The sequence below is a fragment of the Podarcis muralis genome, chromosome 5 (genome assembly GCF_964188315.1).
Source record: "Podarcis muralis chromosome 5, rPodMur119.hap1.1, whole genome shotgun sequence".
Classification (NCBI taxonomy): domain Eukaryota; kingdom Metazoa; phylum Chordata; class Lepidosauria; order Squamata; family Lacertidae; genus Podarcis; species Podarcis muralis.
This window is the reverse complement of record NC_135659.1, coordinates 17412521-17484609: the sequence shown is the minus strand read 5'-3', so window position 1 is coordinate 17484609 and position 72089 is coordinate 17412521.

Sequence of the window (72089 nt, the reverse complement as noted above, 5' to 3'; positions counted from 1 at the left end):
GAGAGTCAGGATTTCACATTTCACTTCAGTGCTATATAAGATGCCGTTTAAACTTCTAATAAAGTTTAATATTATTCTTGGAAGAGTCTCATTTCAAGGTTTCATTTTAGTGAGAGAATCCAAAAGAAGATTGCTGTAACAAATCATGTACCATATTAGAGAGAGAGAGAGAGAGAAACTGGCTTTAATTTGTAGGTATTTCTGCTGAAGCAGATAGTTTAAAGGCACACTCATAAGAAAAAAGCAGAAACATCCAACACTGAAACACTTCACAGAAATGAAAATGGCCGCCTTTCTAAATATTGTCCAGGGTGCTTCAACTGATAACAATTAATAATAAAACCCATTCCTGCTTGAGATATCTGCTTACCTAATTACAAGTTTGGAGGCCTTGCAGGAAAGTTCCACCTCACCTGGCGTTCCATGACAAGAACTGCCTTCCCCTCCGCTGGCTGGGAAATTTGAATTCAGCCTGCCTGCTGAATTGGCCAATGGCAGGCAGGCTTAGTGGGCAGGTGACTGGAGGAGGGGCAGACCTGACTGAGCCTCCAGGCTTCACTCAGGTCCACTCCCCCTGTATTTAAACAGGCCTGTGTCTTCCATGGCGCACAGTTCTTCATTGGCGCTCCAGCCCACCCTCCCTATGTATCCTACTTCTACACTGGAGGTTCCCAAAATTATTTGGACTACCGCCCCGTTTTCAGAAAAAAACAAACAAACTCAGCACCTCCCTGGAGATCCACCTTCTTTAAGCAAACAAACAGAAAGATGCAATGACAAATTCGTGTTCTTTTATGTATTTATATTTCTACCTACATCCTACAACAGAGAAAAGAAAGATGTCACTGTAATTAAGATGTATTGAGGCTTGAAATTATAAAATTATTTATTAAATCAACCATGGTAGCATCCACACTACACACAGAAAAACAAGGATAATAAAAAGAAGGATAATACTAAAATGAAAATTACGAATGACATTGAAAACTTTGAGACTCCTTCGTGTAGTGATAAAGTGGGATATCAAATCCACACTCTTCTTTTTCTTCTTCTTTTGCATATCTTCACTCACAAGTCTGTTCTGACCTGTTTCTGCATTAATATCACCCCCCCCCAAAAAAAAGTCTGTGAAGAAATTGTATCTGAATGCAAATATTAAATTCAAAGTTGCTTCCCACCCCCCTCAATGTCTCTAAATAGGTGATTTATCTCAATGTGCACATTTGCAAATGTATTTTAACATACAAAATATATTTTAACATACATTTTTATGGATTTCTGTATATTTTCTGCATTCAAGGGCGGCATTGCAAAATTCAGAGAACTGCAAAATCGGAAGGCTAATGACATTCCGTTCCATGCATTAGTTCAGGACGTGTGAATGACATTATTTCATTTCAAAATGTGGACCAAACTAAATCACCTTCTATCCCTTTGGTAACGTTTCCTGTTCATGAGACCAATGCTTCTCCCAGAATGTCATACCTTTTCATCTTAACACCCTGCTCTTCCAGAGGGCAGTGGTCCAAAATTATATTTCTTTCTATTAGTATATGTATCCATCTAGCCAATGATTATTTTGAAGTACTTGATCTCTCTGCCTCAACCTTTCTCTGCATACATTTCCTTCTTGGATGCTGCACCACAGTCCTTGAACACTGTACAGTCATTAATCTGACACCTAGGCTGTGGCAGCCAGACATTTTCCACATTGACATTTTCTTCCCCATCAGGTGGCTGAATTTCAGACTTTGATCTCGTTTTCATTAGTGCCACTGCATATTGTGAAGCCCAGAAGCCTGGCTTGATCTCTCTTCTTCTGCCATGAACAGCACCCCTTTCTTTTGGCAATCACATTCCATCCCTGTCTAATCACGCTTCCCCTTGGGTGACAGCTTTTCAAACATGTTGGCATATCAGTTGACAAAATGGCTGAGAGATAATAACACAGGATGGGGAGTGGGAGGAAAGGCCCAACAGTTCTTTAAAAAAAGAAGAAAAGAAATCGCACTGCCTTGCTGGTAATTAAATTTGGGACATTGCTTCTGCCTTTTCTTCTTCTTTGTGGAGCTTTCATAAGCCAAAGGGAAAGAGTTACAGGTTGCCTTTAGATGTCTCTATTTCAACTATCTTGGAAGAAAACCTGTTCTCCAGTCAAATGACTCCCAGCCCAATTAGCATGAGTGGGGGCAAAGAATACAAAATACGACAATTTCCCTGAGGAAATATGCACAACTTAGTTTGTGTTTAAAGGAAAAGAAAGAAACAGTAGACCACATTCTTACATATTTTCTGGCCTAATACAGTGGTACCTCAGGTTACAGACGCTTCAGGTTACAGATGCTTCAGGTTACAGATGCTTCAGGTTACAGACTCTGCTAACCCAGAAATAGTACCTTGGGTTAAGAACTTTGCTTCAGGATGAGAACAGAAATTGCGAGGCGGTGGCATGGTGGCAGCGAGAGGCCCCATTAGCTAAAGTGGTACCTCAGGTTAAAAACAGTTTCAGGTTAAGAATGGACCTCCGGAACGAATTAAGTTCTTAACCCGAGGTACCACTGTACATATTAGCAATGCAGGCTCAAACACTGTGAGCTAAGTGGGGATCCAGCTTCCATGGATACTTCCCTACCTGGAGGGGGAAATCACACAAACCTGCAGATCCTGTGTGTGGCATCTTCCTGCCCAACTCAGCAGTCTGTGTGTAGCACTACATTTTAAAACAAAACAAAACCAAAACCAAAACTGAAACCTAATGTATCAGACAAGGGTGAGGAGGCTAGAAGGGTCTGCAAGCTACTTCTGACAGCCACAGATTACTGTTTTGGGAGTTCCAACCTGGGAGACTCCAGGGCTATCTCCATCCAACTTGGAAGAAGCTCAGATCACACTCCCCTCTCAAATTGGCCATATTGGGTTCAGGATGCAGCTGGATTCAAAGGACAGCTTCACTAGGTTCACTTCCTCTATACCAGAGATGGGCAAACTGCAACCTTCCAGATGTTGTTTGACTCCAACCTGCCTGGAGTAATTTGATTTGTGCTCATTTCTCAAACATCAGAATTGGGGTTTCTCCAGCTACCTAATTTTGAAAGCACAGAATGATGGTGATGCTAAATAACCTGCAGTACGTTTGAATATGTGGACATGGGCGGCACTGTGGTCTAAACCACTGAGCCTCTGGGCTTGCCGATCGGAAGGTTGGTGGTTTGAATCCCTGCGACGGGGTGAGCTCCCATTGCTCGGTCCCAGCTCCTGCCAACCTAGCAATTCAAAAGCATGTCAAAGTGCAAGTAGATAAATAGATACCGCTCCGGCGGGAAGGTAAATGGCTTTTCCATGCACTGCTCTGGTTTCACCAGGAGTGGCTTAATCATGCTGGCCACATGACCTGGAAAAACTGTCTGCAGACAAACGTCAGCTCCCTTGGCCAGTAAAGCGAGATGAGCACCACAACCCCAGAGTCATTTGTGACTGGACTTAAGTGTCAGGGGTCCTTTACCTTTAACTTTTGAATAGGCCTGAACCCAATTCTGCTTTTGCACCTCATTTTGGTTTGTTTGTTTAATTGTTTGATGAAATAGGGAAATGGCACTTTGAGAAGATAGGGGCAGTAAGGGGATGGGAGCTCCTTTCAACCTGATTGCTGCATTCCCTTCTGGGCAATGGCCCAAGGGTTGCATGCTGGTGGCAGGAAGGACCAGAATCAAAATTGGAATGACAAATATAAATCTTTCTTTCTGTCTGGACAAGCAAGATGCAGTTTCATATTTCAAGGGCACATTCACTCTAGGCAAAAGCAGCACCAGTGGGGTGTTTGGCCTGGGGACAATTTGGGGGCTGGATCGAGTTCCTAGGAGGGCGACACATTTGGCCCTCAGGTCTGAGGTTTCCCCACCCCGGGTTACAGCATTTAAATGGATACGAGCCACAATCCAGTGCAGTGCATTTAGACTGATTGATATCAGTGATCTTAAGCACACTTAATTCTTCGTCGGACTCTGCGATGATAGTAAATGGCTTCTTAATCACCTCAGTTCCAGGATACAGCCCCCCCAAAATTAAATTCATTCAGTTACTGCAAAAGAAATAGGAGGGGGGAATTGTTATCTGAGCACATCCCCTGTATAGTATTTCACTGCAACCTCAGCGCTCCTGATTAAGTGCAGAACAATGGATGCCTTTTGAACAGCACTTTGACCTGAATTAAATACATGAATTTAAACAAATTTCTTAGGCTTCCATTTCAAATTGCCTGGTGAAACAGGGCATACAGGCAAGGGAGTGAAGATTCCCTCATATTGACCACTTTATTGGGATCCAGATGCTTGAAACTGAAGTTTAAAATGCGAAGTAGCAGCACATAAAGCTTGTGAGAGCTGCATTAGCAACTTTGATCATTGTGGCACGGTACAGGTTTGAATGGGGTCTCATATTTGGCTTCTGTATTGGATTAGAATTGATTGTATGTATGTGCTGATGCTGTTTTAAACTACGTATGTGTGTATAAAAACATTTTCTATATGCTATTGTTTTAGCTGGTTTTTTATGTATGTAACTGTTGTACATCAGGGACACGGGTGGCGCTGTGGGTTAAACCACAGAGCCTAGGACTTGCCGATTAGAAGGTCGGCGGTTCGAATCCCGTGACGGGGTGAGCTCCCGTTGCTCGGTCCCTGCTCCTGCCAACCTAGCAGTTCGAAAGCATGTCAAAGTGCAAGTAGATAAATAGGTACCGCTCTGGCGGGAAGGTAAACGGTGTTTCCGTGCGCTGCTCTGGTTCTCCAGAAGTGGCTTAGTCATGCTGGCCACATTACCCGGAAGCTGTACGCCAGCTCCCTCAGCCAATAAAGCGAGATGAGCGCCGCAAACCCAGAGTCGGCCATGACTGGACCTAATGGTCAGGGGTCCTTTTACCTTTTAACTGTTGTACAAATGTTTTTATCATATTGCAAATCTCTTTGGGAGGCCTCATGGGAAGCAATTCATAGAAGATTATAATGGTGGTGGTGACGGTGATCATTCATACTTTTTACTTGTAGAAGTTACACACTCAACCTACAGGCATACAGAAAAAGCAACAGCAGGTGAGGGGGAAAGTGAATGGAGATATTTCTCTCCATCCCCGCTTCCAGGCTATTTAATTAAGCTGAATGGCAGGAAGTTCAAAACACACCAAATGAAGTCCTTCTCTTGGAAGATGTTAACACGTAGTATTCACTGCCATAAGATGTGCTAGAGGGGTTTAAAGGGGGATTAGACAAATTAAGGGTAAGGCTGTCATTGGTTAGTTATTTACCTCCAACATCAGACACTTTAATAATAATAATAATAATAATAATACCCCCCCCCAATCTGGTTTGGCTTCCCCAGCCACTTTGGGTGGCTTCCAAGAAAATATTAAAAGCACAATACAGCATAAAACATTAAAAAACTTCCTTAAACAGGGCCGCCTTCAGATTGTCTTTTAAAAGTAAGATAGTTGCTTATTGCCTTGACATCTGCTGGGAGGGCGCCACTACCGAGAAGGCCCTCTGCCTGGTTCCCTGTAACCTCACTTTTCACAGCGAGGGAACCGCCAGAAGGCCCTCAGTGCTGGACCTCAGTGTCCAGGCAGAACGATGGAGGTGGAGACGCTCCTTCAGGTATATGGGACCGAGGCCATTTAGGGCTTTAAAGATCAACACCAACACTTTGAATTGTGCTCAGAAACGTATTGGGAGCAAATGCAGATGAATATCTTAAAGCATGGGTAGACAAACTAAGGCCCGGGGGCCGGATCTGGCCCAATTGCCTTCTAAATTCAGCCCATGGACGGTCCAGGAATCAGCGTGTTTGAGTAGAATGTGTGCTTTTATTTAAAATGCATCTCTCGGTTATTTGTGGAGCATAGGAATTCATTAATTTTTTTTAAAAAACATATAATCCCCCCCAAGGTCTGAGGGAAGTGGACCGGCCCCCTGCTGAAAAAGTTTGCTGACCCCTGCGCTTAAAGCATATGAATGCCCATTGCTGTGAAACAATAGCATGAATAATCTATTGCCCTTAAGTCCAGTTTGTGAGCTTCCCAGAGGCATCTTGATGAAGACTATGTGAAAGAGGACCTAGATCAAAGCTGGGCTTTTCTTCTGTAACTTATAAGAAGCATAAAAATAATGAGCAGATTCATTTAAGGATAGACTCACCTGAACAACTTATGAAAGTCTATCTCTTGCCACCCAGTTTACTTATTTTATTTGGAATGTAGAAAGTTAGCATAATGAAAAGAGAAGCCTGAAAAGGATAGACATATATATCAACTGTTTGTTGCATTCAGGATGGAAATACTAATACTCTATATATCTTGCTATTTGTCTCAGTGTACCTTTTGGGGAGAAAATAGTCTCTGGCCAACCATTTCCCAATGACATTTTAGTAGCAGCTGGAAAATAGCTTGTAGTTAGTCAGGTAATGAGAACTGAAATAGGATTGCGGAAGGCATGTAAGAACGGGGGAAAGAACACACACACACCCCGAATGAGTGTTGAAGCCAGAAACCAGAAATGGTAAATATAAAATCCAAGAGGCAAAAGTGAAAATGGTGTATATGGCCGCGTTGTGTGAAAATATGAGGTGGGTGGAGGAGCCATAATTCAAGTTATGGGGAAATGATGGAATTGCCACAAAACCCATTTTCTTTCCACAAAATTCAACAGCAATTTAGGGCTATTTTGCACAAGACGAGGTAGACGGGTTTAAACAAATTCAGCATATTTCTTACATTGGACACTGTGATGCTTGAAAGGCAGGTGCCGACAAACACACCTGTGTTTATTGTGGCTGGCATGTGCTTGGAAGGCATGACCCCAGGTCCCTGGTGCACTTTTGCTTCAGGTGTAAAGTTCCCCTTTAAGGCACTGGCATGCTGAAACCCCATCTGTAGCAAGTGCTAAGACCACCTCCATCATGCTAACTGAACTCAAGAACGGACAAGGACAATAGGTTTTTGTTCAGTTTTCTAAGATGGGCTGTTGTTGGTTTTTGCTTCCTTTTATGTTTTGCCCAAGCAGGAACCCCCCAAAGTTGCCTCTGAATTTCGTCTTCAGAGTGAGTTTGACGGTAACTCTAGTCCCAGGACTGATCCGTTTTGCTCACATTGTGAAAAGTTTCTTCAAACACCAAAAGAATTACAATGTGATATGTCCACTATGACCAGTGACAAACCCTCTTTCACAACACTTCTGTAACTTATTCTTTGAAAACACACCTCCACCTACAATCTCCCTTTCCAGCTGCTGCCGCCACCTCCTCCTCCTCCCCCATTCTATTTCTATATCATCCTTTAGCAGAAATTCCCATTACATTACATTACAGAACATCAATGATAAAAACATAATACAAAACATAATGACAGACAGCCTAAAAGTAAAATAATCATCATAATAACAGTCCACTCTCCCACACTTTCACAGGTGGACGTTCTCCAGAAAGTCCTTTTCTAATGGGACTTCTATACTATTGATGATAGAATAGTGTGAAATAATTAACTAAGACTTTGTTGAGATGGTAAATCTGTATCTGGACTATGCCATTTCACAATCAAAGTTCCTCAACGTAGAGAGCAAGTATGGAAGAGTGAAGACTTGACTCAAACCTTTCTTCCTGACCTGTGGTTAGTCAAAGGGTCTTTTGGTCATCTGAAGAAGCGTTCCATCCATTAAGCCCTAACCTGAAATGTGAAATAGTAAAATGCAGACAGAAACATGTTTTTGTGTGTGTGAGTCCTTTGAGTATTATGCAGTTTGAACTTGGGTTGCTCCAAGCATCTGGATAATAGATGGTGAAAGATTTCAGGTACAATAGGGTAAATGGCCCGGAGGTGCATCATATTGAAATGAAAGACTACAACAGACATCAAATATTCAGCAGCGGACTTCCGGTTTGGGATCGCGAGCGGTAAGGAGCGCGGAAAGGCTGCTCAAGCTTATTCCGAGCTTCGCGGGGGCTTGGGGGCAACGCAAAGGCACAGCGACCCCCAAAAACCCCAAGGCGGGCGGCCTTGGGGGACAAGATACCAAGCGGCGTAGGCGGAGTTCCGAAGTTTTTTCGGGGTTTTTTTTCAAGAGACCTGAAGACGACGGGACTGAGAGACGCGAATGGGAAGCTGCCTGATTCCAAGGGAAGGCTGCTCAATTTGGGGGCAGCAGCGAGGGTCGAGGAGAGAAGCACATCCCTAGCGCCGCCTGGTTCGTGAGATTATCGTGGAGAGGAAGAATGGCAGCGATAAAAATGAACTTACTTCCGAGGATGCTATTTTTATTTCAAAACATCCCTGTAATTAGAGGTATTAAATTATTCAAAGAATGGCAAAGAACCCTCTCCAAATTTATATGGCAGGGCAAAAGACCTAGAATCAGTTACAAAATTCTTACAGATAGAAAGGAAAGAGGGGGCTTTGCAGTACCTAATTTGAAACTCTATTATGAAGCTGCCAGTCTCTGTTGGATTAAAGATTGGATCACACTAGAAAACACTGACTTATTAGATTTGGAAGGGACGGATAACAGGTTTGGCTGGCATTCCTATTTATGGCATAATAAAGGAAAAATACATAAGGGCTTTTCAAACCATATTATTAGGGGACCCCTTTTGGAAGTGTGGGAAAGAAATAAAAAACTTTTGGAATGGAAAACACCATGGTGGTTATCCCCAATGGATATATTAATAATAAAAAAAATTAATATGGAGGGAGAAAGGCTGACTTATGAGGATATATTGACAAGCTCAGAAAGTGGATGGAATATGAAAAAATATGAGGACTTAAAAGACAAGTTATCTGGCTGGTTACAATATCATCAAATAAATGCTATATGGACAATGGATAAAAAATTAGGTATGAATGAAAAAAAATCGAAGTTCCAGATAGAGATAATTGAAAGTAAACATAAATTACTATCCAAAATGTATGATATACTACTAGAGTGGGATACGAAAGACGAGGAAATAAAAGGGGTAATGACAAGGTGGGCAATGGATCTGGGCCACAATATTGAGTATGACAAATGGTCAAAATTATGGGTCAGCGGAATGAAATTTACAGCATGTGTAACGCTCAGGGAGAACTTAGAAAAAATGATGTATAGGTGGTACATCACCCCAGCAAAGCTGGGGAAAATGTACAAAACAGGATATAAGAACTGTTGGAAATGTAGGACAAAGGAGGGCAATTTCTTTCACATGTGGTGGACGTGTGAAGAAATGAAGAAATATTGGGAACTCATATATAATGAGTTAAAAAAAATATTTAAGTATACATTTCCTAAACGTCCGGAAGCATTCTTATTAGGAATTATAGGAGATGAGATCAAGAAAGAGGATAAAGTTTTATTCCAATATGCTACGACCGCGGCCAGACTGTTAATTGCCCAAAATTGGAAGAGTCAAAATATACCGTCAATAGAAGAGTGGCAAACAAAACTATTTGAATTTGTTAACTTAGGAAAATTGACACAAAAAATTAGAAACCAAAAAAATGCAAAGTTTATTAATGATTGGAACAAATTCATGACCTACATAGAAGAAAACTACAGAAATTTAAGGACTATAGCGGGTTTGATGTAAATCTCATGATGTATAAACTAATTGAAAATGTAAGCTGCAGGAGAACTAAATAATAAAGATTAAGAAGCCTGAAAGCAGGAGGGATGGAGGTCGGTAGGGGGGTGAAAGGAAATTTAGATCATGAAAGACATAGAAAACAAAGGAGAGGATTAATAATTGAAATGGAAATTGTTTATTACTGATATTAGTTTCTCTCTTTTTATCTTTGGAACTTTGTACATGCAATGATCAATTTTAGATGCAAGTATATTTTCTTTTTTTCTTCTTTTTTCCCCTTTTTTGTGTATGTTTATTTGTTTTCTTTTTTTCTGTTTATGTATATGAAACTTAATAAAGAGAATTTAAAAAAAAAATGTTTTTGTGTGTGTGTTTTTTCTCAAATTAGGGTGGGAGAATGCTAGACTGCTACCGTGGTTATAACCACGAAAACTAAACTGAAAAATGATTTTGCAAGTGGAATGTGGAGGTCGGGTTGGGTTAATCAGTACAGCATTGCCCTAACAGATTCTGGCTCTCCTACAGTTGGAGATAAAGAATGATTACATTTTGCCTCAGTGTGAGCAAAGATTAAAGAGATGGATCATAATTAATGGGATGTGCATTATAACATTATGTTCTTTACTCAAGAGGAGGGGCAAAATGATGAATAATTTTATCAAAGCAGATAAGCAAGGAAGAAAGGTTGGGAATACCAATTAACTTCTGACCAGCATGTCATAACTAACCGTATTAGGAGTTTCATATTACAAACAGCCGCAATGCCTGAGGTGGGATCAAAGGCTTTCCCAGAACACTGCAGTCAACACTACGGAATGGCGTGTTTAATGGTACCATAATTAATTTCACTATGCAGTATGACTTGAAAGGGTAGCGCAGCACAGGATCTAGAATTTTTTTTGATATGGCAATACTGGATTAACTCATAGGCAGAGAAGATTTATGCAAACATGGACTTTAAGCTAATCATATCTAAGGCCAGGATTTGGTACTACCCACAGGTGTGAAATCTTGCACAAAACCCTACCAAAGCAAACTGTAAAAGAGTGTCTATTCTCCTTAGATATGAAAGGATCCTGCTCATCTCATCAGCGGTCATGTATATATTATGGCTGAATGTTTAATTGTCTCAGTTGGCAGATTAGTCAACAAAAGCTTTCGCTGATTAATCACTGCAGACTAAATTTAATGGTGGATCTGAGAGTTTGTTTATTTTCCAGTTTATTTTAGTCCTGCTGTGTTACTGTAATACAGAATGGGGGAAAATATTACAGATGACCTCTCCTTCTACAAAGAGCCTAAAAGGTAAAAGGTAAAGGTAAAGGTACCCCTGCCCGTACGGGCCAGTCTTGACAGACTCTAGGGTTGTGCGCCCATCTCACTCAAGAGGCCGGGGGCCAGCGCTGTCCGGAGACACTTCCGGGTCACGTGGCCAGCGTGACAAGCTGCATCTGGCGAGCCAGCACAGCACACGGAAACGCCGTTTACCTTCCCGCTACTAAGCGGTCCCTATTTATCTACTTGCACCCGAGGGTGCTTTCGAACTGCTAGGTTGGCAGGCGCTGGGACCGAGCGATGGGAGTGCACCCCGCCGCGGGGATTCGAACCACCGACCTTTCGATTGGCAAGTCCTAGGCGCTGAGGCTTTAACCCACAGCGCCACCCGCGTCCCTGATATTACAGATGACCTTTCCTTCTACAAAGAGCCTAGATTTCATTAATTGGATTGTAAGCTATTTTATACTACCTTCAAGATCACAATATATTCCCTAGTTAGAGGCTGCAGTAATATGCAAATATGTTAAAGCTGCAGTCCTATAAACAAATAAAATCAAACTGTAGAGTTGGAAGGGACCTTGAGGGTCATCTAGTCCAAGCCATAGCTGCCAATGTTTCCCTTTTTTTAAAGGGAAATTCCCTTATTCCGAATCGGATTCCTTGCAAGAAAAGGGAAAAGTTGACAGCTATGGTCCAAGCCCCTGCAATACAGGAATCTCAACTAAAGCATCAATGGGTGTAAGTCCCATTGAACTCAGCAGGGCTGACTGCCAAATAGACATGTATATGACAACACTGTGAGGCTGAAGTGTTTACCTGGGAGTAAGCCTTGTTGAACTAAATCAATTTATTTATTGTATCACCATCCATCAGAATTCAGACATTCATTGCCACACTGTCATAGGTCCCTAGGCCCCACAGTTGAACCATACATGATCTTCTTAAGGACACACATTAGCTTCTTATGGACAAACATGAGTGATCAAGGTGGTGGAGCTGTGCCAAATAGTTGTCATGTTTGGATTTTGTGTTGGAAAACAATTTTGAAGATGGAAGGGAACTATTCTTAGCTCAGTTGGTTAGAGCGTGGTGCTGATAACGCCAAGGTTGCAGGTTCGATCCCCTTAAGGGACAGCTGCATATTCCTGCATTGCATGGGTTGGACTAGATGTTCCTCAGGGTCCCTTCCAAAATAATAATAATAATAATAATAATAATAATAATAATAATAATAATAATAATACATTTATATTTATACCCCACCCTTCCCAGTTCAGAAAACTGGGCTCAGGGCAGCTGACAACAATGTTAAAACACTTAATTGTAATACAGCATAGAATCAGCATAAAATACAGTATAAAAGCATGAATAACAATAAAATTCAAAAATCAATTTGGGGGAATCTATGAATGCCACCGTATAATATCAATCTTCCAGATGTTTTTGCCACTTCTCATAGTGCACCACATTTGTCACCTTCCACTCATCTTCCATGCCCTGTAGAGAATTAATGAAATATTTCTGCCCGTACTTACCTTCCAATACAAGGTGCTTTTGTAAATGGGATTACTTGCGATTTTACACAGCCAATAGGTTAAAACATAGAGAGCATAGCATTCTGTGTTGCTTTGTATCATTATGTCAGTAAATGTAATAATATGAGTCTGTACAGCCAGCTAGGAGATCAGGGCTTACAAACCCAGGGACTTTGTAGTGCACAATGGCAGGATCCAATGAAGATTTGGGCTACTTCCTTGTGGGAGAATTGCCAGTGCCTTATCTGAGGTCCTCCTGGCTAGACTTACAGCCCTGCCACCTTCAACTTACTTGGAAGATAAGACTCCTTAAGTACTGCTATCTGTCCACCCAATCAGAAACACACACACACAAACACACACACACACACCGCAAAACAAGGTGAAAATTCTTTAACCTACCAGCCACTTCTGTTCTTGGAAGAGACAGCATCTTCCTGTTATCAGGGACTTTTGGAACTGTCCATGGTACTGGCCACAAGAACTAGAAATTCACTTTTCCTGCTAAATACAAGTGGAGGTGTCAAACGACACATCATCCACAATACTCAAAAACTGGGGCACCGAGTCTCTAAACAACCTCTGAACTAGGAAAAAAAATGTGTGAACAAGCAGATAAAGAGAATGTTAACCTTGTTTACTAAATATATACGTCAAGGCATTTTCAGCGTCTTCAGTGCATAGTTCAAAACAGTCCCAGTTGGACAAAGCAGGCAATTAGCAGAACTAGTGTCTGACATTTAACAAGCTTCTTTCTTTCTTTTTTACAGCACAGCCTGTGACCTCCAAGCATGGAGGAGAACAACAGCTCACTCCATCAGCCTGTTCAACTTTTTTTTTTTACTTCCATTCCAAGTAGATGCTATTAATTAACCAGCAACCTATCAATATGGTAGAGCCAGGGGCTCTGTTCAGCTAACCTGTACTCCGAGTAGACCTATTGACATTAATGATCACAGCTAACTGAGCTCCATTAATTTCAGTGACTTTATTCTGAGTAAAAGTTAGTTGAATGTAACTCTAGGTGACTCCTGTGCATTCTAGTTTCTTGTGCTTACTGATTAGCAAAGGACTTGCGACAGGATTTACATTTGTTCTTGTTTGGGAAGTAAAAACAAAGAAAGGCAAACTCTTTGCCCATTGAAGCTGAGATAATTCAGCAGGCAACCGGGCACAGGATGACACCACTGTAACCTTTACTAAATTATAGGATTAAATAAGGATCTGACAAACTACCCAGAGAAATTCCACTAGTCATTGAAAAGCATTGATTTCCCTCATGATTCAAATTGGACTCTTGGGTTATGAACCAGCCAGCAAGTCTAGGGGGCTGAATGAAGCGCTCTCTCTCTCTCTCTCTCTCTCTCTCTCTCTCTGGCCCTTGGATCTCTGCCCAGCCCATACCAACCCCTCTCTCAAGGTCACACACTTTGCTGGCCTTGTTTTGCAGCCTGAGAAATGGGACGCAGGTAGCGCTGTGGACTAAACTACAGAGCCTCTTGGGCTTGCCAGTCAGGAGGTCGGCGGTTCAAATCCCCGCGATGGAGTGAGCGCCCGATGCTCTGTCCCAGCTCCTGCCAACTTAGCAGTTCAAAAGCATGCCAGTGCAAGTAGATAAATATATACCACTGCGGCGGGAAGGTAAACGGCATTTCCATGCGCTCTGGTTTCCATCACGGTGTTCCGTTGTACCAGAAGCGGTTTAGTCCTGCTGTCCGCATGACCTGAAAAGCTGTCTGTGAACAAACACCGGCTCCCTCAGCCTGAAAGCGAGATGAACCCTGCAACCGCATAGTCGCCTTTGACTGGACTTAACCGTCCAGGGGTCCTTTACCTATTTACCTTAACCTTTTGCAGCCTGAGAATTTATCCCTGACTGGAATATAGCCTTCTTGCTTGCTGGCGGGAGGATAGAGAGGGGAACATGAGTATGCAGAAACAAGCCTGCTGTACGCAAACTTACATTTGCCACTCCACTCACTTTGGCCTCTAGCACTGCCCACCATGGACATGTCACCCTCAGGAGGTTGCACAGAAGGGAGTGTGACTCCTGGACTGGAGAAATTTCCTCGCTACTGTTCTACAGGCTTTCTGAGGTAAGTGTGCAGCCAAAACGTCTGCCCTGGGCCTTTAGTAAGTGCCTGAAAGTTGGTGAGCCAGCATCAAACCCCCACAACCTAAAATTGTTTGGCATCAACTTCTGACACCCCAAAGGCTACTTCCTCCTCACTTACTTTGCTTCTAAGTTGAAAAACATCCACTTTCCCAATATGTTGCTCCACTTAGGGAATGCAGGGGAGGGGAAAATACTTAGGTATAAAACCGAAATACATATTAAACAGTATCACATTATTCAAAGTGTTATTATTTTTGACCTTTTCATTTCATGATTTCTTAGGGAAGCACCAAACATGAAATACTGTCAGATGTCAAACACAATTACATTGACATTGGAATATTTTTGTTCCACAGTTTCTTTATTTAAATGTTTCTTATTTAAATGTTCTATCTTTTTTCAGAAAAAAAGTCTTCCAGCGCATACTAAATAGTTTTACATGCCAGTAATTAAAAACTGAAATACTTTAGCATAACGCCTAACAAATAGTGTCACAAACTAAATGACATTACATGTTAACTATCAAATATTGTCTAACAAGCCAGCAAATATTACAGTCATATATTGCAGGATAACAAATATAGATATCATATATTCAGGATAGTTGGCAAATATTCTTTGGAAAATAATTTTGACAGAGGAGAATTGGATGAACTTTTTGCTGTCCACATTGTTTCAGCTGTAATTTGTGTGTGTGTTTTAATGAATGGTAGGTATTTAGTATGATTATTTTAAAATGATTTTGTGTATTTATGTTTATGTCTTTAAATATTTTGTAAGTCACTTGGAGACTTTTGGATAACAAAAGGCTAAAATTCTAATAAATAATATTTAGGATCTTTTCTCTGAAACAGCATTCCCAAACACAGTAAATTTGGACTCAAGTACCAGAAAAGTCATTCTCCAAATCATTTGAATGGCAGAAGCTTTCAGGGCCACAGCATACCCATGGTGCTGAGCAGCATTCCTGTTGAAGTATTATGGGTATTCACTATCTGAATATTGTCTTGGGTGCTGCTTCTCAATTGTATGATCCATGCAGGGCTAGATTTAGGTTTGATGAGGCCCTAAGCTACTGCAGGTGATGGGGCCCTTTATATGTCTAGCTGTCCTTTGTCAACAACAAATTCTTGCTGTTTTTTGTGTTGAATATATGCTATATGGTAATTTATGGACCTAATAGGTATTTAAAGCCATTTGCACATAACAAAACATGTATTTTATCAAAGCAATTGATATAGAAATGAGCAAACCAGTGATATTTTAGGAAGCAGGATAGCAGGCGGGGCCCATTACTTACACAAAACACTGTTGCTGTATGTAGATTTTATTTTATTTGTTTTTTATCTTATATTTTGGAAATGTATATTCAGTTTGTTTTTTCTTTAATTTTTTTGACGGCCCCCAAGAGTGTGGGGCCCTAAGCTATAGCTTGTTTAGCTTATACGTAAATCTGGCACTGGATCCATGTGAATGGCCTCAATTGTGTGGGTTTTTCTCATGGGTAAGAAACAGCATCCCTATTAAGATACCACAAACGCTCGCAATCTGTACTTTCCAGAAACAACAGAAAACATTTTTGTTTCAGAAAGCTTTTCCAGCTTAAGTATCCATTATTTTAAATCTACCTTCATTTGTCTTTTTCTTATGCCTTTAAAAAACTATTTTAGCTTTGTTGTGGTAAGTCTGTGAATTGCCTTGAGAAAGATGCAAAAGCTGGTCTGTTTCACACAGTACAAAAATTGGGCATTGAGTGGTCTGGCATCTACCCTTCAGGCTTCTCTTACCTTAGATATGAGGCAGTCACTGCCTCTGTTATGTTTCCAGTACCTACTGAAGACCTTCCTCTTCTAGCAAGTCTTTCAAATGGAGATCTTTCCCAGTCTTCATCCATATTGGAATTGTTTTTAGATGTTTTAATTGCTTTATGGCTTGTGTGTTTGATGCTCTGGGCTCCTTTGCAGGGACGGGAAGGGTAATATTATTACTATCACCATTATTAATTATTATTACCATTAATAAAATCATGAACATGGAAACGATCCATAGATGAGGACTTATAGCATGGTTTCTTTAAATGGGCTTTCCCTGGAAGTGGTCAGGTATCAAAGTGTGACTAATTATAAATATATATATATATATATATATATATATATATATATATAATTTGTCTGATTTCATTCAGTTTAACTGGATCTGCCAAAATTCCCTCTTTTATTCAACTATTCAATGTGCAAGAGCCCTGTCCACCTTTGCATCGGGTCACCCTAAGTCATGTCACATAGCATACTTGCGTTGCTAAGCATTGCAGTTGCTAAGGTTGAAGTCGCAAGAGGTTAACCTCAAAATCTGTCCTAAACATCACCATAAAGTCAAGAAAAGGGGAGAAAATCAAGTTCTTCCTTGACCAGAAATGACCTCTGTACTGATACGGCTTGAGATCTAATAAAGGGAGAAAACTAACATCAGAGTTTCCATTATTTTATGGAAAAGTGTTAAATTCAGAACAATCTCAGCCTTCTTCATCCAAGCATGATTGAAGACACAATTGACTTTAGGAAAGTTAGTGCTTTGATTGAAACAAGCAGTTTGAAGTAGAATGTTATTGCAACTCCCAGCTGCCAGAAGTGTTGTTTGCTTCCCGAGCAGATTTTTATATGTTAGGAATGAAGAATGAGCTTTTTGCGGGCAGGTTGCCAAAGAGTATAAAGGAAGTATTGGAGGGTTCAGCTTGGTGGAGAAAATCAACAATATTTGTTTTCTCTCTTTACTCTCACATGAAAAGGTAAAGTTTGCAAACTTTCTAAATGCCTCTTAGTCACTCAAACCCTTCCCCCTAATTTTGACCACTTTGAAAAGTGCTTTGTTCTCAAAGGACTACTAAGCAGCATGATGAACATTGCTTTAGGGAACACCGTAAAAAAGCAACAAAATATTTCAATGTTTGAATGGTTCATCTACTATATGTAACTCAATACCACATATTTCCTTTCCCTTAAAGATCTCAGGATCCACAGGATCCTAAAAATGGATGGGTCTTTAAAATTGAAAGTGTGTTAAAACACCTTTCTGTTAATACAAACTGACAAACCTTGGGCAGGTTTAAGACATTTTAGTGTCTGAGGCAAAGGACAAGACAGTACCTTCCTCTATTCCATTTCTTGCAACTGGGAAATGAACTTTGGGTTGGATTCAACTAATCTTGTGCAAGAAGATACCCATGTACGAATTTCCCTGTCTCCTGCCTACCTCTCTTCCTTCCAAGTAACCCCGGCACATCCCACAAATCTACTGGGGATTCAGGATTCAGGAGACCTCCGAGAAAACCTGTGTCAGGAGGAAAGGGGAGGTTATGCTTGTCTAGGAAGCAGAAATTATTGAGCTGATGGAACAACTGTATTAGCACGCCATTTAATTCCACCCATTATGTATACCGCTTATTTCACATGTTACCAAAGTGTCATAAAACTGGATTCAACCCAACTCTGGTGTCAGCATACATACACCAATGGATTCAGTACAACTCTGGTAACCCAATATGCATCATTTGGGGAGTTCCCACCCATATCAACATTTCCAGATTCCAGGAATCTTCCCAGATGATCTACATGGAATTAAAAATGATTAAAATGCAGCAATTGATTGAGCTGTGAGAGAGTCTCAGCTATATCAGGCCAATAGCAAATGACTCAGGCCTATGTGCGGTCTTATTCCTCAAACTGTGCAGGAAATGAATGTAACCTGTGAAAGAAAGCAGATTTTGTGTTCCCTGACACAATAACAACTCTAAAGTTAGCTAGTGTCTTGAGAGAGAAAAGTCAGAGTATATTCTTGCTGAATGGCTGATGCAATTTCTCTCTAGAATTCAACAAGCAGTGCTTTTGCAGTTCAGCACCTTTCTGCGTGGGTTGTAGCAAAAGGTTATGGAGGCATACATACTCAGTCTGCATCCCGTCTCTTGTTAAATCTGTCTTAAGGGAAACACAGAATAAGAGACTATAGGGGGAAGAGGTCTTGTCTGCCATGTATAGGGAATGCCAAACCTCCTGCACTTGGACAGATAACTGTGGAATTCTTGTTAGGCTAAATGTGTACATATACATCACTCATCTGTACCCGTGTCTAGAGAAATAAAATGACAGTACAGAAATATATATATATATATATGAATCTTGAAGATGGCATTTCAGATGAAGGACTAGCACAAATTCGACACAAGGTAGAATTAAATTGTGGCTTACGGGGTGTGGGTGGGTGTAAAATGAAGACCCACATTCTCCAAAGAAGATCACAAATGTTACTAGCCTGTCAAAAAACAAATAAATAAAATACTAGCTTGCTGTGGGCTCATGGAGAAGAGATGGGAGTTCTGCCCTTTCATAGCATCTGCTACATTTCTAGCATCAACCATCCCAGGCCCTATGACCAGAAGAGGCCCAGTTGGTGTTGCCCTCACTAGGGGGTTGCCCAGCTTGCAGTGACCAGCTTGCATAAGAGGGTCTTCTTTGTGGTTGCCCTCTATTTCTGGAAGGCCCTTGGTAGTGTGGTGTGTTAGTTTCCCTGATTATTAACTTTTATGAGAAATGCCATTTCGGGTGGTCCATTTATGAAGGCTTGCCACTCAAATTCCAATCATCACTCTTGCATCTTCTGCCCTAAAATTTGTTGTTGTTTAGTCGTTTAGTCGTGTCCGACTCTTCGTGACCCCATGGACCAGAGCACGCCAGGCACTCCTGTCTTCCACTGCCTCCCACAGTTTGGTCAGACTCATGTTTGTAGCTTCGAGAACACTGTCCAACCATCTCGTCCTCTGTCGTCCCCTTCTCCTTGTGCCCTCAATCTTTCCCAACATCAGGGTCTTTTCCAGGGAGTTTTCTCTTCTCATGAGGTGGCCAAAGTATTGGAGCCTCAGCTTCACGATCTGTCCTTCCAGTGAGGACTCAGGGCTGATTTCCTGAAGAATGGATATGTTTGATCTTCTTGCAGTCCATGGGACTCTCAAGAGTCTCCTCCAGCACCAGAATTCAAAAGCATCAATTACTTGGCGATCCGCCTTCTTTATGGTCCAGCTCTCACTTCCATACATCACTACTGGGAAAACCATGGCTTTAACTATACGGACCTTTGTTAGTAAGGTGATGTCTCTGCTTTTTAAGATGCTGTCTAGGTTTATCATTTCTTTTCTCCCAAGAAGCAGGCGTCTTTTAATTTCGTGGCTGCTGTCACCATCTGCAGTGATCACGGAGCCCAAGAAAGTAAAATCTCTCACTGCCTCCATTTCTTCCCCTTCTATTTGCCAGGAGGTGATGGGACCAGTGGCCATGATCTTAGTTTTTTTGATGTTGAGCTTCAGACCATATTTTGCGCTCTCCTCTTTCAACCTCATTAAAAGGTTCTTTAATTCCTCCTCACTTTCTGCCATCAAGGTTGTGTCATCTGCATATCTGAGGTTGTTGACATTTCTTCCGGCAATCTTAATTCCGGCTAGGGATTCATCCAGCCCAGCCTTTTCGCATGATGAATTCTGCATATAAATATATATAAATATATCTGCCCTAAAATATATATTTGCTATGTTATCTATAAATATTTCTTTGGGGTTTTCTTGGCCAATATTCAAATTATTTGGTCAACATGGTAAACATTTCACAGTATATTTCCTCAAATAATTACCCAAGAAGATTCCGGCAACTTGGATCCCATCACCATTTAACATATTTTTAAATGAATGAGAAGATACCTATGATTCCATTTTTGTTGTTATTTCAAAAGACAGTTGCACCTCATCTTCCTCTAGGTCTGCCTTCTGGTCTAACATGTAGAATTTCTAAAGTTAATTCTGGAGCTTAGCATATGTACAGATTGCCTCAGTTTTCAGCCCATGTCCTTTTTCATGCAAGTTAAAACACCCCGTGGTTCCTCCAGATGTTGTTCAACTCTCATCATCTCTGACTGTTGACCATACTTGCTGGGGATGATGGGAGCTAGAATTTAACAACAAATTGAGGGATATAATTTTCCCCAGCTCTATGAAAGCTGCAGTTAGGCTGCCCTTGTGAGCAGTGACCTAGTACATTACATTGTACTCAACACTATGGACGACAAGCGTGGTGTAGTGGTTAAGAGCAGTGGAGTCGTAATCTGGTGAACCGGGTTCACGTCCCCGCTCCTCCACATGCAGCTTCTGGATGACCTTGGTCTAGTCACACTTCTTTGAAGTCTCTCAGCTCTACTCACCTCACAGAGTGTTTGTTGTGGGGGAGGAAGGGAAAGGAGAATGTTAGCTGCTTTGAGACTACTTTGGGAAGTGATAAAGTGGGATATCAAATCCAAACTCTTCTTCTTCTTCTTCTCTTCAAGCCAAGGATTGGTGAGAAAGGACGGGAGGGAGGTAAAGAACTCCAATGAATGATATGGAGATATTGCCTTCATGCAGGCATGGAGAGGATATATCATAGCAATGAGTTTTAAGACTTGCCAGATCTTGTTGATTATTGACTTGGTACCCTTTTAGAGACATCTCTCCAATCTTTTTTTTTCTTCCTCTCTCTCTCAAAAGGTGTGCAGGATTCTTAGTATGAAGTTTATCCAATTTAAAATGCTTTACTGCAAAAGTACTGAAAGATCAATAACCTAATGCCATACACATCTATAGGTAAGTCAACATGAGAAACAAACGGACCATTCCAAGAGGAGTGGCAGAATCAATACATCTAATAAATTGTTGCTTCTCCCATCTTGAAAAAGTACACATATTGTTGCAGCTAAGATGTATGTGATGGAAAAGCATTGAGAATGGAGAGACAGCTGGGCTGAAATTGCATCTGAATTTATCTCAGCTCTTCAATAAAGATACCATAAAGCACTTTCAGGAATTCAGTGAGTGGTTGTTGTCCCCCACCCCCATCCAGCTAAAATCTAAAGCCAACTCCATTCGCACCCCACCCCCCTTGCCCTGTTCTTGAAAGGATTTTTTTGTTCTGGGTTGTTATCTCAAGGAAAAGCCAGTTATACATAAAAAATGCATACATGCATTTCCTGCATTTTGAGGTGTTTATTTTCAAGGCAAAGGAAATGAACACACACACTTTACATTGTGGGTGCCCTTTGCGGGATTGCGCACGGTGCTACAGTTGCCAGGGAGCTTAATGGCAAATCAGGGGCTGGCCTGCCTCTCAGTGTTAATTTTTGGAGGTTCACGCCCAGCCTCAGCAGTCAAGTTTCATTGCTCGGAGGTGGGGCCAGTCCCATTATATATAGGGGGTGGAGCTGACAATAGCCAGGCAGTTGGCACTGGAGATTCACCCACCCTCTCCTCCCTTAGTTTATTGTTTTCTGGTTTGCAGGTTAACTTTTTCTTCCTGTTTAGCGGGTGCTGCTACAGCTTTGGCTGGTTGCTGTTGAAGGACCGGGAAGAAATTTTCCTGCATTGGCAGGTTTTGTCTTCCCCATAGCAATTCGTCACAACTTTGGCGGTTTATGGCCTTGGGTGGAACCCTTTAGTCTTTTCTTCCCTGTTAAGGGTGGGTGGGTGTGAAGTGGTGACTCACACCCCTGCAGCAGTGATTCCAGGGTCCCCTCTTAAAGGAGTGATATATAATGGGTGTCTCTGGCCATACACTGAAAGGTCGTCAGTGAACTACCCTGCGTGCGGGGATATGGGCTGGGCTGCCTGCTACACTTATGTCTCACAGTGCACCCCCCCCCCATATCCCATTTACCCTGAGGAGCCCCAGTTCCCCCCAGCTGGGGGGCTGGGAGGGATACAAGCCCAAGGCCTAAGCCAAGGTCTTCCTACATTTGAAAGTTTAATAAAGTTGTGGCCTAATTTTAATTCCATAATTAAAGCCTTTATTCCTTTCTTATGATCCCTGGGGGCTGGGGCTGTCGCCGCCTGGTCACGCAATGTGTCCGCCCATCTGAAGTGTAGTGAAAGTGGCTTAAAATGCAGACGATTAACTTACCAAGTGGTGAATTTAGGAAGTTAATTGCGTATTCAAGCGCAGCAGCTGCCAGATTTAGCAGGAGCAGCTAGATGTTGGGGGGCCCTGAGCAAGTTGCCAGTGGTGGGCTCCCACCTCTATGAGTTATAGGAATATTGGCATGAAGGAATGCATGCAGACAAGTGCACAGAAGAATAGTGATGAGGGAAGCAACCCGAAGTGTGTGGAACCACCAGCAGTTCCATCAGTTCTGCAGTAGTTATTGCTCCTTTCTAGTTTGTGTGTGTGTGTGTGTGTGTGTGTGTGTGTGTTGGGGCGTGCACAGAGTGTCCATTCAACATGTTGGAACAGGAAAACCACAGGACAGTTCTAGGTAGGGTCAGTCACTTTAATGACAGCATTCAGCAGTTCCACATCTTGTAGGTTACACAGTTGTAATATACAGTGGTACCTTGGGTTAAGAACTTAATTCGTTCTGGAGGTCCGTTCTTAACCTGAAACTGTTCTTAACCTGAGGTAGCACTTTAGCTAATGGGGCCTCCTCCTGCTGCCACGCTGCTGCTGCACGATTTCTGTTCTTATCCTGAAGCAGAATTCTTAACCCAAGGTACTATTTCCTGGGTTAGCGGAGTCTGTAACCTGAAGCGTCTGTAACCCGAGGTTCCAATATACAGTCCTTCCAGAGACACACAGTCTCCTTGCAGTGTTCCAACACACGCTAGGCTCCAGGCAAGGGCAAGGGTCAAGAACAAACTTGCTTCAAACTTTAGATCGTGCTGAGCCACTCACACATACATGCTTGCTGACTCGCTCTCGCATGATTAGCTAGTAGCAGGTGCAGAACAAACACACCCAATCAAAAAGCACACCTAACTTAACCCTTCCTTGTGCCTTTTCTCTGCATGCATAAACCCTTATACATTATGTACAGGAGAACCTCTACTTACAACCGCCTCCACTCGCGGACATTCCAAGTTGTGACCACGGTGGACCTAGAAGTAACCGGTGGGTTTGCCACCGTTTGCGCATGCACAGGAGTGGCGATAACCGTTTGCACCTGCGCAGAAGTGGCAATCGCCGTTTGCGCATGTGCAGAAGCAGGCAATCGCTGCCCGCGCATGCGCACAATGGCGCCTCTCCCAGCGACCCGTTTTGCCATAAGGACGGGCCTCTGGAACAGACTGTGGTCATGAGTAGAGGTTCCACTGTACATATGATACGCACACACATACATTTGCTACATGGAAAGATCTGCCAATCTCTCCACACATTACTGTCATGTTTATTTGTTTGTTTGTTATTCCACCTCTCCTCTTAGGAGCTCAAGGCAAAGTACATAGTTCTCCCTCTCCCGCTCCCCCCCCCCTTACAGCAAGGCCTCTCCTCCTTCCGGAGGGGAGGTGTTGTGGGCGGGAGATGATTCCCGCATCACGCAGGGGGCATTAAGCCCCCTGCCCCATTCACATGGCTGGCGTGCCATGCCCCCGGTTGAGCACCCAATCGGGCGGCTTGTGGGGGCGTGGTTTGCTGCTCGAGAAGCAGCCACGCCAGCCATTCAGCCCATTTGCTCACCTTTTCGTCGCGAGTCATCCACCCACCACTCCCTTAGGGCTTAGGGCTTAGCTTTTCTCTTGACCTTGCTATGAACCTATGGTTGGTTGCCCAGGGGGCCTGGTAGGGATTTTTTCCAACTGGCAAATTGGCACTGGCCTTTTGGTTTTTTTCGTCTACCTTGTAGCAATCGTCACAACTTTCTTGGTATTTGGCGGTTAGGCATTGGAATGTGTTGTTGGTGTGTGGAAGGGCAAGGTATGGCCATCGCCTACCCCTTCAAATTTGGGTATTCCGTTAGAGGAATCCGGCGGTCGTGGATCCTGTCCGATGCCCTGTGTGGCGGGGGGCCATGGCACGACCCTCGGTGACATCAGGGGAGAGCTTATAGTTGTATATGCATCAACAGGCTCCCCCGACTGGTGGTTAACCCTCATCAGACTCACCCCTCTCTGAGTGGGTGGAGTCAAAATTTGCTGTTGTCCAATGCCTAAGCCAATACCTTCTCACTTGCTGTAATCAATAAAGTTGTGGCCTTTTCTTGCCCATTAACCTTATATGTCTTTATTCCTCCAAGCGGGGATCGGCCCCTCGAACCACAACCCTGAGCGGTAAGTTAGGATGAGAGACAGCTATTGAAGGTCACCAGTCAGTTTCGTGGCTGAGTGGAGATTAGAACCCCAGCTTCTCAGGTCTTAGTCCAATGCTCTAACCACTACACCACACATGCTTTCCTTTTTATAGGGAAGTAGTGGTCAGGGATGATGGGTGTTGCAGTCCAACAACATCCAGAGGGTTTAGCTGATGGGCAGCACTGATGGGCAGTGACCTTTCGTTTCGAAGAGCTAGGCTATAGCCCTGTCTGTGGGATGGGATGTGAATATATGGCAATCCAAATATGAAAAAATGTAATTGTTCGAGCTCTGTATGAAGGGGGAAAATAATCATGCATTTGCTATGGCAGCTGTTAGAGGAAATTATCCAAGATGTCATATAATAGCGGAAATTTCAATAATTAATCCATCAGGAAACTTACAGTAAAATTTTTACATCAACTGAATTTAATGGGAAATAATTATATTTAAGTGTGTGTTTTTAATGTTTCCAGGAATGTCTTTCTACCAGCACTTTATTGTCGGTTTACTATCAGAATTATCGTAGGAAGTGTTCTTACACATTCCCAGTGCTAGTTCAATATCTTATATTACTACCAGATGAAGCAGTAGCTTGCACAATCCTAAAGCATCATGGCTAACGTTATAGATTGCAGCAAATTATTTTATGCTTTCCCACTACAGTGGTACCTCAGGTTAAGTACTTAATTCGTTCCGGAGGTCCGTACTTAACCTGAAACTGTTCTTAACCTGAAGCACCACTTTAGCTAATGGGGCCTCCTGCTGCCGCCGCACCGCTGGAGCCTGATTTCTGTTCTCATCCTGAAGCAAAGTTCTTAACCTGAAGCACTATTTCTGGGTTAGCGGAGTCTGCAACCTGAAGCGTCTGTAACCTGAGGAACCACTGTACAACTGAAAGCTGAATAGTAACAATAATCATAGCTTCTGAACGTGAAGGCTATAACCCATATGCTCCAACATTTCTCTGATGAAAATAGTGGTGTCCATAATAATAATAATAATAATAATTTTATCATTTATTTATTTATTTAAATTTATGTGTGTGTGTTTTTCCAAATTACAGTTTTACAATCACATATCCAACATAAAAACAAGATTCCAAGGAATCTCCTGGACTTTCCTCCTCCCCTTTGTGGATCCTATTGTTAGTCATTTCCTCCTGTATCTTTTATAATAATCCAAATCTTTTACATCTCCATTATATCCAAAATTCACCATTAAACCACAATCCTACTAACAGTTTCAAATGTTTACAATGGTTTTTAAGATAAATTATAAATTTCCCCCATTATTTATTAAAATTTTGGTCTTCCCGATTTCTGATTCTTCCGGCATTTATGCCATTTCGGCATAATCCATCAACTTAATCTGCCATTCTTCTCTGGTTGGGACTTTAATCTTCTTTCCTAATTTTTATTATTTATTGTCCCAGCTACTATAGGTTTCCCCAGCCTCTATGAGTGGCTTCCAACACACATAAAAACATAATATAACATCAGACATTAAAAACTCTCCGATACAGGGCTGCCTTCAGATGTCTTCTAAAAGGTGTATAGTTCTTTACCTACCTATTCATTCATCGCTTCCTGCTCTCTTGATTCCCTCCCCCCCCCCCCCCACATGCCACAAGCCTCAACAGGGGCTTTGTGCAGCCGCTTTATTTATTTATTTTATGTTATGGTTTGCTTTGTTGTTGTTATTTATAGCTCTCCTCCTCCCAAAGCACACGGTAGCTTGCAAAATACAAAATAAAACACATCCATAAAAGACAGCAAACGTAAAATCCCAAAATGTCAACGAATAATAAAACAGCCAATACATCAACATCAACAGTGACCACAATTTCCTCACGAAAGACCTTGAAACACCTGCTCATACAGATTTTCGGTAAAGGCAACGGGGACTTGTACAAGTGAACAATATTGGGAAGTGAATTCTGAAGGACTCAAGAAGGCATGTAGAGAAGGTCCTTGTGGCAATCACACAGGGTCCCCGGACGTTGGACGGTCTATTGATACCTGTGCCACCACTATGATCACTTTCCCGCTGCCACCAACCCGTTTCTCTCGGGTACACACTGAGTCCAGACAGTTGTTAACAGTAAAACAAATAAGCAAGTTTATTTTATAAGCCTTAACAAGTTTATGGTTTCAGATACTTTTTCTTGTCAGTTTCTTATTCTTAGTTTCTATACCGGCTTATACCTTTCCTAATAACTGCTAACTAATTATCCCAACTGTCTATTTGACTCCTCCTATCAGTTTCTCCTCCTATCAGTTTCTCTCATTCTCTCACAACACAACTTGACCAACCCACAGACTTATCCTCCCTCTTCCTTCTCCAACTCCCAACTCTCAACTGACTTCCACACACCCCCAACTCTGACATTTACTCCTCCCCTTGGGTTCCCACTGGCCAATGACTTCACACTCATTTAACACTTTTTTTATGACCCACTTAGCAGGCAAACTCCACAGTCCTCCTCATCGGAACCCTGTTAAAACTGGTGATCTGATCGGCGCTGAGGAGCTGCCATTTAGATTTCCCACAGCACCTTGGGGCAATGCTATGCCAGGAACATTGTGGGCAACAAAGATGACACACACTGCCCACCACCAGGAAAGCCTTCTGTAAACCCGCCAGCTTAGGCGGGGACCCACCAGAATGCAGCACCAGTCCTTGAGTAGGAAGTAATGTAGCTCAGGAACAGAGTGCCTTGCATGCAGAAGATCCCAAATTCGGTCCACAGGTATGGGTGGGGAAGTCCTCTGTCCAAAACCTTGGAGGACTGCTGCCAAGTATTCTTCCCCTCAATCTCCTTATTGCTCCTTTATTGACTTGGGTAGGGATGCACGTGGCATTGTGGTCTAAACCACAGAACCTAGGACTTGCCAATCAGAAGGTCGGCAGTTTGAATCCCTGTGATGGGGTGAGCTACTGTTGCTCGGTCCCTGCTCCTGCCAACCTAGCAGTTCAAAAGCACGTCAAAGTGCAAGTAGATCAATAAGTACCACTCCAGCGGGAAAGTAAACGGCGTTTCCGTGCGCTGCTCTGGTTCACCAGAAGCGGCTTAGTCATGCTGGCCACATGACCTGGAAGCTGTCTGCAGACAAACGTCGGCTCCCTCAGCCTATAGAGCGAGATGAGCACCACAACCCCAGAGTCATCCGCAACTGGACCTAACAGTCAGGGCTACCTTTGTCTTTACCTATGGACTTGGGTGGACCAATTGATCTGACTTGGTACAAGGGCGCTTCATGTGTTCCTAGTATTCATGTGTTCCTAGTATTGTTAAGCAGGGGTAGTAAGGAGTAGCAATGTTGGATTCATACTGCAGAGACTCAGGTTCAAATCCCCTCATGGCCATAAAGCTGAAGTCACCAGCTCTCACAACCAGCAGGGTTATTTTGAGGATAAAATGACGGGTGGGGGAAGCAACCCTGTACATTGCCTTAAGCACACTGGAGTACAGGAGTGCATGAACTGACAAATTTATCTGATAATTTGAGAGGATTTCAAAATTAGAAAATGGGAACAACAGACTGGGAGTTTCCAACAGCCCAAAAAAGGTGGATAAGTTCCGCCATTATTATTATTTTTATAAACATAAACTCACTCTACGTACTGAGTATGGATGAGAGAATGTCTTTCCTGAGGGGAATGGAGTATAGTTCAATGGTTGAGTTGATACTTTGCATGGAGAAAGTCCCAGATTTGATGTTTGGGACCATAAACTGGAGCTAATCAGGTAAAATTACCACCACCACTGCCGCCGCCACCCCGGAAATTCAGGAGAGTTCCTGTAAGATGATGCAAGAGTGACAGTTTTGGTCAACGAAAACAGTTCATGTGAAGCAGGTTGAGCAGATACACTAAACTATTAAAATTAAAAGGGAGGAAAAAATAACTGTGAGGACTCGGGGGGAAGTAAAGCAGGGTTAGTTGCCACTTCCATTAAAAATATATTATGGTGAGTCTTCCGTGTGCATTATGTTATGGATATTACACAGGCATTCTATTTTCTATGGTGGGGTTAAGTGCTCAACTATAAAACCTATAATTAAAAGCAATAGGAGAGCAATAAAATGCTCGGTACTATTACTTTACAGTAAACATGTGGTAAAATGAGTAGCTGGCTTGTATTTGTAAATAGCTAGTGTAACTTGACTATTTAACAATATTTCATTTCAGGAATGGGGAGATTTTTGAAGAATATAATTGCAAAAGGGTATCCGAAAGCTCATACCAATAACAAACTTAGCTGGTCTCTAAGGTGCTACTGGAAGGAACTTTTTAAATAACTGCAAAATGTTTGCAATGGTGCTCAAAAAACATTTCCTTTTAAATGTTTCATCTGCCATTTTTTTTTTCTAAAAAAAGAAAAGAAACCTACATGAATTAGATATGTGGGAGGAACAGGTCCCTTACAGGGTTCTTGATGCTGAGACAATCTGTGGTTTCTCTTCAGTTAAGATGTTCTGCATAGTGAGTGTTTACTCCAAAATCACAAGAAAAACTATATTGTTTTACAACAGAGTTTGCATTGTCTGTTTCAGGAAGTCCCATTCAGTTCCACACCTCGATGATAAAGGAAATACTGCCTCATAGTTTTGTACTGTTCAGCCAAGACACTTTAGGTCCAGCACCGAGGGCCTTCTGGTGGTTCCCTCACTGCGAAAATTGAAGTTACAAGGAACCAGGCAGAGGGCCTTCTCAGTAGTGGCGCCCGCCCTGTGGAACGCCCTCCCATCAGATGTCAAGGAAATAAACAGCTGTCTGACTTTTCAAAGACACCTGAAGGCAGCCCTGTTTATGGAATTTTTTAATGTTTAATGTTGTATTGTGGTTTTAATATTTGTTTGGGAGTTGCCCAGAGTGGCTGGGGAAACCCAGCCAGATAGGCGGGGTATTATAAACAAATAAACAATTATTATTATTATTATTATTATTATTATTATTATTATTATTATACTCTTGGGTCACAGCCACACCATACTAAAGCACATTGCTCATGATTCCCCGCTCCCCAAGAATCATGGGAACTGTTGTTTGTTGAGGGTGCTGGGAATTGTAGCTCTGTGAGGGGAAACAGCAGGCCCCAGGATTCTTTGTGGGAATAAATGTGCTGTAAATGTGCTATAAACGTTTACTGTGGGTGTGACCTTGGTTTTGCATATTTATAACAGTATTTCTCTATCATCAGCAGCATGGTGTGCAACATTAAAACATAAAACACCATTAGAAACAATGTGGATAATCATTAAAGTTAATAAAATAAGAAATAAACAGCTGCAAATTCCTGATGGCTTATTTATAGCCCTGTTCTTTGTTCACACAATCTGAGAGCAAACCACATTAAAGTACAATAAAACAATGACCTCAGTTCTAGGCAGGTATATAAAAGGAGCAGGCAGTGTGTGCCCCAAACTAAGAATTCAGGCTTCTTTCTATTGATATCTTATAATGAGTTCACACCTTTTAAATGATTCTTCAGTCTCCTGCACCAAAGACATTCAGTGGTCTTCTTGAAATTATTTTAGTATCTTTCAAAACCCCTCAGGTATTTCACCTGAGGAGCATCCTCCGAATATATTTTGAATTTCTCCATGCAAAATCTGACCACTGTCACAGGATATGCAGAACCCTTCTGCAACATCTCATTTGTCTCTCTCCCTCCCACCCATCTGTGAAAGAAGCCTACATTTTTGGCCTCATTGATAAGAACGTAAGAATTTTGTTAGCATTTTTTGTCTGGTGAAGGCCTTAAAGCTAACCTTATTCTTGTGAAGTGGCCAAGAGCGATGCATGTGTTTTTATTTCTAGTAAACATTTATCCAACCTCATTTCGACACTTCATGTTCTGAAAAAGCCTCATGGGACATGTTAAATCTCAAGGGCTTGACATTGGCCTTAATTGAAGTATGGTCACCCACGGAGGCTGCAGAGTGCAGACCACTGTTGAGACAATCTGTATAATCAAAGGAAGGACATTTGCAAACCCCCCCCCCATCTCAGAAGGAAAGTAAGCATATCAAAAGCTCTGCAGCCTATCCATGAAAATTTAACCATTTTCTTTTTCCTTTGAAGATTTTTACTATTACTTTTCTCAATAATTGATAGGGAATGGTCAGGAGGAAAAAGCAGAATAAAATTTCAACATAGCACTACATATGCACTGCTGCCCCTGAGACATTTAGCCAGCATTCTTGCGCTAAATGAGACCTTTAACTAGTTCTGCACCCTGGCATGTGCTTCACTGTATTGATTTCTGGTACCCCCTGTCAATGTTGAGCAGCACATCGTATCATAAGTGAATGGGAGATGTTGTAAAAGGGTATACTCAGCCGGAAGACTCCTCTGTGTGTTTTGAAGCTGCTATTCCCACTTGCGTCCTTTGTGTGCGGGGAAATTTGCCAGAAAATGGCCTCAGGTTCATGTCTTTGAACTACAAAAGTGGACAAATAAAGGTTAAAATAAAAAGGTAAAGGACCCCTGGACAGTTAAGTCCAGTCAAGGGTGACTATGGGGTTGCGGCGCTCATCTCGCTTTCAAGCCGAGGGAGCCGGTGTTTGTCCACAGACAGTTTTCCTAGAAGTCTGCTCACCACCCACACACTTACAGTAAAGGTAAAGGGACCCCTGACCATTAGGTCCAGTCATGGCCGACTCTGGGGTTGCGGCGCTCATCTCGCTTTATTGGCCGAGGGAGCCGGCGTACAGCTTCCGGGTCATGTGGCCAGCATGACTAAGCCGCTGCTGGCGAACCAGAGCAGCGCATGGAAACGCCGTTTACCTTCCCGCCGGAGCAGTACCTATTTATCTACTTGCACTTTGACGTGCTTTCGAACTGCTAGGTTGGCAGGAGCAGGGCCCGAGCAACGGGAGCTCACCCTGCCGCGGGGATTCGAACCGCTGACCTTCTGATCGGCAAGACCTAGGCTCTGTGGTTTAACCCACAGTGCCACCCGCGTCCCTTACACTTACAGTACATATCTACAAAACCCATCTAACAGTTCACACATTATTGATGGACTGGTATGCAAAGGCATCTTCTCTCCACAGTCATGAGGTACTATGATTGGAGAAGCAACAGGAGAGGTGATCCCATACTTGGGTACTTTATCCCTAGCAGCTGTGATGGCCCTTTGGCCTAGTAGGAGCAATCGTAACAGCAGTTCGCAAGGTTAGCTCAGTGGTATGGCAACTGGTTTGGCAGGACATCCCATGTTCAAGCCCTGGTGTTTCCAGGTAGGTCTGGGAAAAGCTCCTGCCCAAAACCCCAAAGAGTTGTTTTGTATCCTGGGGAGTGACCAATGCTCTGCAATTACCCTTCAAGGTGCTCAGGCACAGGTTTGTTTGAAGTCTGGAGTTCTCCAATAAGCACAGTATGCTAGAACCAGCCCTTATAGAAGGGCACCCTGGAGTGGGAGACAGGGGCCATGTGTCGTCTGAAGTTAGGGACACCTGGGCTCAGGGGCAGAAAGTGTGGGGTGCCAGCGAAGCCCTGGCCCCAGCCACGCCATTTTTTAAGGCACCCCATGCCCCCACAATGCAGCCTGGCCTGGTGCTCATTTCTAGCCTTCAAGGCTCTCATTGGCCAGTCGGGCTCCCCTCCGCGTGGGTGGGCAGGTTGGCTCAGAGGGGCCCCACTTTGCTCCAGTGAGGGTGGGGTTGCTCTGATGGTGTTGGTGGCTTAGGACCCTCATATTTATTGGACCGCCTCTCCTGGTATGCCCCGCAGAGGACCTTATGGTCCCTGAATAATCACAGTTTAGAGGTCCCAGGTCCTAAGGAAGTCAGATTATTCTCCACCAGGGCCAGGGTCTTCTCAGTGATGGCTCCGACCTGGTGGAATGCTCTGTCCCATGAGACCAGAGCCCTGCAGGATTTAACTTCCTTCCGCAGGGCGTTTTAAGACAGAGCTATTCCACCTGGCTTTCAATTTGAACTTAGCCTGATCTTTTATTCCTCTTCCTTCCCTCCCCCTCCCCTTTTTATTACCCGCTCTGGGATCCCACAGCTAATTCTCCCCTGGTCTCCTCGCTGGCCCAAATAGGGCTAATTTAGCCAGCTAGCCCTGGCGATCATCTAATGTTTATTGGATGGATTTCCCCCCTAAATTGATTTTTGAATTCTGGATTTATTGTTGCTCATGTTTTATACTGTATTTTATGCTTTTTTTGTTGTTGCATCAATTAAGTGTTTTAAATTTGTTGTTAGCTGCCCTGAGCCTGGTTTTTGAACCAGGAAGGGCGGGGTATAAATAATAAAATTATTATTTATTATTATGCTCCCCCCCCCCAGCTGGCATGTTTCATACATTAACATATATAGCTTTTTAGAAGGAAAGGAAAGGCCTTTTCAAAGTAAAAAGGAACTTAGTAAAAACACTTTCTAAAAGCAACTTCAGAGAGAAGCCTCTTCGGTTTTCCCAGCCAGCTGCTGTTCCTATTAGCTCTTGCCCTTTAACCTTAGGAAGATGTGGCTCGAGTCTGATGGGAGGCACAATAATTCTTACTATTTACCAACTCTTAATTAGTGTTTTTGCAGCTTGATTGTATTCTGTAATTTGTATGGTCAATATGACCTTTTGCTCCCAGCCTGTAATTTCCTTTTACAACCCTGAGGTACTGCTATAGATCAGTGGGGCCCATGAGCAGGAAGACAAACAACTGCCAAAGCACCCAGCCAGCTGCTTTATGCCTGGCATGAAACAAGCATTTGCAAATATATTTTTTAAGCTCAATTTAAAATACAGATCTTGATCAGATGCCTCACTTCTTCTTGCTTCTTTATCTCCTTCATCCTTTAAATAAAACCAATTGAAGGGCAAATTCAGTGGTCTTTATAGCCTTTTTGAATCCAAAAGAACCATGACCTTTGGCAACCTGAACCGTTGGCAAAGCCATTGGCCAGTGGTCTGACTCTGAATAAGGCATCTTCCTATGCTTGTGTGTGGTTAGTTACCCATCACAAAAGAAATGGAGGTTGGGGCAGATACCCTTCTTGTTCTCAAGACTTGATACTGTAGGGATAAAGAGATTTTGCCATCCAATTTATTTCTCTTTTTTTAACAAATAAAAGGTTGAAAATTACTCTGGTTTTTTTCTTCCAAATTTGGATAATGAAGTTACACAGCAAAAACAGTATCATCAAGGAGGCAGGTGATAACTTTGTTTATTGCTGGAAGAATGGAGCCACCTTTTTAAAGGTGAGATTGTCTTATTGAGTTTATAATTTGATGCAAACTATTAGCTGCAACCCCAATTTTGAGCTGAGCTATATTAAGCCATACCCTTTCTCTGAAATACCTAATCAAAAGTAGATTAGAGAGCTCTTGAAATCAGTTCAAGTGGGAAAGGGAGATGGTTTAAAGAAAGAAAGAAAAAATAGCTTTAATATATTTGGGTTCTTCTGCATGTTCCCTTACAAACTAAAACAATAAAGGCTCGAGAGATTGCTATGCACCTCAGGGAGTTTAGACTTTCATGGGTTTGTTATAGTTGGTTTTATTTTATTGAGGGGAGAGAGACACTCATACAAATGGTTAGAAATCTGAAGTTTCTTGAGGCTACACATAATCTTCACCGCAGTGAAAATGAAGATGCTTTGCAAATACTTACTAGGGTGCTGTTTGTTAACTCGTTATATTGTTACTCTGCTCTGTGGTTATTTGTGCAAAGGAGAGGACTACATTGTACATAAACGTGGCACATTGTTAGACATTTCATAGACATTTCATTCTTCCCTCTTCTCTGCAGTCTGCACCTCTGTGGCAGCAAATTGTGGCAGCAAAAATAAGAGATTAAAAAGACGGAAATTGTGTCGAAGAGTGTAAGGGCAGAAAACAGTTTGAGCCTGCACTAAAAATATTTGGCAGTAAAGTGATCCCTCAAATGCTTTATTATGGAGTTGAAATCTGGGGCGAGGATGAGAGTGCTATTAAAGGGTTAGAAGTAGTGCAAAACCAATTTCCCAAGAGACTGTTTTCCCTACCCAAGGGAACAGCTGCCACACTCTTAGGCATGAAAGTTGGATGGCCAACGTTAACTGGAAGAGCTGATTACACTAGATTTAATTACCTGGATAGACTGCCCTTCATGTCTTGCGAACACTTGCCAGGTTTGTGCTATGCAGAATTGGAGAACAGCCAATGGTGAAAATCTAACACCTAACATTATTGGTACTCTTATTATTTCCATAAATATGAGATTACATCCACAGACAAACACCAATTAAGGGATTGTTGCCACTGGACAAAATCACTACAGTGGTACCTCGAGTTAAGTACTTAATTTGTTCCGGAGGTCCATACTTAACCTGAAACTGTTTTTAACCTGAAACACCACTTTAGCTAATGGGGCCTCCTGCTGCCACTGCACTGCTGGAGCACGATTTCTGTTCTCATCCTGAAGCAAAGTTCTTAACCTGAAGCAATATTTCTGGGTTAGCAGAGTCTGTAACCTGAAGCGTATGTAACCTGAAGCATATGTAACCCGAGGTACCACAGTACATGATCTGCAAGTGAGCAAATCCTCTAAATGTTCTCCTTGGTTTCCCCTTCTAAAAAAGGTCAATTTTTGAGCCAGTTACCTGTCAAATTTCCAACCGACCTCACTAAGAGTCACTTTTACTGAGAGGTGTTTTCAGGCCACCTTAGATGGATGATATAACGGTTCTATACGAAGACAGACTCTTTATATGTGGGCAACCGCAGGTGGAAGACATCTTCCACTATTTTCTATATTGCCCAGTATACCTTGGACTCAGCAGGTGATTTTTCATTTTATTATCTGTGTCTCCCTGGCAGAGAAGGTCCTATGGCTTCTAAGTGATGTAAATGCTTAAGTGACTCATAAAGTCACCCTTTTTGCTTTGGCAGCCTTAAGTTCAGAAAGAAGACCCTGGATAATATAGCAGTAAACTGCAAGAGAGACACAGAGACTTAAATAGAGACGATTATTTGTGGCACGACACTCCTTTTGCCTGTGTTTATTTTTGATTTAGATTTGTCATGGGCAATGACTAGTACAATAAAGTTATTTGGATTGGATTGTCGAAGAGTGGAGATTCTTTTCAGACTATTTAAGAAAAAATTACAGTCAAGTGAAATTGCGAGCAGGGTTTGAATTATAGGCAAGGGAAGGGGAGTAAATAAATGAATGTAATATAAATTACAATGTAATAGGGGAAAATTGTAGTTATGGCAGCAGATTAAAGATTATAAGAGGAGCATCACGGATGTACGGATGGGAAGTCAAAATGTAAGAAATTGTTTTTTTTTAAAGTTAACTGAACAATGTCAAAGTCTCTGTAAAAAGACTAATAAAATTTTATTATTAAAAAAACAAACTACGGAGGGATAACAGACAGAAAGGAACAGAAGGGTTTAATGTGAATTTGCCCATAGCTTTGTGTGAAGCAAAACTAGTGCTCATTTTTAATTGTCTTTCACGAGCTGCATCTCAAGTTGCTTCCTAAAAGAGTTTATATTAAAAATAGCCTGAAGTGCTCACTTACACTAATTAAAAGCGTTGAGTTAACAAATTACTGCAGCCCTTTTTTTTGACTGGGACAGACTGAGCTGATCTTTTTAATGTCAAAAGGCAAAGATCTCAGAAAACCTTAGAGAACAATTAACAGTGACTCTGACACCTGCCAGATCTAGCCTATATTTGGAACTAATTGGTAAAAGCTAAGTAAGACTGTAAAAGAGGAGAGGCTATATATGTTAGACAGATAATGCCACTGGTTGTTTTTTGGGGGGAGCTTTTTTAAAAAAGAAGAATGGAAAAAAGTCTTCTAGGTTAAATGAAGAACTTTTGAAACCCGTTCAGTTTTTTTTGGTTTTTGTTTAAAAAGGAGACAGTGTGTTTGTAAAGGAATGGAAAGAATGAACATGGCGTTCTTGGGTGGAATTTATCCTGTCTGTGAATAGGACACTTCTCATCACAGTAATCAATTCTTATAAATATAAGAGCTCTTCACTTGAAACAGAACAAATGTCTTGCAGGTTTACACTGTGTGAATCTGCAAATCTAAAGCTAAACACACATCCAAGGAAATAAATGAGACCCTTGGAAGAGCTTTTATTAGTGAGTTATAAAATTGTAATTCTTTTCTGCTCAAGTTGATAAGAACATTAGAACACAGAGTTGCAATGATTAGATATTTAAATCCAGGGTTTGTTTGCAGTGTGTGGTGTGGATATTGTATATAAAGTGTTTTAGGGCTTATTGTGTTTGCATTTGTTTTTACTGATTTTAATTTACATTGCAAAAACCCTCGGGATATATATTGGGAAGGGCATTCTAGGAACGCTCAAATTCATTAATTAAATGTCCAATAATTCCTAATGCAGTTCTGCATGTCTATCTGTGCAGGGAAATTATCTGAACATATCTTGGATGCAGGTGTTCCTATAAGCAGATTGAAATATGGAGCGATGTGATAAGCTAAGTTAATTTTCCTTCTTATGCTTGCTAGTAGTTCCGTGTGTTGTGCTTTTTTATGTCCGGGGAGGGGGGGGCATTTTCAAATAATATGGAAATGAGGGCTAAACTTGTGCTATATTCGAGTAGTTCCAGAAATGTGGAAGCTCAAATATAATGTGGAAATCAGCAGTTGTGAAAATGGAATAAACTAGCACCTGACATATGTTGTCACTGAATACATTGATACCTACTTACACGGAAAGGTTTTTTAAAGGATTAGACAATTTCATGGAGAACTTAATTAAAAGCCAGTTATCCGTGATAGCTTAAAAAGAAAAAAGAAAGAAAGAAAAGAAAGCCCCCTTTTGAGAGCTTAGGGACAAACAAGAGGTGTTGGCCATATCTATCGTGGTCCAGTAGCAAACTCCCTAGGGGTATCTGACTGGCTGGTTACCATTAGAGACAGAGGTTTGGATCCAGACCAGTTCATGCTTTACTGCCATTTAAATCAGTGGGACTCAAGTTAATCATGACTGTCTTGTCCCATACAACACTGGGTCCTGAATTATGTAGACTCTGATCCAGGAAGGCAAATCTTAGTGTAGTGTAGACTGGGCAAAGCAAGATTAAAAAAATTGTCAGGGTCAGGAGTGTTTATTTCTCCTACCAATATATAGCAGTCTGTTCATTTTTATATACCAAGGCTTACGATGCGTGGGCTTTAAAAAATAATAATTGTTATTGTTGCAGCTCCCTTAAAATGGAGCTATTTAATATACTCCACTGATGCCCTCCTCCCACTCAAACAAATTGTCCAACTCTTCAATTACAAGCCCTTTGGAAACATTTTTTTTCAAGTATCTACTAATGCATGAGACAATGTAGGGTTGAGTGTGTAGTGTTTTTTTTTAATCAGCAGCATTCAAATACCCAATCACAGAAAGAAAGGAAAAAACTGGGAAGTCAGAAGGTCAGATCAAGCATTTTCTCTCTTTAGAATTCACTTGATTGTGGTTTTTAAGTGCTCTGTATTGCAGGATTCAAAAAAACACGGGTAAGTATTAAAGTAAAAATCACTTAAGATAACACAATAGTAGTGAGTGAATGTGTGTAGTGGGGGAGAGGGGCTACATATTCACCTGAATTTCTAATTTCTCCAACAAAGTCATCCTGGTCACACAAGGACTTCTCCTTCAGCAGTGGGGCTTCCCCATCTTTTGCCCTCATGCAGGTGGGGCACCTCCAAAACCCACAAAGCTATGGAGTTCAGTCTCTTCCCTGTTCTTTTCACTCCTAGTTAATACATTACCTCACATTTAGAGACACTCTGGGCTTCTTTGTGTGCATCTCCTGGACTGGACAACCATCTCTGGACAGCACAACCATCTCTAGGTCCTGATCTTGTCCTCAAGGATTTTAAAAAGGCTTCTAAATAATACATCCCAGCAGGAGTGTCTTAGAGAGGGCAGGGGACCCTGCGAAATCTTCTAATTTATTTTACTTCCCTTGGAATAAACTCTGGCCCATCAGAAGTCCCTCAGAAATGCATGGAAAGTTCCATAGCATTTCTTTCCCATGTGGTGGTCATGTGATAAGGTAAAAACGTACTGGAAAAAATATATACAATGAGCTAAAGAAGATCTTTAGATGTACGTTTTTGAAAAGCCAGAGACATTCTTGTTAGGAATGGTAGGAGAAGATATAGATAAGAATGACCAGAAACTGTTTTTATATGCAACAGTGGTGAGGTTACTGCTAGCCCAGGTTTGGAAACAGCAGCAATTACCAACAGTAGAAGAATGGCGACAAAGGTAATGGAATATGCAGAAATAGCCAAACTGACAGGGAAAATTTGACAACACGGCGAGGAAACATTTTTTTAAAAAATGGGAAAAATTTATGTTGTATATAGGAAAGATGAAATAGTAAAACCAGTAGAATTGGAAACAAACCTCATAACGGGAAGGATTAAGAAAAGTGATGGATAATGAAAATAATAAGAAGCAAAATGTATAAGGAAACTAATATAACTAACAGTAGTGGTAAATGAATACAGACAGACAACAATAATTGTATAAACAGGAGTACTTATTTGTTTATGGATACACTATGGACAAATATGGAAAATGAATAACAATATATAAAACGGAAGAATATAATGCGATAAAATTACCGGTATATGTGATATATAAAACCAGAAGAAGGAAGGAGGGAAGTCAGCTCTGAAGAGCAAGTATGAATGTAAAATGTAATACAATATGCGTATGTGGAGTATCTAATTGAAAAACTAATAAAGATTATTCGGGGGGGGGGGGGGAGAAAGTTCCATAGCATTAGGGCAGGATTCTGAGGAGCCTCTCCAACCAGATGCATGCATTTCAGTCTGATCCACTCAGATGTAACCTGCTTTGCAAAGACTCTCCTCCCTGCAAGAGAGGGGAGTGGTTGTGGGCGGGAGCCCGAGCACCGCCCCTAGCAGGGGGTGCGTTAGCCCCCTGCCTCCGCCTCACCTGGCTGGCCCCCACACCCCTTGGCAGGCATCCAACCAGGTGCCTGGGAGGGGGCGTGTTCAGCAGCCTTTTGCTGCGGCGCCAGCCTCTCCCCGGCCTCATTCCTCGTCGTCTCGCCCCGAGTCACCCACCCTCCACTCCCTTTGAGTTAGGGCTTAGGTCATTGTTGTAGTGGTGGGTAGGTTAGGCATTGGAATAATGTGTTGTGGTGTGTCGAAGAGCTAGGTGTGGCCATCGCCTATGCCTTCAATTTTTGGGTATTCCGTTAAAGGAATCTGGTGGTCGTGTACTCTGTCCGATGCCTGCTTGGCGGGAGGCCATGGCACGACCCTCGGTGACATCAGGGGTGAGCCTATAGTTGGATTAGCATCAACAGGCTCCACCTACTGGTGAATAAACCCACTTGTTTTAGAGATCCAATGCCTAAGCCAATACCTTTTCACTGCTGTAATCAATAAAGTTGTGGCCTTTCCTTGCCCATTAACCTTATATCACGTGTCCTTGTGTATTTATTTCACATTGCGGGGGTCGGGTCCTCGAACCACAACCTGCTTGTTGCTCTTTTCTGTGGGTGAGATCATTTCCTTTCCTTTTGCAAGCACTAGATTAAAGCAGCTAGTCAGTTTCCCAGTTTTTTTGCAATCTGCCATATACAGACCCTCCAAGTGTCCCTATTTTCCAGGGACGTCCCTGATTTAGAGGAGCCATCCTGGTTTCTGATCTGATCCCTGAATGTCCCATTTTCCCTTAGGTAAAGGTAAAGGGACCCCTGACCATTAGGTCCAGTCATGACCGACTCTGGGGTTGAGGCGCTCATCTCGCTTTATTGGCCGAGGGAGCCGGCGTGCAGCTTCTGGGCCATGTGGCCAGCATGACTAAGCCACTTCTGGTGAACCAGAGCAGTGCACAGAAATGCCGTTTACCTTCCCGCTGGAGTGGTACCTATTGATCTACTTGCATTTTGATGTGCTTTCGAACTGCTAGGTTGGCAGGAGCAGGGACCGAGCAACAGGAGCTCATGCCATCGCGGGGATTTGAACTGCCGACCTTCTGATCGGCAAGTCCTAGGCTCTGTGGTTTAACCCACAGCACCACCCACGTCCGTTAGGGCGTCCCTATTTGTATTAGAGGAATGTTGAAGGGTATGGAGTTATTTGACTCCTGAGCCATCTGAAAGCAATCCTGTATAGGGAAGTTTTTTTTAATGTTTAATGTTTTATTATGTTTGTATATATGTTGGGAGCTGCCCAGAGTGCTGGGGCAACCCAAGAAGATGTGTGGGGTATAAATAGCAAAAATATCATTATGGAGTGGGAAATACCTATTTTCATCAGAGAAATGTTGGAGGGTATGAGTTCATTGTTCAACTTCTGGGTTCATCACTGCCAGAGAGAGGGCAGGGAGGGGAGATTTCATGGAATCTGGTTTCTTCATGGACTACATGACTACTGTGACTACATAATCGCATGAGCACTGTTCCAGAGTATTTTTCATTATATTTATTCAAAAAAAAAGATTGGTTAATGAAGAAATTACATATCTTTCCACTTACGAGTGTTGAACTAATTGGCTATTGAAGAATTCAACGAAACAGTAGTTGTTATCAGGAAACACTGTTCAGCAGAGTTCAGAGTTGGACATCAGAATTGGACATTTGCTGATTATACAGAGCTTCACAGCTTGCTCTCTGCTGGGTAAAGTCTGGCACCGTGATTCATTTAAGGACTTTCAGAGACTTCAGTTTGTTAGTTTTGATGTTTTGAATTATTCCATAAAGTTTTTCACATTGTTATTGTTTCTGGCCATCGTGTTGCTTTTGATATTGCTGACCTTCTACATGGACCAGTCTGGGGCTTTTCTATTCTTGGGGTTTGGGGAAGGGAGAGGAGTTTTTTGTGGCAAACTGCACCCAAAAATGTTTGGCATCATGGGAGAGGGGAATCTGGTTTCTTTAGGCACCAGGCAAAAACTTCTCTAAAACCAGGCCTTTGGCCTTATAACTATCTGTGGCCTTTTAGAAGTGTGTGGGATATTTTTAATGAATTTCTTTTTCCTTTCACCACCTTGGCTTGAATGTATCTATGTGGGGTTATTGTTGTTTGTTGTTTGGTTGTTTGTTGCTTTCTGTTACCTTGGGCAAAATAAAGTGATGAACAAATTTAATAACTAATAATGTAATATATGATAATAACAATGGATAAAGGAGATATCTCAGTCAGTAGATAATGAGATTCTTAATGTCAGGGTCATGGGTCATAAGCCCCATGTTGGGCGAAAGATTTCTGCATTGCAGGTGGTTGAATGAGATGATCCTCAGGCTCCCTTCCAACTCTATAATTCTATGATTATTAGATCCAGCACTTTTATTTCTGAGGATACACAAGGGTACACAGTGCCAGCACCTTTTTTCAAATGTTAAAAATGTTATGTATTCAGTGGTCTGTGTTTGCCTGAGCTTGAGTCTGGATGAAGGATTCTGAGCCTCTGTGTTCTGATTCGATACATGATATCCAATCACAGAACATTTCAGGATTTGGGCCTCTGCCATTGGCCCTAAACTCTGGATCATGATTCGCAGCTTAGAAGTTTAGACAGCCAATCACGTAGGGAGTGGGAGTGGCCCGGGCCTTCAGAAATGTATATAAGCAGTTGCTTTGGCCCTGTTGTTCAGTTCTGTTAGTTCAATAAAGGTTCTTGCTGTTATCACTGTGTCTTGCCTCATGGGAACCCACCTACACTTCAAAAAGTGTGACACTTACTGTAACAACTTCATGGTAAATACCGACACCTCCCCCCCCCCCCTTAAAAACCCCCAGCACTGATTAGCTCTAATAAAGTAATTTTCATTGGTCCAGTCTGGCCCTGTTTTATTTATAAATATTTATGTTTCACCTCCATTATCAGAGACAGTATACCTCCAAATACAGTTTTTGCAGAACAGAAATGGGAAGCATGCTTGCAGGCTTGCTATGGTTATCTGGTTGGCTCCTATGATATGAGGATATGGGACTAGATGGGCCTTCTTACATTCAAAATGTTGTTTATATTTTCAATAAGCAACCAATACAGGATTATGTAAATATCCCTACTGTGCATAATTTATAACCGTTACTGTGCATAATTTATAACCGTTATCTTATGGCTATAGGACTGAGAATTTTTGGGAAAGAATTCAAGGCTTGCTTGTTAATGAAAACAAAACTCTGCCATGCACCATGCAATATTCCCTTGCAAGAGCTTTTGCCTCCCGCAGGAGCAAAGCTTCTGGATGCTTAATATAATTATTTTTCCCATGCCAGTTTTCTTTTAATACGGTATAAATATTTATAAACATTTCAGGGCACTGCAGCAGGAAGAGATTTACCATGTCCGATTCTAGCATGGGAAAGAACAACGAGGACGGATGAATGATGTGACCTTTTCTATATACAGTTCGTAAATGGCTTCTTCTGTGGTTTAGAAATTATGGAAGCTGCATACTGAGTCAGACCATTGGTCTATCTAACTCAGCATCATGTACACTGAGTGACAGTGTTCCTCCAGGGTTTCAGGTAGGGTTCCCCCTGAGCCAGGAGAGGCCAGAAATTGAAAAAGGAGACCTTCTGCATGCAAAATAAATGCTTTACTATGGGGCTACAGCCTCTTCCCAATATAGAATCTAATCATCTAAGTAGAAACTAGCAGTTTGGGTGAAGCCTAATACACTGATGCTATCTATGCTATGGAAAAGTGTGTTTTCCCTGAAATGAGAGCACGTGTTGCGGTGGGGTCTGCCAAGCCAACCCTCTGTTGCCAGGCAGGTAAAATGGGCTGGCCTGGGGCAACAATTGGATGGCTGGGTTACTGGGGCAAATTGCATGTTGCAATGTAGTGGGTGGGACCAAAAGCTTTAAATATTGGGGCACTCAGCTTTTGCTTTCTCTTTCGCTGAGTGCATCGGATCACCCACCCGCCCGCCCTGAGTTCCGGTTGACCTTGCTATGCCTGTCATGAGGTCGTCTGCCGTTGGGGCAGGGGCCTAGTAGGAATTTTATCCATTTGGCTGATTGGCTGGTGCCATTTGGTTTTTGCCTACTACTTAGCAATTTGTCACAACTTGTAAGGTTGCGGTTAGGCATTGGTTATAAAAATTGGTGGAGGAGGGGTAAGGATGGGTTGGGCCTGCACCTCCAATGGTGCTGGAAGGGAATTCCGTTAAAGGAATCCTGGGGCTTGCCATGATTTTGTCCAATCCCTGAAATGGGACCAGGGCCGGCAAGCCTTGGGGAGCTGGTTGGGTGAGCGGTGAGGGCCTGTCACTCAGCTCAACTGATCCCCAACATTGTTTCCCCTTCACTGGCTTCCGAGGGAGTTCAGATAGTCAGTTCTGTCCCAGGCAGGGGGACAGATAGTCATAACCAATGCCTAAGCAACCACTCACAGATTAGGTATTTAATAAAGTTGTGGCCAAAATTATGGCTTGGGGACCTCAACACGCAAGAAGAGTACAGTGGTACCTTGGTTCTCGATCCATTCTGGAAGTCCATTCGACTTCCAAAACATTTGAAAACCAAGGCGCGGCTTCTGGTTGTCTGATTGGCCCCCAGAAACAATGCCGACAGCCAAAACGGATGTTCGGCTTCCGAAAAACATTCGCAAACCAAAACACTTACTTCCAGGTTTGTGGCATTTGGGAGCCAATTTGTTCATTAACTAAGCCGTTCGGGAACCAAGGTACCACTGCAGTTAAAGCTTTAAACTGGGCTTCAACTGAAAGAGCTCTTCTTCACCTCCCTGTTTCTTCAAGCTCAAAATGTATCACTTTCATAAGTGGTTGGTTGGCATCCCTCTGTCTTGGGAGACAATGGAGGAGTGTGTCTTTGGAGGTCAAACTATTGGAAGTTTACATCGCCTGCTGTGGCTGTAGAGATCAATACAGGAGAGATATGTTTTGTTGCAGCTGGAGCAGATGAAGTCATCCACTTGTGCTGCAGATGCACCATGGTGTCTTCTTCTCGGTTTTTCTCTTTGATTTTTGAATCAGTGATGCATGTCTCAAGCTGTTTATGGAAAACCATGAAAGCATATATGTAAGCTGTACATTGAGGTCTCTTTTCTGCAGCGCAAGGTTGATGAGACAGCAATCTTGTCCAATATTATTTTTTATTTATTTATTTATTTTGTATTCCTATCCATTGCCTGGTTATTGGTCTCCACTGGACAATTTGAACCTCAAAGTGGCAAAGTTCCACACCTCTGCTAAAGCAAACTTTTGAATCAAATGCTGAGTTTCTCTTCCAATGAATTTCAAAAGAACCAAAAAAGTCCACTTGCTTATTTATTACAGCTGTTTATGTGCTGCTTTATGTACCTAAATTTGATGAGAGATTTGTCTTGCAGGTGGGGCTACCTCACATATTGGGGGGTGGGGGAAATCCCATGTTACGAAAAAGGAGCAATGCAGCAGCGAGCTGCAGCTGGCTGGAAAGCCAAACAGGATGTTGATGTTTGGGACTGTACCGTGGGAACGGAGGGACAGTCTATTCACTGTACTGAGCACCGGATGTTAGCTCAGAGTGTCATCTGACCTGTACTGGAAGTACAGGGGTGGAGTCTCTCTCTCTGCTGTTGGTGTTAAGAGAGTGCAGACATGTTTCTCTGTACTGCTGCAAAAGACAGAAATAAAGGCATGTAAATACATTTCTGTCTGTCTCTTTCCCCTCCCTGGGGATGGCAGGGAGGAGGGGAAGAGTGGTGTGTTCTTCTCACGTTTGAGGAGGATCGCCGATAGAGATCTCGTCCGTATCCTGCCGGGAGTCGCAGACGGGGAGGTCAACAAGGAACTCAAGCTGAGTGCCTGGAGAGTGGGCAATTCCTCTGACAAGGCTTGAGATTCCCAACACTTTCCTGTAGCACTGGAATATCTTGAGATGTCACAGACTATTTGGGAAATGCTGATGTCAGGGGTCAGCAAACTTTTTCAACAGGGGGGCGGTCCACTGTTCCTCAGACCTTGTGGGGGGCCGGACTATATTTTGAAGGGGGGGGGAGGAATGAATTCCTATGCCCCGCAAGTAACCTAGAGATGCATTTTAAAGAAAAGCACACATTCTACTCATGTAAAAACACCAGGCAAGCCCCACAAATAACCCAGAGATGCGTTTTAAATAAAAGCACACATTCTACTCATGTAAAAACACGCTGATTCCCAGACCGTCTGCGGGTCAGACTTGGAAGGCGATTGAGCTGGATCTGGCCCCCGGGCCTTAGTTTGCATACCCATGCAGCTCATTTACCATACCAACTGCCTCTCTTGCAATTGGACTTTTCATATTACTCCAGTGGCAGAGAAAGGAGCCATATTGTAGCACCACCTAAGCACAGACCTAAGCTGCCTCAAGCCAAATGTAAAGCCAAGAATCTCAAGGGGAACCTAAAGAGATTTAATGACAAGTGAAATTCCTTAAGGAGGTTCAGCACCACCGTATTCCATGTGGATTTACTTTCATATTTTTTTTAAAAAAAGAATTAAATGTTTTTAATATGGGGCATGGTTGCTTTACAACCCATCATCTACAATATAAAACTAAATTGCCTGTCTTTCCATTTTATTTGTACACAATTTTCCAGAACTCTGAACAGAATACATGTATCTATATGTGTGTGTTCTTATCAATTTTCTGCCACATCTTTTAACATATTCCCCTTAATGGTTTGCCTCAAAGTACATAGTCAAACATAGTTAAGACCCTTTATTCGCTCCCCAATTTCTAAACACAAAAATCAAAGGTCTCTGAGGAATGTGACACAAATTAGACCTTAAAGCATAATCTTTTTTTCCCCTCCGCTGATTTCACAGTCTGAAGAAGTGAGAGATGTTCTTAAGCAGCAACAAGTCAGTTTAATTTGCTTAGGGCCACATTGCACACACTAAAGATTGTTTTCTTGTTTATTTTTCTTTAAAGGTCAGATTTCACTTTTTTATGTAGGAAAAAAAAACTACTTATATGGGAGGCCCTTACTGACACTGAAGAAGGATTTGAAAACAAACAAGCAAGCAACAATACTGATTTTTATTAGGAAAGTAATAAATAAATGAGCAAATTCCTCTTGACATTTACAAGTTTTCTTGGCCAGTTTAGGGGAAACTAGGCAATTTAGGGCAACCCAATCATTTCTGTAGGGACGCGGGTGGTGCTGTGGGTTAAACCACTTGCCGATCAGAAGATCGGCGGTTCAAATCCCCATGACGGGGTGAGCTCCCGTTGCTCGGTCCCTGCTCCTGCCAACCTAGCAGTTCGAAAGCACATCAAAGTGCAAGTAGATAAATAGGTACCGCTCTGGCGGGAAGGTAAACGGCATTTCCATGTGCTGCTCTTGTTCGCCAGAAGCGGCTTAGTCATGCTGCCCACATGACCTGGAAGCTGTACGCTGGCTCCCTCGGTCAATAAAGCGAGATGAGTGCCGCAACCCCACAGTCAGCCATGACTGGACCTAATGGTCAGGGGTCCCTTTACCTAATCATTTCTGTTGCACTGGGTGCTGAACATAGAGGGTGCCATAGGGTTTCAAAACTGTGATCTAGTGTATTGAGCAGAATGGAATGCTAGAGGTGGGGACTGCTGAATTTCGGCCTCACACAGGGCACTGTTGAAATTTGAAAGTCCAAAGTCCACTCTTGGGGAAACTCATGTTTCCTGAGACCTCTCTCTTGGCTTGTGATGCTATACTCATCTGCCTTAACATATCACCCTCCATGGGTGTCGACTCCCTATGGCTCTGGGTGCCTGAGCACCCACAAAATTACCCATGAAGGGGCTGGTCACCTGCAAAATTTGGCACCAGGGCCATGCACACTGCATGGCACCCATGGCCATCCAGGCACCCACGGTTGTGGAGCCAAGCTGGTACTTCTGTCACCCTCTAGGAATTGTAGTTTCCAGCTTCAGTCACAACAGCATAGAAGACTGATGCATACAGACTAAGACCATTGAAGCATTTAGCTACGATGCCTGATTGCAGTTCCCCTGGGATCTTTTCCAGCCCAACCTACAAATGCTTGGGACCTTTCTGCACTCAGAAACATAGCAGAGAGCCACTTGGAAATCCCTTCCCTTCCCAACAAATAAAATAAATAAATAAGAGTTCAGGATATGGGTGTGGAACAATGGTCACAGAAAATGTTCACAAGAAATACCTGAGAGAATAGATTCAGCAGGGAAGTTACCAAATGTAAGACCATATGTTGGGTGACCTGATAACCCAGGATTGTATTAACTAAATAATTGCACAAGTAGAATTAGGATTCCCCTGCCCAATAAGCCCACTAAATCTGTTTTTGGTTTTTTCACCCATGGTGAAATGGGGGGGGGGGGACGAGAGAGGGGAAAGTCTCGTTGTGCAAGCAGAAGTTGTCTCACTCATGCAATTATTTAATTAAATACTGCCAATAGTTTGCAATTCACATCAACATGCATTGATTTTTTTAAAAAAATCCCTTCTGATAAAGATATACCATTTAATCAGAATCCTTTACATGCTATGTGAGAGTAAGTCCCACTGATGTCAATAGGGATTGTTTCTGAGGAGGCATGTTTAGGACGGCACTGTTAATGCTATAAATTATGGTATGATATTATAACAATAATCATATGAGTATGATAACTGCTGTCGTATATCATCATTTATAAGAATATGCCAGGCAAAGCATTGGGAAAGAGCATCAATTCCTAAAATAGCTGGATGGAAAATTAAATTGCATGGATACGTCAGCCTGCTGAAACTAACTAATTATGTAAGAACAAAAGAAGGAATACAACAAATTAATAGATTTGTTCAGGACTAGATTATTTTTATTAACTGCTGGAAAAATTAGGTTCACACATCTATAAATACATCATGTATGCTCGATTTCTTGTAGCAATTTCCATCTTCTTTGATGAAACCCATGTGTGTTTTGAATGTTATACTTGATGAAATTTTATTAGGATGGTAGTCATCCTACAATTGCAGAGTTGGAAAGTACCCTAAGGGTCGTCTAGTCATCTAGTTTCCCAACCCTTGATCATCTTGGTTGCCCTCCTCTGCACATGTTCCAGCTTGTTGGTATCCTTCTTAAATTGTGATGTTTAGAACAGCCTGATCGCCAAAGAATTGATGCTATTGAATTATGGTGCTGGAGGAGACTCTTGAGAGTCCCATGGACTGCAAGAAGATCAAACCTATCAGTTCTGAAGGAAATCAGCCCTGAGTGCTCACTGCAAGGACAGATCGTGAAGCTGAGGCTCCAATACTTTGGCCCCCTCATGAGAAGAGAAGACTACCTGGAAAAGACCCTGATCTGATGTTGGAAAAGATGGAGGGCACAAGGAGAAGGGGACGACAGAGGACGAGGTGGTGGGACAGTGTTCTCGAAGATACCAGCATGAGTTTAACCAAACTGCGGGAGGCAGTGGAAGACAGAAGTGCCTGGCGTGCTCTGGTCCATGGGGTCACGAAGAGTCGGACACAACTAAATGACTAAACAACAACAAGAACAGGACATAGGAATCCTGGTGTGCTCTGATCAAGACAGAACAGAGTGGTGCTATGACTTCCCTTGATCTGGACACTGTACTTCTGTTGATGTAGCCTAGAATAGCACCAGCCTTTTTTGCTGCTGCATCACACTGTTAAGCTTGTGGTCTACCAAGACCCCTAGATCCTTTTCACATGAACGGCTAGTGAGCCAGGCATCTCCCATCATATTTCTGTGCAGCTGGGTCTTCCTGCTTAAGTGCAGAACCTGATTTTTGTCCCTGTTGCAATTCGTTTCAAAAGGACTGGAGCAAATTTATATGATATATGAAAGAACATTGTAAACATCTGAAAACCTTTGAGTTGAAATGTTTTATAATGTGACCATAAGGAACTGATTTACATTGAATGAGGGGAAATACAAAAAGGAGAAGAGAAGGTAAAAAAGTGGTCATAGAAATGCTAAGAATTAATTAATTATGTCATAAAGAGGGACGGGGGGAAGTCGATGCTCAGTTTGAGCAATGCTTGTGGTTATGGAATTATGTAATGGAACTGTGATTATGATAAAATTGAAAATTTAATAAAAAATATTATTAAAAAAAAGAAATTCGTTTTGTTAGTTTGACTCCAGTTCCCCACTAGAAATAATAAACCACTCACTTTTTTTTGTAATCTTATGTAATCTTTGGGTCCTGCTGCACATCATACTACCAATGGAAGTGCAGTTGTTGGAATTCTGGGACAGGAGCTTTTGGGTTGCCATGTCAAAACTATGGAATGGTTTGCCCTGAGTTATTGCATATCTGATGGTGGGTTGGCCTTTGGTGAAAACTAATTTATTTTGCCATATGTCTGGGCTTGAATGACTCATCCCCTGTGTCAATCTTGCTACTCTGCTATTTGCTATTGCATTTTTCATTTATTCACTCCTTTATTGGCTGGTTTAGGACTGCCCTTTTAGGATCAAAGGCTATTCCCAAACTAGTCAATAAAAAAGAAGTATTTTAACAGATGCATACACTCTTATTCCTTGCTGCAAGTGAAAAAGCCTCTGTTGCAAAAATCAAGAACCTGTCTATGAGAGGCAAGGAAGAGAGCATCTTAGTTATACAGTGTTAAGTATTCCATCTTTAAGCTGCCACAAGTGTCCTACACTGATAAAAACTATTCCAATGAGAACTATACAGAAAACACTTCTTTCCCACTCTTTTTTTTTTTTAATGCCATGCAAGAATTAAACGTTACCTTGCAAATACCAAAAATAAAAACCGGCATATTGTGGCCTCCTTAACTCCATTAACATAATCAGTCAATATAAAAAGAGAATCAATTTGCTACCGTGGAGCTGTGGAAAAGCAATTTGCATTAGAAAATGTTCTTTATGAGGAGGTTGCACTTACAGGCTTCCATTCAGACTCTCTTCTGCCATAATAAGGGCACCTGCTATTTCATGGAAATATGTTTCGGAGTAGAGTGAAAAAGAACGAAAGAAAGTGAAGCAAAATGATAGGCTGATTGGACTGGAGGAGCCAAGAATCAGCACAGACCACAATTAAGAGAACAAGACAGAAACCAACAGCAAACTAATACAAACACAGTATTTAAATGGGTAATTGGCACTGAGCAATATGGAGCCGCCATTTTGTTTTAATTTTTTTGAAAAATTCACAGTGAACCTGGAGATTCTCCTTCAGTTTAAAATATCCAAGGTTATTTACTCATACTAAGAAGATTTTTTGATAAAACTTGAGATGTTTCTCAGAAGAGTATTGTGTATAGCAGAAATGCAGTTGCAAGAAAAAGAATGTCATTTGACAAGTATTAAACAATTTTGTAATTCTTATTTTTATGCAGAAATTTGACATTAAAGCGTTTCCGTCTATATTTTGAGGGGCAAACACATGAGATCATGGCCAGACACATGCTAATTGGAAACCATACTCTAGAGTGGACATAGGCAAACTCGGCCCTCCAGATGTTTTGGGACTACAATTCTGACCATCCCTGTCCACTGGTCCTGTTAGCTAGGGATCATGGGAGTTGTAGGCCAAAAACATCTGGAGGGCCTATGCCTGCTCTAGAGTTTTTAACTGCCCCCAAATCTAAAGAGTGAGTGCAGCAAATTTAAACAGATCCACGCTGAAGAAAAATATAACAACAACAACAGTTTATAACTTATACCCTACCCATCTGGCTGGGTTTCCCCAGCCACTCAGGGCAGTTTCCAACAGAAGATTAAAAATACATTAAAACATCAGTCATTAAAAACTTCCCTAAACAGGGCTGCCTTCAGATGTCTTCTAAATGTCATATCATTGTTTATTTCTTTGACATCTGGTGGGAGGGTGTTCCATGGGGTGGGTGCCACTACCGAGAAGGTCCTCTGCCTGGTTCCCTGTAACTTCGCCTCTCGCAGTGAGGGAACCACCAGAAGGCCCTCGGCGCTGGACCTCAGTGTCCAGACAGAACAATGGGGGTGGAGACGCTCCTTCAAGTATAAAAGGAAGGAGCACAAAATCAGGGATTAGAAATTGATGCTTTTGTGAGAGTTAAGCTCTCCCCTTTAAAATCCCGTACCAGCAAGGCAACAGAAATATTTCACCTGTTACTTTGGTCGTGGTCCAGTGAAGTGTAGGAACGATCCATGGAATCAATGTGTAACAGAAAGGGAGTTCCATTGTAGCATTGAGCCAGCTAACTATGGCTAGACACACCTTGAATCTAACTTCTGTGTAAAAAAAGGAAGGAGGTGTTATTCAAGCAAAAGTCATCTGAACTATGTTTGCTCCTTCTAGTTTACTATTTTGTTCCTGTGAAAGACGTTTTAAGTGAAGAGGACACAACCTTAGTTTTGCAGAGATGACATCTTGTATTTACACTTCTTGAATCATAAGTTTATCTTAAAAGCAAACTTCATTGTCTGTTTGAAACCAGGTTCTCACTTACAGGGGCTGATAATCATAGCTCCCTGGCAAATACAAGGATTATTGTTCTGTTCTTTTTTTTTAATTATTATTTAATCATGGTAGCTCTTCTTTTGGGACAAGTGAAGGATGGGAGATGTACCAGGGTCATATAAAAGTTGTACCTTTTATATTAAATTTATTCCAGCAGTACTAATGCTATGATCCATAAAAATAAACCCTGTAAAAAGTCCAAACTAGCACTCTTTGCTAGTTAGCTGTGTGGCAGGGCTTCTCAAACTCTGGTCCACAAACTTCATTCAGGTGATCTGAGGCATGGATTTGTGGTGGAAGTTGGGAGACAGCGCATCTATCGCATTAAATATCTGCATTGACTGTAATTGTATTTTATTGCTTCTTTTATTTCTTCTTTTATTTCATTACAATTTGAATTTTATGGAATTCAAATAGCGGTACAGTAAAATACAATATATAAGAAATAAAAGAAGCAATAAAAAATATACTTAAAAATCATCCAGCAGCTAGCACAACACATTGCAAGTGCTGCGAAAGGAAGAAAAATCATATGTGGTTTATGAAGTGTTCTGCATTGGGTGGAGAGGGAGGAGTTTGGGAATCACTGCTATATAGCATTGAGACATTACCAATGCACCCTGGTAGAAGACTCAAGTGAAGGAATAATGGTGAAAAGATCCTAAGTGGTATAATCTTGTTTACTGTGTGCTCTCCAATTGTGTGTGACTCCCCATATGACTGGAAGGAGGAAAAAGCAGCTTTAAAACACACATGCAGACCTATAAATGTCATCAAACTAGTAGTAGTCATGGGAACACTGACACCAGATAACATTGTTCCTGGGGAATTCTTTCTGTCCTAACAAAGTTACTGTATTGTCAGGAAAGAGCCAGCTCCGAGTGGAACTTTACAGCCAGATACAGAATACAGGCAGGAACAGAGAGCTTTAGATTTGACGCAGGATGAGCAGAGGCCAGAGCTGCCAGTGTCGAATCCCTCTGACCTTGGATGGCCAGTTGCCAAGGGAACAATTAAGAGCGGGCTGGAACACAGCCAGAGCTCTCAGGAAGCTCAAACAGGCGCAAACAGACACAGAGACAGTCTTTTGGAACAGGAAGAGGTTGGAGCTGATCCAATAAGTCCGAAGAGTCAGTGAATGGGAGGGCTGCTGGACAGGAAAAAAAACAAGAGACATAAGGGACAAAGGTTCAATATCTTCTGTAGGCACCAGAAGGAGTCTTCAGAAGGGTCCACTTGAGTGATAATGCTGGTGGCTTTGTTAGAGACGTCCAGAACTATCTGTTTGTTTTTGCAATAAATCCTCCTTTTTAATTACCCACGCTTACTGTGTTATCAAGCCGGGACCTGCACTCCTGACATGTATACCCGAAGGAGCATCTCTATCCCCATCGTTCAGCCCAGACCCTGAAGTCCACCTCCGAGGGCCTTCTGGCAGTTTGCTCACTGTGAGAACTGAGGTTACAGAAAACCAGGCAAAGGGCTTTCTTGGTAGTGGTGCCCAGCTTATGGAATGCCCTCCCATCAGATGACTCCTGAAATGGTTAAAAAATGAAACCACGGCTTCTGATTGGTTGCAGGAGCTTCCTGCACACTATCGGAAGCCGCAGGAGCCACGTCGGAAGGTCGGCTTCCAAAAAAACGTTCACAAACCAGAACAGTTACTTCCGAGTTTGCGGCATTCAGGAGCCGATTTGTTTGGGAGCCAAGCCATTTGATAACCAAGGTACCACTGTACTTGAAAATGAATGGTGAATGTTTTGCACAGCTCTAATTCAGACACTCAGCATCTTAAAAAGTAGAGACATCACCTTGCCAACAAAGGTCCGTATAGTAAAAGCTATGGTTTTCCCAGTAGTGATGTATGGAAGTGAGAGGTGGACCATAAAGAAGGCTGATCGCTGAAGAATTGATGCTATTGAATTATGGTGCTGGAGGAGACTCTTGAGAGTCCCATGGACTGCAAGAAGATCAAACGTATCCATTCTTCAGGAAATCAGCCCTGAGTGCTCACTGGAAGGACAGATCGTGAAGCTGAGGCTCCAATACTTTGGCCACCTCATGAGAAGAGAAGACTCCCTGGAAAAGACCCTGATGTTGGGAAAGATGGAGGACATAGGAAAAGGGGACGACAGAGGACGAGATGGTTGGATAGTGTCTTCGAAGCTACCAGCATGAGTTTGACCAAACTGCGGGAGGCAGTGGAAGACAGGAGTGCCTGGCGTGCTCTGGTGCATGGGGTCACGAAGAGTCAGACACGACTAAACGACTAAACAACAACAACAACAATTCAGACACTGATGTTTTTAAAGACAGAATTAACAAAGATATATAAAAGTCACAGGTAACCTTGAACTTTTACTGAACAGTAGCTAGGGCCAACACCTATGATTTATACCAGGTGAGAATGTTCTTCAGTAGGTGATGGGAGCCAACTAGTCTGACCTCTGTCTTGCGGCAAAGCACTCTTTCCAGATGAATAGATGTTGCGCTGCTTTACATCTGCCTTTGCTAATACCTGGAAGGGGCTGTTGCTGGATGCATTACCAAAGGCCACCTTGACCTTTCTATCCTCTTATACTAAGGTGGGGGCAGGAGAGTGCTTTGCTGTTGTGAAAACAAATGCAAATGTCAACTAATGTGAGAGTCTTTAGTATGAACCACTGAACCAGGTACAAGCCATTTTATTGTGAATAATAATAATAATAAATGTCCCCCGGTGCTAAAAATCGGTCGTGTTTGTTCTCTTGGGGGGAAATGGTGACATTTCATACTTTCTGATGGCTCTATGCCAGGTGTCAAACCTTCAAATAGCTATTGCTGGAAATTTTTGTTTTTCTAGAATATCTGCTAGGTCAAGCCATGAGCAAATTGAGTTCATGAGCAAATAAGTATGGGAGCTGCTGCAGGACTGCTATTTCCCAGGCTCCCTGGGTAATGTGAGAATCCTTAGAACATGCAGGATGACCACATGTTGAGGTCTTTTCCCATATCAGTCTCAAACAGGCCTGGCAATAGCACCTGGCTAACTTGGCTAACAATGGCTAACACTAAGAAATGGGAGTGCCTGATCACCTCATCTGTCTCCTGAGAAATCTCTATGTGGGACAAGAAGCTACAATTAGAACTGGATATGGAACAACTGATTGGTTCAAAATTGGGAAAGGAGTACAACAAGGCTGTATATTGTCTCCCTGCTTATTTAACTTATATGCAGAATTCATCATGCGAAAAGGCTGGGCTGGATGAATCCCTAGCCGGAATTAAGATTGCCGGAAGAAATGTCAACAACCTCAGATATGCAGATGACACAACCTTGATGGCAGAAAGTGAGGAGGAATTAAAGAACCTTTTATTGAGGGTGAAAGAGGAGAGCGCAAAATATGGTCTGAAGCTCAACATCAAAAAAACTAAGATCATGGCCACTGGTCCCATCAACTCCTGGCAAATAGAAGGGGAAGAAATGGAGGCAGTGAGAGATTTTACTTTCTTGGGCTCCATTATCACTGCAGATGGTGACAGCAGCCACAAAATTAAAAGACGCCTGCTTCTTGGGAGAAAAGCAATGGCAAACCTAGACAGCATCTTAAAAAGTAGAGACATCACCTTGCCAACAAAGGTCCGTATAGTAAAAGCTATGGTTTTCCCAGTAGTGATGTATGGAAGTGAGAGGTGGACCATAAAGAAGGCTGATCGCTGAAGAATTGATGCTTTTGAATTATGGTGCTGGAGGAGACTCTTGAGATTCCCATGGACTGCAAGAAGATCAAACGTATCCATTCTTCAGGAAATCAGCCCTGAGTGCTCACTGGAAGGACAGATCCTGAAGCTGAGGCTCCAATACTTTGGCCACCTCATGAGAAGAGAAGACTCCCTGGAAAAGACCCTGATGTTGGGAAAGAGGGAGGGCACAAGGAGAAGGGGACGACAGAGGACGAGATGGTTGGATAGTGTTCTCGAAGCTACCAGCATGAGTTTGACCAAACTGCGGGAGGCAGTGGAAGAAAGAAGTGCCTGGCGTGCTCTGGTCCATGGGGTCATGAAGAGGCGGACACGACTAAATGACTAAACAACAACAAAACACTGGGTCAAAATATTTCAAATCAGGGGGAGGACTAGACCAGGGTGGCTAACCTGTGCATTTCCATATGTTATTGGATTACAAATCCTATCAGCCCCAAATGGTATGGTCAGTGGTCAGGGATCATGTGAGGTGTAGGTCCAGCAACTTCCAGAGGGTCAAAGGTTAGCCACACCTGGGCTGGATGAAATAGGCATACCGTGCTGTGGCATTATTCTGGGATGTATGGCAAAAATTTTAGGCATGGGGGTCCTACCGTTTTGGGAAGAATAAGCAGAGAGCTCCATTTCCTTCTCTTGTTTTATGGACCTTTGCTGCTGCTCCAAGTCGTTATGCAGCTGCAAACGAGTCAGGTGGCCCAGAAAACTCCTTCTACAGAATGGCCCATTGGGAATGGTGCTACATACTGATGCACCCTGGGACACTTTTGGGTGGTTCGTGGGATTGTGGGAAGCTGTAGCAAAATTAGTGTTTAGGCTGGAGGAAAAGTCACACAGCTATTTGAGGAAAACAAGAGGTGTTTTATTGCAAGCAATAAAAGACTCAGTGGGATTTCTTTCCCAAAAGCTGAGCCCTCCCTTGAGCAAGAGGGGCTTCTAATATACAAGTCTAAGGCAATGCATATGAAAAAACTGAGATAAATCCCTCAAATAAAAGGTTGCTAGGTAAAGCTAAAGGTCCAGCCGCGGAAGACTCTGGGGTTGCGGCGCTCATCTCGCTCTATAAGCCGAGGGAGCTGGCGTTTGTTCGCAGACAGCTTCTGGGTCATGTGGCCAGCATGACTAAGCCACTTCTGGCGAACCAGAGCAGCGCACGGAAACGCCGTTTACCTTCCCACCGGAGTGGTACCTATTTATCTACTTGCACTTTGATGTGCTTTTGAACTGCTAGGCTGGCAGGAGCTGGGAGTGAGTAACAAGAGCTCTCCCTGTCACAGGTATTCAAAGCGCCAACCTTCTGATCGGCAAGCTCAGAGGCTCAGTGGTTTAGACCACAGTGCCACCCACGTCCACATATTCAAAAGTACTGCAGGTTATTTTGAACTGCTAGGTTGGCAGGAGCAGGGACTGAGCAAAGGGAGCTCATCCCGTTGCAGGGATTCGAACTGCCGACCTTCCAATCGGCAAGCCCTAGGCTCAGTGATTTAGACCACAGCGCCACCCACTAATTATACCTTTTAAGGTCCTTTCTTAATTGCTATTCATTAGGTACAAGAACAAAGGGCGCTCTCTCTCAAGGCAGTATCAGGCACCTGGCCCCTTTGAATTCCTTTCCTTGGGGGTTTACCTGTCTCAGAACATAGAGCCAGGCACTTCCCTCCTTATGCAGGCACCTCTATCTTCCAAGACAGAGCAAGGTCAAGGAACAAAGACTTAGAGTGTATGCAGACCTTCTGGAATCTGTTCAATTCGAGATAAGGTGCTCCTGCTGGTGTCAGGGTGATCTGACTCTAAGGATTCTGTGTATCAAAACTACAGTGTTGGCCCATGGCCACTTTCTTAGTGCTACTGCCACTACCTAGTAAGCCCGAAGGAAGTCACAAATGGCCCAGCAGGAGACAATTTCCCCAATGCACCCTCAAACCTGGAGCAACTTGGGTAAAGTCTGGGGTGAAGAAGACCGGCTGTGTGGGCCTCACATGGGCCCAGGTCCTGCTTCCTGCCTAACATCTATTCAAATCCCAAGCTAAGCACAGATCTGAGAGTTCTGAGACCTGTGCATTCTGTGACATATTGCTCGCTTAGAAGTGCTCATTGCAGATAATGCAAAATATTTTTTTTTAAATATTTTTATTAATTTTCCAACACATAATAAAGACAATACAATACACAATACACAAACAAACAAACACATAAACACATATAATTTCAAAACCTTCTTTTCGTAAATCTTATTTCACCGACTTCCCCATACCTCCCCTTTCTGTATCCCTATTTCAACATTTCTTCAGCAAGTCCTCATTTAATTTAACTGATTACTCATTATTTACTCCTTCTCTCTTACATAAAGGTCATTTACAGCTGTAATCCTCTTTTTCCTGTACTCTTGACATTTTAGCACTCATTAATTTCGCAACAATTCTTAAGATACATTTTAAAGTTCTGCCAATCATTCTCCACCGTCTCTTTTCCCTGGTCACGGATTCTGCCTGTCATCTCGGCCAGTCCCATGTAGTCAATCACCTTCGTCTGCCATTCTTCCAACGTGGGTGGTTCTTGTGTCTTCCAATACTTTGCTATAAGAACCCTTGCTGCTGTAGTAGCATACATAAAAAACGTCCTATCCCTTTTTGGCACCAATTGGCCAACCATGCCCAGGAGAAAGGCCTCTGGTTTCTTGTGAAAGGTACGCAGATAATGCAAAATAGTAGTGGCCTGGGGTGCTATCCTGATCTACATGGAAAGTGGGCAGATATATGTTAAATTCAAAGCAAGATTTTAAATGTTTTATTCTGTCTCCGTATACACACACATTCATGCCACTGTGCAAATGTACCATCATTATTTAAGCTACAATTTCATGTGCCTCTTTTCCCTGGCTATGGAAATGTCTGCCCTTTCACTGCATGGCCATACAAACACAAATCTTAACTATTTGTGACTTTTTCAGGTGCAATATTCCTTTACTCTAATTACAATAATTTTACCACAAATCACTTTCCTGCCGCGCTGAATAATAATTCCTCCTATATAACGTATATTTTAAACGCCTCGCATTTTGATGCCACTCTGAAAGCTACATTCATCAAGCGAGTGTTATGCAGATTGCTAAATTGGGTTTAACCTCCTTCCAGCTGAATGAGTTGACATTCTGAGCCACCGCTTTTATACATTTCTCACTTTGCTGCCTTTTCATCACCCCCTCAGCACAAAGAAAAAGTAATGGGTAGCACTTTTGTATATTCCACCCAATCATTCAAAGTGTGCCATTCATATAATAAGACTGGGCTCAATCCGCAAGCGCATGTCACGGAATGTTCTGAAGTTAGCAATTAAAACGTAGAAAATTAAAACACATTTGTAAATTTGACATTTTGCTACAACTGAAGCCCAAAGTACCTTCCTTCCTGAGGGGGCAACATTACACGCCTACTTTTGTTTCACCCTATCTAATGAGTAAAGGTAAAGGTATAGGTATAGGACCCCTGGACGGTTAAGTCCAGTCGAACTCAACTATGGTGTTGCGGCGCTTATCTTCACTTTTAGGGCGAGGGAGCCAGCGTTTGTCCGCAGACAGCTTTTCTGGGTCATGTGGCCAGGATGACTAAACCGCTTCTGGCACAAAGGACATTGTGATGAGTGCCAGAGTGCACAGAAATGCCGTTTACCTTTCCACTGCAGTAGGACCTATTTATCTACTTACACTGGTATGCTTTCAGACTATTAGCTTGGCAGGAGCTGGGACAGAACAATGGGAGCTCACCCCATTGTGTGGACTAGAACTGCCAACCTTACGATTAGCAAGCCCAAGAGGCTGGGTGGTTTGGACCACAGTGCCACCCGCACTGAAGGATGTGCTTGCTATTACATTAATTTCACAAGAAAGTTCCTATCAGCAGAGAACATGGTCCTAGAGAGTGGTCTCCAGCTATCCATTCTCAAGGCCACAGTTTTTAGGGAGCATAGCTACCAAGCTCCAACAAGAGTCCATGCCAGGAAGTTAAGGGTTTTGTTTTTTTTATTTGATAATACTGTTGCTTCCTAAAATAGACAATATGCAACAAAGTACTTGTCTATAATACCAAAAATAGCAATTTCACTCTGCAAACCAGGAGGAGGAGGAGGTGCAAATGTTGAAAAGGATAAAGGTTCTTATAAAAATAACTCCAGATTCTTATATGTCAAACTTATGCACATGGAAAGTTCATCACAACCCACATTATAATAATGGAATTTAATATGCCTACCATGAAACATTGACTTAATAGAAAGATGGAGATCCGTCCATACCGATTAGAAAGAGTGTTGTATTTACTTGTTTAATTAACTGTGAAGTTATGTCCTTGTTAATGTGTCTCCTTTTTAAAATTAATCTAATGCTGTCTGATCTGGATAGATTCTGGATCATTATATGTTACCCTGTTTCATTGCCTTGTGCTTCCTAAGATTTTAACTAGTATGAGATTAATTCTTTGGGGAGTTGACAAAGTGGTGGCTCGATATCCCATTCAAGTATCTCCCCCATATACACACAAACTTTTGAGTCTGCTGCTCTGTTAATTCAGGAGATGGTGGTGGGGACAGCTAATTTATTTGGATATTTTAGGGTATTTGGATATTCCCAGTGGTAAAATGGGAGTCGCCCCAAGCCCCATTAAATTGGATTACCTACCCTGGGGACTTAGCTAAAAGGAGAGAGTTAAGGACTCTGTAAAGGAGCCCAGGATATGTCATAGGTTCCACACATTCACACACATGATTCAGACAGTGTGCGATTATTATTCAAGAGCTCATATATTTCATGGAAACTCACTGGTTCTCGAGATGGACAAATCTGTTTGGTTTCCCTCAGTTTCCTCTTTTTCCAGTCTTTTAGTTCGCCACATTTCCACATCGGTTTTCACTTTTTAAAACAACTCATTTTAAAGATTTGTCAGCATTTTAGTGTGCATTTCTCCTAATAAACACATTTTGGTCTGCAGTTTTGCCTAACGTACACATATTGCATTTCTCTAAATATTTTCCCTTGACATGCACATTTTGAACACATGTTCTTGTTGAAGAACTGCATTCTCTAGCTCCCAAAAGTAAAGATTTCAAAGGACAGCTGCATGCTGATTTGCATAATTAGAACCACAGAATTTCAGAGTTGGAAGGGACCAGGAGGATCACATAGCCCAGCCCCATGCAATGAATTAATCTTTTGCCCAACTTGGGACTCAAACCCACAACCCTGAGATTAAGAGTCTCATGTTCTACCAACTGACCTATCCCAAAGTTGTTTTGTTTTTGGAAATGGAGATTAGGTAGTTTGCTAAGCTTTTGTTAAAATGAGAACCGAACCAAATTTTGTCCCTAATCAGTACAACACACAAGTATTTATTTATTTTTTTGACTTTATTTGCGTAGCCGACAGGCCATAGCATCGAAGGACAAACATCGACAAGAATACATTACAAATATAGATACCATAAAATCTTATGACCTATTAAAACCTTAGGTAAAAACTGGATTATCATTCATCAATGACCCTCTGTCCCATGGGCGGCGGCCTTTTCTCTGGTAGATTGTTCCAGGTCAGTTAAGTAAATAGACCAGCCAAATTGCAAGATTATAAATATTAAATATAACCTCGGAGGGATGGTCAGGACAGGGAGAAAGATAATAATAACCAGATGCAGATAAATTAATAATCTCAATACTTAAAACTTGGCAGAGGTAATAAAATAATAGTAGTAAAACTTAATGATAATAATAATAAGATCCTAGGCGAGGAATCCGGGTGACGACACTAATGTCATTCAGATAGCAGCTCTCAGTCTCATTGCTCTCTCGATAAATTTGGCAACCTTCTCTGTTGTCGAGCTGTTCTCGTCGGCTAGGAGTGAGAACAGTTTGGCTTCACAAGAGTGGCCCGGGATGGCAGATAGGAGCAGTGTGATGGTCTCGTCCCTGAGATCTTTATATAGGGAGCAAGACAAGAGAACGTGTGACACAGTCTCTACGTAGCCAGCTCCACAGGGGCAGAGCCGGTTCTCGAATGACACAACACACAAGTAAATGGGCCCATGTTCTAGGTATACATGCTTTGACAGAACATGACCGTTTGACCTGCATTGGTGATTTTGCTATAGGTAAAAGTAAAGGACCCCTGGACGGTTAAGTCCAGTCAAAGACGACTATAGTGTTGCGGTGCTCATCTCGCTTTCAGGCCGAGGGAGCCGGTGTTTGTCCACAGACAGCTTTCCGGGTCATGTGGCCAGCAGGATTAAACCACTTCTGGTGCAAGGGAACACCATGGCGGAAACCAGAGTGCACGGAAACACCATTTACCTTCCCATCAGAGTGGTACCTATTTATCTACTTGCATTGGTGTTCTTTTGAATTGCTGGTTTGGCAGGAGCTGGGACAGAGCAACAGGAGCTCACTCCGTCACAGGGATTCAAACCGCCGACCTTCCGATCAGCAAACCCAAGAAGCTCAGTGGTTTAGACCACAGTGCCACCTGCGTCCCTTCATACATGCCAAAAGGAACTAATTTCTTTGCTTCGACAGAACATGACCATTTGACCTGCATTGGTGATTTTGCTACAGTCAAGAGTGAAAAAAGAACTTTGCAGTAGGTTCACAAGATCTAGCCTGATAGTCTCCAAAGCCTTCAAACAGAGAATGTGAGTCAGTATTCTATCATCTCCCTATTTCAGGTGAAAATGCCTATGTGAACCTGAGAGAGACCTTGGCCACCTAGTGAGTGGATAATAGTGACAAGATTTTATCTGGAGGCCATTCCCAGTTCACAGCTCAGTCACTTGAAAGCAATTTCATCCCTGGCTAAATGTTAACATATTCAAAGCTTATAAAGGTACTAATTTGCAACTCTGTAAAGCCGGCATTGCATTCGCCTCACCTTTTGACCATACCTCAGAACGTTCTGCCGACCTGCAGGTTAAACAGCAAAGAAGTCTAAAACTCAGAAGCATTTAGACTCTACAGGAAAGAGAAGATTCGCTTGGTATCATTTAGAACAGTGTTTCCCAACCTTGTGCCTCCAGCTGTTTTTGGACTACAATTCCCATCATCCCTTGCCACTGGTCTTGCTAGTCAGGGATGATGGGAGTTGTAGTTCAAAAACAGCTGGAGGCACAAGGTTGGGAAACACTGATTTAGAACACTGATCTTCAGCTGGGTAAATTGGGACCCACTGGTCAGCCTGATCCAGTGGTGTGCCTCAATTTAAGGCCAAGCAAGAAAGAAAAGCATGCATAATGTACACTGAGCTCCGCAAGCAGGATTGTAATTGATGCAGCAAATTATCTTAGGGCCCAACAGCTACATGATATAGAAGAACTTCACATACATCACCTCAGTAATACAAGTGGAAGAGCAGTCGACATTGTTATCAACACATTATCAACACCTTACACAAGTGAGGCTGAGATGGAATGGCTTGCTTGAAAGATGCGTTATCAAAATGTTGGAATCAGGTCTCAATTAGAAATGTGAGGAAAGAAATCAGTGTCAGGATTTACAATCTCCCCCTCTCACACCAAGAGACGGCAGGCTGGCAGTTTTATAATGTTCAGATTTATAGGTATTTACACAGTAGCTCAATGCCAGCACACAGTTTAGCCTTCCACGCTCGAAGGGTCAGTTGAGTGCTCTGGAGGGTGGGCTCTTTTCCAACAGGAAATACGCCATCGTCTGCTCCTCCTTTTGTGATCTTGACGCCAAGCCTGAACTCTGCCCAACCTCCTAGAATGGGGGCGTCCGGAGCAGATAGTCCAGTTTGCCCCTCCTCCCCTGTGAGTGAGTCTGATAACTGAGTCCCCTCTGCCTGCCTCACGCTGTCCTGTGAATTTACAACTTGAATTCCAGGACTGGAGAGGCTCGCTTCATTCTCTGCATGTGAAGAAAGCAAACCTCCATCTCTTTCTGCCTGCCCCTCCCCTTGGTCCTCAGAGCCCTCGCTGTCACTCAGGGAAGGAATGTTCCTGACAATCAGTTACTGTGACCACTTGCAGTGCCCTGGTGAATTCTAATTATTTGTCAAGTCCCAATCAACGTACAGAAGATTGTACAATGGCACAGACTGTTAAGTTGTGGGTGAACATATCAGATGACACAGCGATTCTTCAAACAGCTCTTGTTTATTCACAGGCCAGAACAGAACTGAACTGAAGGGTTCAGTCAGCCTGCTTATATAGACCTCCAGTACAACGTTACTGTAACAACTTTCTAAAACTATCCAATCACTGAACGTCACTTTTGATCCCTTATTTGCATAACTATCTACAGTATCCCCTGCTGGCCCAGGGTGAGAACTTCAGTACATAACACAGACTACTTTGTATTACAAATATGCATGTGTAGTCTGAGAGAAAGCTCATTATTTCATCCATGGGTTCCTTGTTGTAATTGTGGCCAACCAGATGGCAAATGGTCTATAAGCAAATAACGTAACAAATACAAATAACATTCATGTCAATTTTTGTTCTCTCTCTCTCTCTCTCTCTCTCTCTCTCAGCAATGCCTAAGCACCCCTGCCCATTCTTCTAGTCTGAGTACTATTTCAGAGGAATGGACATGGCAATTTCAAATTATGCTTCTAAATCCTGGAGCCCCCAACAGCCTGTGAATATCTGCGAAATGGAAGAGGGCCATGGAAAAATACGGAGAAAGAAAGAGATTTGCAGGTTGTCATGAGCACATTCATCAGGGTGCAGATAAGTAAGGATGACAAGAAGGATGGTGAGACAGATTGCTAGTGGTGAGAAATATTAATCAAACAGGACAGCATGGATTCTGTAAGTAATAGTTCTCTTAGAGAATGCTGTGCCTGCCCTCTTTCTCTGTTGGACTTTGCTAAGATGAACCATAGTGCATCAAACCAGTGGCTCTTTGCTGTAGAATCTTCTCTCTGACAGAGTCCTCAAGGTTTATTGGAAGAGCTGAGCAGACAATAGGCCTTAGACCCATTGAGAGATTTCTTCCTGCCTTCCCTTTGATGTAAAATTCATATTTAAGCTGATTGTACCCCCAAACTCTCTATCATTCTCTGAAAAAATTGACTGTGTCAATTTTTTTTCCTCCAGCAGGAAGTCCAGGACTCTTTCCAACACAGAGCATCCAGACTTATCAATTATTATGTTTTTCTGCCCCTTCCTAGTTACAGAACCTTGCACAATTCTGTCCTCTGTTTATGGAATTCCCTTCACTCCTGTTAGCTGTAAATTCTCCGCTTATCTTGTAATCAATTTGTGAGCCTGTCCTGTTACACCCTCTTACCTTTTCCTTTTGAAGTCAGTTGTTCTCGGTTGTACACTGTCTTGCTCTCCCTTGCCCAGCTGTACCCTTCCCTTGTATATAGCCTCTAACATTTATCAGATGAAAATAGGGACGTCCTAGTCAATAGAACACTAAGTGACGCATGAGACCAGAAGTATGGCTATGTTCCAACCTGCATATCAGTCTGGGAAATGTGCATCTGATCAGTTCATAACATATTATTTTTGCTTCTTGCTTTGGAGGGAACTGACTCTTCTTAAATAGACTGAAACCATGGTTAGGTGTCTGCCTTCCCCACTCTATTCAGCTTTTATATTTAATAATAATAATAATAATAATAATAATAATAATAATAATAATAATAATACACTCATACCATATTCCTTCCTCTCTAACAATTCAGCCATGTAAAAAGACTGTTTCCCCAATGTTCAGAGAAGTGAGGGGCACGAAACAATATTAACAATGTATTCGTCAGCAGGTAATAGGCTTTTCATTTCTCATTAGTTTAAAGCTTTATTTACATCCCATTAACGGTGAGCTTTATTTACTTCATTTGTTTTAATTGCCTATTTTATCATTCTTTAGGACAAAAATCCCTTCCGAGAACAGCCCAAAATGAGGATATGCAAATAGTGGTATGCCGTGTGTACTTATTTCACACAGATTCATATATAAATAAATGGTGCGCTAGAGCAGTTCTGCATGGCACAGTGACAGTAATGCCTTCATTATGAAAGTCTAGAATCCTAAAAGCCACACTTACACAAACGCAATTGCTTTTCAAATTCAGCCAGGGCCTTGGATAAATAAAGGGCCACTAGACATAATCTAGCCTGGGTTTAGATTGGATTTGTTTATCTTTATAGCTTGGCAGATGGTAATTCTCTTGGAAACATCATTAATAATTGCCAGAAGTTCTATTTGGAAAGAGACATTTGTGCACAAGGGTTTGCCTTAATGAGGTTCCACTTGAAAATGAGCTAACATCTATTGAGTTGATGCAAAGGACTTTTTAATTAGTCCTCTTGGAGTGTGTTAGGGTGGTGGCATTTTTTAAAAATGTGCTGTTCTTGACCTCACATATAAATGATCAAATGATGTACACATTCAAGGAAAAGGTTATTTCTTCCCCATCAATATGACTTAGTTGTAGTGTAGACCTGCCCATCTGCCATAAACAGAGCAAATACCCTATGCTGCAGAATCCTAGGATAGTCATCGTTGATACTCTGTTCACTGGACAGTTGTCTGGGCTCCCCACAAGCACATTTTGCCTCTTTTTGCATGGCCAAATTCTGTAATAGGAACAAAGAAATATTGTCTCATACCAAGTCCCATCTAGCTCAGAATTGTCAACATGGCGGTAGCTCTCCGGGATTCTGTGGGAATGTTTAGGATAGTAGGAGAGGATATATTGATTAAATATTATCCTTCTTCACTCACGCTAGTGAGTTAGTAGCAGAGCACATTCCCTTGTACAGTGGTACCTCAGGTTAAGTACTTAATTCCTTCCGGAGGTCCGTTCTTAACCTGAAACTGTTCTTAACCTGAAGCACCACTTTAGCTAATGGGGCCTCCTGCTGCCGCCGCGCCACCAGAGCACGATTTCTGTTCTCATCCTGAAGCAAAATTCTTAACCTGAAGCACTATTTCTGGGTTAGCGCAGTCTGTAACCTGAAGCGTATGTAACCTGAAGCGTATGTAATCCGAGGTACCACTGTACATATTGGGAAGCTAGTTGATGGATTCGTGATAATCGTTTGAGTTAAGTAATCCAGTCTGGCTTGTCGAGATTGGATTCTTCCTGGTAAATCCCCTTTAGTTCCCTCTTAAAAACAATAATGACACAACAGTCTTCTTTTAAAAGTAATAGTAAAGTTTACTTACATTCAGTTCACAGTACAGTCCTGAAGGCAGGCTATATCTTGTAGTTAGATTTACATTGAAAAGTGTAAGGGATGAGCCCATGTGCTGCTGGCTAAGAGCCAGCAGACAGCAAAAGCCAAAATGTAATAAGGGGAAAAAGGGGAAAGGGAAGGTGGCTGTGTGACCGGCCCTTTTGCCAGGGTCACACCCATCTACCTGGTCACACGCAGGGGGAGGATGTTCCAGACCAGGTGTGACAGGAAGTCCTCCTGGCTGGAGCAACATTCCCCTGTGTGTCCACTCTGGGCAAACAGGAAATGCTGTATTTGACTGCTTCAGTGATGTTACATCCCAAAGGTTCCAGACCTGGAGATGCTGGGGGTTGAAACTGGCACCTTCTACATTCACGGCAGATGTCCTACCACTGAGCTGCTAGATAGTGCTAACTTATGGAGAATGGGTGCTATGGAACTAAGCTTCACTTTTGCATGGGCATAGCTAAAGCATGACAGACCAATTCCAGAGAGGGATGCTGTATGATGTTGAGAAGGATGCCATAATAAATTAAAACAAAACTTATAGGACATTTTCATAGCCTCCATTACTTTACTCACATGAATTACTTTACAGCCGTCCTTTTAAACTTGAAATGTGCTGGGTTACGTAACATTTTTTTAAAAATCATCACCTCTTGAGATCTTCTCTTTCTTGTTTCTGCTAGCCTTCAAGAAGAGAAGTCTCACATCAGATCAAGAGTGTTTGTGGAGTGATAATAGAACTCTAGGGTGGCACTATGGTCTGAACCACTGAGCCTCCTGGGCTTGCTGATCAGAAGGTCGGCGGTTCGAATGCCTACAATGGGGTGAGCTCCCATTGCTCGGTCCTAGCTCCTGCCCACCTAGCAGTTCAAAAGCATGTAAAGTGCAAGTAGATAAATAGGTAGCGCTCTTGCGGGAAGGTAAACGGCATTTCTGTGCGCTGCTCTGGTTTCGCCAGAAGTGGCTTAGTCATGCTGGTCACATGACCCGGAAGCTGTATATCGGCTCCCTCGGCTAGTAAAGCGAGATGAGCACTGCAACCCCAGAGTCATCTGTGACTGGCCCTAATGGTCCCCTTTACCTTTTAATAGAACTCTGGGGTGGCACTATGGTCTGAACCAGTGAGCCTCTTGGGCTTGCCGATCAGAAGGTCAGTGGTTCGAATCCCTGAGATGGGATGAACACAATAATAATTGTGTTTTCTTCAGATATTTCTGAACAGCTTTGATAGAGAAGCAGATGCTGGATAGAAAGGTAACTGTCTTTCCATAAATCCCATTACAAAGCCTGAGAGTAACAAGTTTAGTTTCTAGATCAGTCTCTTTGCCAGTTAATTGGTGGAAGCCATTTTGAATGGTAAGTATAAAGGAAGCATACCTCTGGCTACCAAATGCTCTGGGACACACAACAGGGAAAGGGGTGAATCCTTTAATTCCTGCTTGTGGAAGCAGATTTAGAGAAGCATGACCGTTTCAGTCACACTGGATACAACGCTGGAATTTTAGGCCCCAGGGTCACCACTGCTGCCTGTGAGAAGAAGAAGAGTTTGGATTTGATATCCCACTTTATCACTACCCTGAGGAATCTCAAAGTGGCTAACATTCTCCTTTTCCTTCCTCCCCTACAACAAACACTCTGTGAGGTGAGTGAGGCTGAGAGACTTCAGAGAAGTGTGACTAGCCCAAGGTCACCCAGCAGCTGCATGTGGAGGAGCGGGGAATCAAACCTGGTTCACCAGTTTACAAGTCCACCGCTCTTAACCACTTCACCACACTGTGAGCTTCACAGAGGGATAGTGCTTGTTAAGTTGTGGGTGAACATATCAGACGACACAGCGATTCTTCCAACAGCTCTTGTTTATTCACAGGCCAGAACAGAACTGAACTGAAGGGTTCAGTCAGCCTGCTTATATAGAGCTCCAGCACAACGTAACTGTAACAATTTCCTAAAACTATCCAATCACTGAACGTTACTTTCGATCCCTTATTTGCATAACTATCTACAGTACCCCCCTGCTGGCCCAAGGTGAGAACTTCAGTACATAACAGTGCTGGCTGGATACAGATATTTGGGCAAGATGGACTGAGAGTCCTAAACCAGCGAAGTAATTGTAATGATCTCCAATATCTCCTGTCTCCAATTAAGATCTGCAGGCAAGGCTGTGCTCTGCTTCTACCTTTAAGGCATGAGAGCTTTTTTGCTTCTTACAAAGCAGCAGAACGGAGCCTTAGTATTTAGGCGTCCTGACAAATGGGACAGAGAGGCGCTCTTTGAGGCCGAGATAGAATTCTTTTGGTCTAGACAGCTGCCAAAATTAGAGCCTGGAAATCTCTCCCAAAAGCTGTCAAATCTTTCTTGGCTTGGGTTGGCTTTTAGTGATCAGAATGAAACTGCTACATGGAGAGCTGAGCTTGATATTTTATCTTTCATTGTGCTGTTACATTGGGTGATAGCAGGTTTAATAGAAATATCTAGGTGACATGGAAATCACAGAGCATGTCTTCTTTGCCTGAAAGTTAGGGTGTTGTGCATTTGAAGCCCAATAACTGCCCTGCCAAGATTTTAGTGTCCACACCCTGCCTATTCATGGGCCTCGCCTGCTCATAATGGACCACAGAGGGCCATGTGCACAGATTTCCACCACCATGATGCATATACTCTGATTTTATAGTATCCCTGAAAAAGCAGGGATCTCACTGCGGGTGGGATAGATACAGCAAGGAGAGGATTGGAAACTGTACTCTCAATTTCCTCAGCCACACATAGATATAAACATCTGCAGAGGGCTAGATGTCTGAAGGTCATGCAGAGCAACCCCTTTTAGGCATTAAAATAATACATCGAGGAGGAAGGGGGGGGGGGAGATTGCAGCAGCAGTCACTACACCAACTCAAATGCATTCACTTCGAAGAAATAAATAGATCCCCCCACATTTAAAACTGCATACAGTGGTACCTCGGGTTAAGAACTTAATTCGTTCTGGAGGTCCGTTCTTAACCTGAAACTGTACTTAACCTGAGGTACCGCTTTAGCTAATGGGGCCTCCCGCTGCCGCCGCGCCGCCATCATGTGATTTCTCATCCTGAAGCAAAGTTCTTAACCCGAGGTACTATTTCTGGGTTAGCAGAGTCTGTACCCTGAAGCGTCTGTAACCTGAAGCGTCTGTAACCCAAGGTACCATTGTACTTATAAACCTAAATCTCAGTGAACAAAAACTTCCTCTTCAATGGCTCCTGAACGTGCAGAGAGAAACGTAAGCACCTACAGATGTACACATGGTGGTTCTGCAAGTCATACTTTCACAATGAAATGTTGTCATGATCCTACTCCTCCCTCTTACACATTTTCATGCATAAAAAAGGCTAGAGAGGAAGATCACACAATGGTATACACACCAAGTGGAGAATTAATCTGCTTCTAGAAGGTACTCAGTATTAGAGCATTCCTAAAATTATGAAGGATCCTATAAATACATTTCAGTTCAAAGACAGAATGCATATGTAAATATAGGTACCGTAAGGATTTGTTTCAAAAGCATTTAGCCCAATAGCTTTTTACTAAATTTCACAGGCTAAAGTACATGGTAAAGTAAAGGTAAAGGTAAAGGGACCCCTGACTGTTAGGTTCAGTCATGGCTGACTCTGGGGTTGCGGCACTCATCTCGCTTTATTGGCCAAGGGAGCTGGCGTACATCTTCCGTGTCATGTGGCCAGCATGACTAAGCCACTTCTGGCGAACCAGAGCAGTGCACAGAAAAGCCATTTACCTTCCCACCGGAGCGGTACCTATTTATCTACTTGCACTTTGATGTGCTTTCGAACTGCTAGGTTGGCAGGAGCAGGGACCGAGCAATGGGAGCTTACCCCGTCGCGGGGATTTGAACCGCCGACCTTCTGATCTGCAAGTCCTAGGCTCTGTGGTTTAACCCACAGCGCCACCCACATCATTAACCATCATTAAGAATTGAATGGCCATCCTCTGTAAAGGGGAAAACTTAAAATAGCATTGAGCAATTATTAAGCAAAGTTTCAAAAGTGCATTAAAAATGTCGACAGCCTCAGAATTTATTTTGAATCTTCAAAATTCTTATCTGTTCTCCAAAAAATGAAAGCCACCGTTGAAGATCCTCTCACCCAGCTTCATTTATTCCTTCATGTTGCTCAGATTTACAACCCCCCTAAAAACCAATTTCCAGTGGAGTAATTTTCTTCCAAGTTTAATTGCCAGCTTCCTTAGTGTTGCCGTTTTTAGAAATGTTTTTGGAGATGGCAGAATTCAGGGAGACAATGCAACAAATGACTGAGCCCTTAAGTGATCACAAGAAGAGCAGATGAAAAGTTTCAGCTTTGCAAAGCAGCAAGCATGCTAATGACGACCCAGGTATTTCCAAGTGTGTTCAGTTCTAATTGATTTTTCACTGCATGATCTCAGAAAGTGGCATTCTAAAGTCTTTATCCAGGAATCAATCCAGGTAGTTCATTTGCAAATGTATTTCAGAACAAACACATCAAGCCCAGCTCCATTTTTAAAACGGGTTGAGAAATAACATAAATCAAGGTCACATAGTCCTTAGGGCAGAGGTAGGGTACTGGATCTGGGAGTGAACCCGATCCTTATGTCCCCAAACCCCCACAAACCAAGCTTGAAAGGTGAAGTGGGTTGTTTTAATCTTGGAAGAGCAATCCTAACTACAGGAAGCTGACAGAAGTTATACCAGTTTAAAGTGTAGCCAACATAAGTTACCGTATTTTTCGCTCTATAGGACGCACTGGACCATAGGACGCACCTTGTTTTAGAGGGGGAGAACAAGAAAAAAAATTCTCCCCCTCTCTGCTCAGCGTCCCTTCAGCAAAGCGGCAGGAGAAACGGAGTCCCGTCCATTTCTCCTGCCGCTTGGCTGAAGGGGCGCTGCGCAGCTCTCCCTCTCTGCTGAAGCCAGGAGAGTCTTGCTCTCCCAGCTTCAGCAAAAGGAACCCGGAGCCTCCGGAGCGCAGCGGGAACTCACGCTGCGCTCCAAAGGCTTCAGGTGGCTATCCCTGAAGCCTGGAGAGCAAGAGGGGTCGGTGCGCACTGACCCCTCTTGCTCTCCAAGCTTCAGTGAAA